General features: G+C 42.1%; 3 protein-coding genes across 4 annotated transcripts; 2 read left to right on the forward strand and 1 right to left on the reverse strand.

The window, feature by feature from the left end:
• LOC8073535 lies at window positions 7,552-8,710 on the forward strand. Its single transcript, XM_002444265.2, has one exon. It carries the CDS (start codon window positions 7,696-7,698, stop codon window positions 8,515-8,517), a length of 822 nt encoding a protein of 273 aa, XP_002444310.1. The 5' UTR covers window positions 7,552-7,695; the 3' UTR covers window positions 8,518-8,710.
• On the reverse strand, window positions 45,003-48,689 carry LOC8073536. Of its 2 annotated transcripts, none has more exons than XM_021464625.1 (5): window positions 47,308-48,689; window positions 47,110-47,180; window positions 46,058-46,166; window positions 45,410-45,470; window positions 45,003-45,263 (listed from the first exon to the last, which is right to left on the reverse strand). In XM_021464625.1, the coding sequence occupies exons 1-5, from the start codon at window positions 47,366-47,368 to the stop codon at window positions 45,260-45,262; spliced, it is 306 nt and encodes a 101-aa protein (XP_021320300.1). In that variant the 5' UTR covers window positions 47,369-48,689; the 3' UTR covers window positions 45,003-45,259. The 2 variants fall into 2 exon arrangements, with proteins under 2 accessions (XP_021320300.1, XP_002445471.2); XM_002445426.2 differs by having other exon boundaries at window positions 45,410-45,491.
• LOC8073537 (momilactone A synthase) lies at window positions 49,146-50,804 on the forward strand. The gene is made up of 3 exons (XM_002444266.2): window positions 49,146-49,428; window positions 49,545-49,619; window positions 49,701-50,804. Exons 1-3 carry the CDS (start codon window positions 49,397-49,399, stop codon window positions 50,569-50,571), a joined length of 978 nt encoding a protein of 325 aa, XP_002444311.2. The 5' UTR covers window positions 49,146-49,396; the 3' UTR covers window positions 50,572-50,804.

The following is a 72,089-nucleotide window of genomic DNA, read 5'->3' on the forward strand; positions in this document are numbered from 1 at the left end:
TTCTTTGCCGAGTGCCCTCGCTGGAGGCACTCGGCAAAGCTGGGAAATATGGTTTTGCAAATGGTCACTTTGCCGAGTGTCATCTCCTCGCCACCCTACAAAGTGACCAGAACCGACCTATTTTTTTATATTTTACCACGACAAATACAACCCTAAAAAAATTATTCTTTGCCGAGTGCTTGAAAGTGGGGCACTCAGCAAAGACAAACACTACAACTTTTATTTTTTTAAAAAAACTATACTTTTTATTTTTAGTTTTTTATATAAAAAATATATATTCTTTGTCAAGAGTCATCAGTCGAGGCACTCGGCAAAGGTATTTTTATATTTTTTTGTCGAGTGTCTTTCTAAGGTACTCGGCAAAAAAATTTTTTGCCTCTAAACTTTTTATATTGACTTTACACTTTATTTTAAAGTGTATGTTAAAATTTGGCATAATTCTTGATATATTTTCAATATATATTTAATTTATTTTGTTTAAACTATTTTCCCCAAAAATAGAATATTGTACTATAGGTGCATCGAATCATAGAATCCGATGATTAGTACTGTTATAGTTTGAGGTCATTTTCAGAAGCACGCCTGAAATTTTGAATGTCTTATACACGAAACATGATGACAAAGTTGCGGAAGAAATACATTTTAATTATATAAATTACAAATGAAGTCCAAAAATCTTAAAAGCTGACAACACGTCTCGATATCACATGAGGAGCCTATGATAAAAATTTAAGAATATTTCGCGAAAGTTGTCACGTACGATAGTTATAAACCTACACCTCTCACTTCTCATGTCTAATCACATGTGAGAGGTGTAAGTTTATAAGGAAGGTATGTGGCAACTTTTGCGAAACATTCCCCAATTATTATCATAACGTCTACATGTGACGTAAAGACATGTCGCCAGATTTTAAGATTTTTGGACTTCGTTTGTAATTTATATAATTAAAATATATTTCTTCCGCAACTTTGTTTCCATGTTTTGTGTATAAGACATTTGAAATTTCGGACGAAATTAAAGATATATAGGAAATATATCGAGAATTGTGCCAAATTTTAACATACACTTCAAAATGAAGTGCAAAGTCAGCAAAAAAGTTTGGAGAAAAAAAAAGAGCATCTGTGCCGAGTGTCTGCCCGTGGTACTCGGCAAAGGCTGACGGTGTGTCACTAGTATAGAAAATGATTTCAGAGTCGATCAAGTAGGACTTTCAGAGCCGGTTTTTATAACCGCCACTGTGTCACTGTTACTGAAATTTAAGTCATTGTAGCAAAGATTTTTCAACCGGCACTAAAAACCGGACTTTAGAGATGATTGACTTAAGAAACCTGCTCGTGAAAAAGAATCGTCTGTGACGATTGCGTTAGGTAAACTGCCTTTGTAAACATATTACAATGTTGCTACAATGCAACCGTTCCTGTAAGTGCATTCATCAGAGGCGGCTCTTGCAACACAACCGTCTCTAAACTGTGATATACAACAACGACAAAAAGAACCGCCTCTAAAGGTTGATTTTGTACCTTTTGAATTCAAATCTTCCCGCCATAATTATATCGTGCTTTCCCACCAAATTATATATCGTGCTTTTCCGCCATAATTAAATCGTGCTTTCTCACCAAATTTCATTGCAGATTTGAAATCAACTTCGTATCATATAATATAAACACATGATGACACACCAGAGCATACTTATATTTACAGTATTATATATACACAGATTGTTTACTAGTTTTACGGCCCAAAAAAAGAAGGGTCACCGACATTCACGTCGAAGAGTTTCCAATACATGATTTGTGGCATACTTCGATCCTAGATCAAAGAATCGCCTTGAAGGCACAAGAACCTTACTCAACAAGAACTTGCAGAAACTGTCTTGATGAACGTCTTGAATATCCTTTTAATCAATTCTTGCCGTTGGATTAAGGGCCTTATGCTGCTGCACCAAAATAATGAGAAGGGGCAAAATTAGCTAGATTTAATTAAATTAATGGACATATGCTTATGATATAGTGGGACTTACTTCTTCAGGTGATTGTAGTTCATTCGCATCCATTAGCACACATAGTACCCACAAAAAAAGTGCCGCTAGGCTGCCTCGAACACTGCAAATCGATGACAGAGTCATCCACATGCCAAATTAGTATAATAGTTTGATTTTGGTTAGAAAATGATCATAACGATTAATGAAAAGAAATAGTCATCCTCTCCTTCTTGTCTGGTGCATAGTCTCCGCCTTTTCTAACATAATATCTATATGCACTATTTAAAGGAAGAAACAACTAGTAACACTAAAAAACAATCATATATGCACAAATACTTTCGGTCTTCAGCTCTCAAAGAATCAAAGATAACAACATTACCCAATTTCAAATTGATGGATGCTAAGATGAAGTGATCACTGCATTATGATAGAAACAGTGTAAAACAATATTTTAGTGTCTTAGTGAGCAAACATAAACCAAATGGCATGGAAACAGTTAAGATAGTAATGATCTTACCACGAATGGTACGGGGCATGTACATATTGGCAATTCTGATAAGCTAGGAACACATTCCCAATATATAGTGCAGCATTCCCCTTTGCTATTTGGAGTACAACCTTCCTAACTTTGTCCCTAGCCTGCTTGCCCTTGACACCTGTGAAAGTGGGATGATCATCTTTCCAAGATTCAGGGCCGACATGGGCTGCCTCACATATGAGATGTGGGTCAAGGTATCCATTCTTCACGTCCAACTTGGCCACATCCATTCACTCTTTCCTACATATATTGGTGATAAAAAGGCCTCCCTTGACTTTAGTCCATCGTTTGTCTTTGCCTTTATGTCCATCAATAGCCCAATCACTCTCAAATACATTTTTTATGTGCATGCCATCGATGGAATGGCGCACAACCAAATCCAGCCAGTAAGGCAAGTATTTAAAAAAGATTGACATCTTCTTAAAAAGGCATGCCTTCAATTGGAGCCTTATCTCTCTTATTGATCTTCCCATCCTGTCTTTTTACCATAGGCGACTTTGACGCTCTTCACCATGTTATACACGTAATGCCCGTCCTGCCTTTTTGGCGCATGCCCTAACTCAACTGTAGTACCAATGAAGTATTTCACCATCCTCTTGCTTCGGTACCTATGTTCTTCCACTAAGAAGCGTCGGTGATGCATGTTCACTACCTTCCGCGATCCCTCTAGGAACTGACCAGCAGTGAAAATCAAGCATTCCGAGCATCCTAGTAATCCTTTCATCTGTCCTGTAAGCGAAAACTGTCCGGTGTAGTCATTGATGGTAACAAAGATGATGGCTCTCAGTGTGAAGGTACTCTTCACAAGCTCATCCCACATTTCCGCTCCCTCCTTCCATAATATTCTCCATATCTTGCATCAATGGTTCGAGTAAAACATCTATGCTGATGCGTGGTGCTTTCCGTCTAGAAATTATCATTGTCAGCAACAAATACTTTCTCTTCATGAACAACCATAGAGGCAGGTTATAAACCACCAAATGGATTCATTCCATCAGTGCTCAAAGCGAACCTTATATTTCTAGGGTCTTCTCCAAATTCTGGGTACTTCGCATCAAAGCCCTTCCACTGTTGTGCATCGGATGGGTGACGTAGCACACCATCACCTTTCTTGTGTCCATCCGAGGCCCACCATTGCATGAGCTCTGAGTCTCTATGGTACGCCTCAAGCGATCAATCGGCGATAGATACCACATAACTAATGCAAGGATTTTTCTTTGGTTAGTATCATCTATCCCTAGGGTGCTGTTTTCTTCTTCAACATTCTTAGTAGCGTCTCTTTTCTTTCGACACTTCTTTCTCTTTTTTCCAAACTTAGTACCCATGTCTTCCTTAATACAGTTGTCATTCCTTTTGTATCAACTTGCACCACATGTTGGACAATTCATTAGGTCTTTGAAGACCCCACGATAAAGGATAAAATGGTTTGAACATGCATGTAATCGTTCCACACCCATTGTAAGTGGACTGAAAAGCTTCTTTGCTTGATATGTGTTGGTGGGCACAAAGTTTGGTTTAGGAAGCACAACGACCATCTTTTCTCACAACCCTGTTCCTCTAGGTATAAGCATTCTTTCCTTGCCTTTTTTACTCCCTCCAAGTTTTTTAGCCCTTTCAATAGTAATTCTTTTTCCATATTGAGTAGCATATCTTCTAGGAAGTCCTCTTCTTCTTCGTTGTTGTCTTCACCATCATCATCCTGTCCACCATATCCTTCTCCATCGTCACAATCGTCATCTCCATCACCACCACCACCACCATCAAAGTCTTCTCTTATAACATCATCATGCATCATGAAAGCCCTTGCCTCCGTACTTCTCTCACCATGACGATCCCAAATCTCGTAGTTCTCCATGAAACCCCTTCTTATCAAGTGCGACCTTATTTTATTTGGATCCTGGCACACTATTCGGTTTCTACAGTCACAACAGGGGCAATATATATCCTTTGTCTACTTGATCAAAGCATGTTTTTTAGCTGCTTCAATGAAACCATTCAGTTCTTGTATGTAGCTGACTTCGTTTCTTTGTTTTTTGTACATCCATGACCGGTCCATATTTAGTACCCTATATAAATGTAAAGAAAAGAAAAGCTAGCATGCATGAGAAAAGATATCGTGTCACTGAACAAAAATCTGTGCCCAAATTACTTGTAATAAATAAAAAAAATCAAATTAGAGCCTAAATTGCTCCCCCTCTCTATATAGATCTCGGCGTAGAATCAAATATAATGTTTCTGCAAAATTCCAATAGGTTTTACGGCTGAAGAGACTCACCCCAAAATCCCAGCTTGTTTGAAGGTTGAAAGGCCAAAACCTCCCCCGCTCCTCTTGTCATTTCTCTCCGGCCACCAAGAGCTAAGAACGAAAGGTGTTGCGAACTCGATCGCGAGGAAGAAGAAAGAGTCTAGAGTAAGTTTTTTCAGGGGTGGTTTACTAAGCGAACTGTCTTTGATAACTCATTTGTTGGTGCGGTTCTGTTAAGTGAACCGCCTCCAGAAATCATGGATCTTCAGCGTCTGCTCACTAAGCACAACCGCCCCTAAAAATAGAGCTTCAGAGGCGGTTCACTTAAAGAACCGGCTCTAAGAATTTAGAGGCGGTTTTCTTAAGTGAAACTCCTCTAAAGCGGCTGCATCAGAGGCAATTCATAAGCTGCAGTGCCCAACGATATGGTTAGAAACAATTTTCTATGTGGACCGTCTCTGATGAAAATGGGAGGCATTGCTGAAATTGATTTTTATACTAGTGTGTGCCACCGTTAACCTTTGCCGAGTGCAAAGATGTGCCAAGTGTCTAGCACTCGGCAAAGAGGCTCTTTGCCGAGTGCCATACTGTGCCGAGTGTTAGGCACTCGGCAAAAAGGCTTTTTGCCCAGTGCCGTGCTTTGCCGAGTGCGGCCTGAGTTTTGGCACTCGGCAAAGCATATAACACTCGACAAAGTTCCGGTTTCCTGTAGTGGCTATTGGATCCGAGTTCATGAAACGTTCTCAACTTTGACTAGATTTGTACTCCTTCTGTAACCCTAAAGAATGTTGTTTTGGACATCGACGCGGTCTCAAAAAAAGCAGTACTTTTTGCTATAACGTATTTATGGAATATAGTCAATATTCTTTTATGAAACTACATTTCGAGATGAATCTACTTATAACACTTATATTTTTAAACTCAACCCAAAAAAATTATTTGTAGTCAAAGTTTAGAATATTTGACTTAGAATAACCTCAAAACGACTTTCTTTGGGAACATGGAGAGAATACAAAATATTAACAACATTTATATCTCTAAATTAAGTTTATTATAATATATTAAACAATTCATTTAATAATACTAATTATAAACCATAAATATTATATTTTTTTCTTACATATATTTAGTCAAAGTTAAAAATGTTTGACTTCGCAGGGACTAAGGATAACACTTATTTTGGGATATAGAGGGAGTATGTAGTGGGTTCAGATGCCTCCATACATGGTCATATAGCGTTCAAGCATCTCATACCAAGCATAAGCATTACATTTACTCATTCATGTATGCATCATACAGGGGAGGAAGTACACGAGGAGGTGAACCCTAAGAACAACGTTGAGCCTGAACCCGAAGTCGCAACGCCACCCGCTGAATTTAATTGACTCTGTTTGTATATTACATTTATGTTACTACTTCCTCCGTTATATATAATTGAATTTACTTGGCTGTGTTCTATATTACATTTATGTTACTACTTCCTCTATTCTAAATTATAATTTAGAACAAAGGGAATATATGACTAGAAATCCACTTTTACCTATTTGAGCTTGCAACCTTATGATTGTTCCTTCCACCTTTTTTCATGATACTGTTTGCATTTGCTAGAACGTAATTCATGCTTAATATGCTTAGATACAGTTGAAGTCGAGTTAGGCCAGTCTCAGTATATAGTTTCATAGTATCATTACCAATACAATGAAACTTGGATGAAATATTCACTCTCAATGCAAAGTTTCATTCTAGAGTTTAATTTCTTGACTCATAGATAGTTGGTAATCATGCCTAGTGAAACTTATTTTTTCTCTTTTCATAAATACACATAAAAATGCCTATGTGACAACCTATTTAATGTAAATGAAACTCATTTGAAACTTTCAGTGAGACTGGCCTTAGTGATGGGTTCCTCACTAATGCATTTTAGGAAATTGGTCCTGGTATAAACTACAACAATTTTAGTTCTTATGTCCATTAATTTGATCAATATGCTTAGTATCTTTGGAAGTAAGTAGACCACATGTGCGTATACTTATTGTCACAAATATATTGCTAATTTTATGGATTCAAATTAAATATATAGACTCAATTTACCTAAATATATATATGTAATATACGAGTGAATGAAATAATCGATACTAATAAATAACTAAGAAAAGCAAGGTGACGTGATCCGACAAGAAAGGAGGAGATTGTGACCACATTTCGGGTGTATATCCTTCCTATGCTTAGGGACTAAGTATATACATCAACACTGAGACCTGCATGGGTAATATATAATACAAATATAGAGAAAGAAAAAGCAACGACACAAGCAAATAAAGGATTCCTTGCGAAGAATCCACTAATAATTAGGTAAAAGACAGCGAACATTATAAGTATCATGCATGCCAACCATTGCTTCGTCTAAAGCCAGTAAATGACAATGAACACGCAGGTTACACATTAACCATTATATTGTTAATCTCGCGGGCGAATCTTCTTTGCAAGCTGCAGCTACGGCAGAAAGAATGGCGCCCAGTACGTCCGTTCCTCCCACTTGCACGAACTACACATGCACGATATGCGGTAGTAATTAATAAAGTATTACTAAAGCAACGCTAGCTGTGGTATCCATGCATGCAACTCTCGCGGACCGTCCAGGGCTTTTGTACGCGTAGTAGACGAGCACAAACACACGATGCCACACAAGCTTTGCACATGCTTTACCTTTCCTAATCTGTTTCTTATTATTATATGTGTAGATGTAGACAGCACGACAGCAACAAAGGCTTGCCTCTCTCACTCGATCTGTCTGTGGAAACCTGCTTATTTGCAGTATATATGTAGCTCTCATCACTTGTGCATGGGGTGTGCAGATTATTGCAGAGGGCTTCGACTATAGCTAAGCGCAAAAAAGCTCAGCGGCGGGCGAGCTAGCTGCTCACCGATCAATGGCAGTGGAGTACTTGTCCGGCGGGTGGCCGCTGTCGTCTTGGATCAGCCCCGGCGCGGCGTTCTTCCTCTTCGTCAACGTGCTCATCGGCGCCATCGTGGTCACGTCCCGCGGGTACCACCACCAAGGTGGCCGCGCGGCGGCGGCGGCGTCCACGCGGAGGCTCTGCCGGAGCGCGTCGTCTATGGTCCTCGACCGGCTCCGCTCCTTCTCCATGTTCTCCGTCCACCCCGCCGCCGTCCCCATGGAAATGGAAGAATACTACAGCTACAGCACGTCGTCCCCCGAGCTGGAACTGGAAGCAGAGCAGCTGGAGCAGCAGCAGCACCACCACCAACGACCAGCCGTTGCGGAACTAGCGAGATCACCTGTTGCGGCGGCAGTAGCTGCAGCTCCTGCAGACGGCGCATCATCGTCCGAGATCGCCAAGGAAGCGGCGGAAGACATGTCCACCAGTTCGGACGACGAGGCCGCTCACGGTCTGGTGTTGCAGCAGGGTCACGGCCGGCAGCAGCCGCCGCCGGCGGCAGTAGACGTTGTTGTCACCGCCGACGAGGCAACAGCGGCCGTCGATAGCCAGAGCCAGAGGCAGAGCCAGGAGGAGAAGTTGGCGGAACCAAGGACCATGCAGCAGAGTGCACCTGCGTGCAGGCGGGAAACGGAGGAAGCACTGGAGGGGAAGGCGGCGCTGAACGCGCGGGCAGACTCGTTCATCCGGAAGTTCCGGGAGGATCTCAAGCTGGAGCGCCTCAACTCCATCATCAACTACACCCGCACGCTCCGCCGCGGCGCTGGCGCAGCATCGCCCACCGCGCAGTAGCTCCCCGGGCTGCATCGGTGGACGGTGGTCAATTGTTTTGGTTTGTTTGCTCAATGTGTAGTAGTAGAGTATTAATTTGATTTTGTTTGCTCATCATCGCAAGAGTGCGAGAACAGATATATTTGAATTTGTATGTGCTAGCTTTGTGTACATGTGTGGCTTCCTTATATATTTGGGTAAAAATTCAGACAAACTTGAATGAAGAATTCAAATTAGAAATCGAATTTACTAAACAATAAACTTGTTTAGAGTTCTTAGTTAAGCACATAGAGTGGTGATGCCACCCGTCGTTGTAAAAAAATCTTCCGTTCTCAGTCAGTCCGCCATCCCTCACTGTTACGCCTTCTTCGCTTTTAATTTGGCGTTGGAAAACCTTTATTGGCACCACATCAATCATGTTCTTGCCAAGCCCATTCACCATCATGGTGCACGTGCGAATGTATATGGCGCTTTTTTCTACTTTTCTTTAATTCACAACAGATGTAGTACACAATAACCATCTATTTAAGCTAATAAGTCAATCTGATATCAATTTTTCATAGTATGAATTAAACTTTTATCGCATCAACATTTATTATGGACCTTTTGAATTTAGGTTAGACCAAGTCCAATAATTAAATACAACAAATGCTACTTCCTCCATCCCAAATTGTAAGTCATTCCAAGAATCTTAGAGAGTCAAACTTTTTTAAGTTTGACCAAATTTATATTATAAAATAATTATTATTATGGTACTATCATTAGATTCTTTCTTAATTATATTTTCATAGTATATACTCACTTTACGTTACAAATCTTAGTATTTTTCTCTATAATTTTGGTCAAACATATGAAAATGCATTGACTCTCCAAGATTGTTGGAATGACTTACAATTTGGGATGGAGGGAGTAGCTTATTATCATTGATATTAGGCCAGTCTCAATGGCCCGTTTCAATGCACTGTTTCCAAAACAAATCTGCTGATAGAGCATTAATGAAACGAACAATGAAACAAACTCCACAATACATGAGTTTCACCTTGATGTTTCCTAGGCTTGGCAAAGTATTTAATTACTACAAAATGATTGGATCATATGTAAGATGGTGAAACGACTTAGTCCTCAGTGGGGATTTCATCATGTTTCACCGCGTGGGAAACAACGCCAGCGGAGTTTCACCATGGTGAAACTACTTCCTTCTCTCTCCTCTTCGTTTCATGCAAAAGGTGCAGTTTTGCTGACATGGCGCTCTAATAAATGTGTATGACATCCTGGTGAAACCCCCACTGAGACTGACCTTATTAGCATCGGGTAACAAACTATACGTCTCGTGTTGTAATATACGAACATATATTTTCTAGCACATCTTGTGAGATCATATATATTTGTGGAGAAAAAAACGGCCCGGCCAACATTTTTGGCCTAGTCTCATGTTCTTGGGACTGAAATAATTAGTATTTGTGTGATATTCCTTGTCCTATTTTGGAACTTCCAATCTGATTCCTTACAACAATCTGATCTACTGCTACCTACCTCCAGTCAACAAAATATGTAGATACTCCAGTGTATAGCAGCACACGCGGACGGTCAACAAATTTAGTCATCTAATCAACAGAGGCAATTTATAAATTAAGTACTCGGAAACGACCACAGAATATCATTATCTAGTGAACATCGCGAAATGGCAAACAACAAATACCGCAGGTATGTACCTGGATAATCACAAAAGCACACGACGAAGTACGAAGGAAAGAATTCCACGCGGAAGTCCTCCAGTGCGATAATTAATTAATCATGTTAATTAACCATACAAAAGCAGTAAAACGACAGTGAACACGCTGGTGAAACCATTGTATAATCCCTCCCGAATCTTCTCGCAGGCTGCAGCTACCGCTAAAAGAATGGAACAGAATTCACTTGCACGTTTTTGAACTTCACATGCAATGCACGGGGTGAAGACGCGAGAAGCAAACAAAATAAAGCGACGCTGATGCATCCGATGCAACTTTATTTATTTATTTATTGACTTTGGCATCCAATGCTTTACGCGTAGATGGAACACGCATAATTGCACGTTTACACACCCTTTAATATAATTGCTCTTTTTAAGGTGACGGATCACGGATGATATCGCGGCAGAAAGAAGCTAGCGAAGTAACTGTGCAAGCCTGCCTGCTACTGCTATATAAAGTGGTCAACCGTGCAGACCGCTGGGCAACGGAAGAAGGACAGAGAGAGACGGCAGCAAGCAGAGAAGAAGCAGCAGCATTTCAGCCATGGCACTGGACGTGGCGTGCTTCCTCTTCTTGAACGTGCTCGTCGCCGCAATCGCGGTCACGTCCCGGTCCCGCGCCCAGCACCAGCAGGGCGGCCGTGCGGCGTCGACGACGCGCAGGCAGCTCTGCCGCAGCGCGTCTTCCATGGTCCTCGACCGCCTCCGGTCGTTCGCCAAACACCGCTCCGTAGAGTTCTGCTAATACATATCCCCGGAAGCAGAGGAACTGATGAAACAGGTGAGCCGGGCGGCACCTGATCGATATATTTATATAGATTTCATTAGATAATAATCTATGAAGTTTTTGGTTCATGAAATATTTAGTTGCGTCCCAAAACTTGTTTGGTATTTTTATGATTTTTTATGATTTTGGTGAATTTTGTAGTATCTCTGTTTTTCATAGAAAAAGAGAAAAACAAAAGAAAAGGAAAAAAGCTTGCATAGGCTTGGTCCGCCTACAACAAAGCCACCCCAACTGTAAGAATTCAATACAGGTTGAAAAAAAAAGCCCACAAGGAGAGACTCACTCGAATCTAAACATTTTGCATCAAGAACCCTAATATATTCAAAATTTATTAACGCCATCCCACCTTTTTTTCTTCTCTAGAATCTTTATATTTGAAACCCTATATTTCTTTCTATTCTCTTCCATACTCTAAATCTGTGTTGGCAAAGGGGAGGAAGAGGCAAAAAAAATATGGTGAAAATTTTGCTTTTTTATTATTAGGTATAGATTAGTAAATATGCTAATTTGTGATGTGGTTCTTGTACCAATAACAATGAGCTAGCTATTTTTGTTAAATTTAATTTTGATAGGCTCGGTCCAATCTTAAATCAAATAAATTTCATATTACCCAGACCCCAATATGGTGCCCACGATTGGACCAACATGGACTACACGGCCAATGTGTTGCCCATGAACCCAAAGGAGGTAGAGACGTCGACAGACCAAATACACCCCTGGCAAATAAGACTTGACATAGTGTTTTCGATGCTTAAAAATCAATGTGCTAACTGATGCTCCATTTCCAACTCTAGCTGTGGGTCCATATTACAGCAAGCAATAAAGGTCATGTTTGGTTCTAGGCGACTAAAATTTAGTTACTAAATCAATGACTAAAATTTAGTCACTCTTGTTTGGTTCTATTGACTAAAGACCATTAAAAGCAGTTCAACAAAGACCAAATAAACTACTCCTAATGAATACACAAATCAGGGTGAGGGATCGGCAATACTGACAGACAACCCTTGTCCACTGGGCACTTTACCCCACTTTAGTCACTCATGAGGTACTAATGTGACTAAACTATTTTAGTCCCTTATCAGTTTGTTTGGCACTTTAGTAGCTATAGTGACTAAAGTTTAGTATCTAAACTTTAGTAGGGGGAACCAATTACTAAATTGCCAAACATGATGACTAAAAAGTGACTAAACTGGTTTAGTCCTCTAATCTCTTGGGGTGACTACAGCGAGAGAGTGAGAAGAAGGGCATTTTGGTCTTTGTATAGTAGATTTAATGACCTTTAGTCCCTGGATCCAAAAGGTGGACTAAGGGCCTGTTTGGATCCTCCTCTCTATATTTTAGACTTTTAAAAACTTTAGAGCACTTTAGCTCATTTTTGAGGTCTAAAGCTCTAATGTGAGGTGAGCTAAAGTTTAGAGCTAATTTTAGACCACCTGTTTAGAGCTTTAGCTCTAAAGTTTAGAGCTCTAAAGTTTAGAAGAAGGGATCTAAACAAGCCCTAAACTTTAGACTAGGAACTAAATGGAACAAAACAAGTCCTAATACTAGTGACGCCGCTTTTTTCTCATTATGTCACATGCAGGTGGGACCATAGATAGAAAGCACCAAAGCATGTTCTTTCCTTGATGCTTCAATTTTCTATGCTTAAATTTGTTCCTACAATGGGTAAGCATCGAGGCTGAGATGAAAAAGAGGGTTTCAGCATCAGCATTTCAACCCCATTGTGGCTAGTCTAAGAGGTTGCTCCATTTGCTTTAGCTTGTATGGACAACTAGTGATTGTATTTGGTACAAGTTGTATGCACTAAGGTCATTTGCCCAATCTTAAATCAAATAAATTCCATGTTGCCCGCAAACATGGAGCTTTGAACAAACTTGGCATAGGAGAATGATTCCCTTCACGAAATGCACTAGCATCAGCCTTCTCCTCATGTGACATTTCAGGAGGGTTTAATGAAGAAGGCACCCAATTCTTGAACTCATTGTATGGCCGACTCTTGCTCTCATCATATGGGAAAAGTCTAATCTTAGGATCAACCATTTTTAGTCCGTTTATCCACCGAAAGGATTGATATTTCTCAACCCCCCAATGAAACGTCCATACTAGCTTCAGTTGACATGTGTAGTAAGCTGAGGTGTTTGGTTCCACCTCCTAAACTTTAGTCGTTGTCACATTAGATGTTTGGACACATATATGGAGTATTAAATGTAGATTAATTACGAAACTAAATGCACAAATTAAGACTAATTTGCGAGATAAATTTTTATGCTTAATTAGTCTATGATTTGACAATGTGATGCTACAGTAAATATATGCTAATGATAGGTTCATTAGGCTTAATAAATTTATCTCGCGGATTACTGACAACTTCTATAATTTGTTTTATTTTTAGTACCCGAAAAAATCACATGACACCCCTAGCCCCTACATCCAAACGCCCCCTTAATTGCTTTACATGTATAGGATGACCACAATCATAGTCAGGTACAAGAATAAGGGGAAGCAGAATCAATTTTCATCATCACCATGCATGGCATTGTCAGGCATGTTCTTTGGAAATCAAGACATTGAACCTAACATCATGAGTAAAAAATATTGCAAAAATTCATTATGCATCATGAAAAATTATTTCACTAAGTTAAAGATACAATGTCTAACTTACTTCAACCTTATTATTTTGTTATCAAATTAGCATATCATTGTTATTTGCAATCTTAATCCATAACCCTAGCTTAATCAAACATAAAAAATAATGCATCTACATGATATGTACTCTTTCAATTAAACTTGAGCAGCCACTACTATCCTTGCACACTAAACATGTCATTTAACATATCATTTAGTCAAATTAAATGACAGTTTCAACAACTAACCCTAAGTCAAATAACAATGAACAAAACTAATTGAATCAAAACTTAAAATAAATAATTCAAAAGTGGAAAACCAACCTTAAGGCAGGGAACTGAAACTTCTTAAGGCATCGGATTTGGTGGATTTTGCTCAAAAGACGTGGATCTATGCACAACAACTTGAAAAGGTCCAGGTTAGAGAAGAAAGAAAATAGGGGAAGGAAATGAGGGGGTTGGTATAGCCCCTTTAATATGCCCCAGCTACACCAAGCAGGATGGTATGGTAATGATGGTATTCTAGGACTTGGTGCGACAAAGGCAGGGCCATTGACAAGTCAAGTTAGTTGGATCTAAGGTGCCATAGCGTGGTAGTGCAGTTTTACTGCCCCATGTGACATTGACAAAAGAGTTAGTTTAAAGAAAAACCCAAAATAGGTTATTAATTAAAGAATGGTTAAAAATACGCCTAGTGACTGCCAATCAAATTTCGTATCTTAGGTAAAAATAGGCTTTCTTTTTCTATGTAGGCCCATCAGTAATAGGCTGTCACTCATGTTTTCAGCGGATTCTGCTATTGTATACCATCATCACTATTATCATAGTAAATATTTGTGTAACTATACTCTTCTTGATTTGAATCATTCTTATTATGTGTTAATATTGTTTGAGATCAATTAACATTAATAACACTCACTAATTAATCATGTGCTAATAAGATAAATTTTGCAAGTGCTTGGTATCTATACTGTAGTGGCATTTAAACAAGGACACACCTATTTTTGCCCCGTTTCGAACAAATATAGAAAGAAACAAAATAATTCTAAAGAACCAAAATCCTATATCCCGATGGAATGGCTTGTCTCAGAAATCTTGGAGAAATTCCACCAAGAGTTTGATTCTCATGATTTTTTTCTTCCTTTTTTGTAACTCTCTTGCATAGAATTCTTGTGTTTTTTACACTACATTCCAACATTCAATGTTGTAGTTTTATTGTTCTTGTTCTTAGAACCGATAGGATTCCAAGCCATGCAGCGTGTTCTATTGGGGGAAGAGCAAGACCCAGGCACCCTTGTCTACCTTTGTCAACCACTTCTCCACAGCCTTAGGCTCCCATTGTTCCAAGAGGTTGTCAATCATGCTCAACCATCCACTACTACAGAATGAGGCATTGGTCGATGCCCAAAATGGCCAAAAACCTCGGCCTTTTTGCGGCCCGGGGTTAAAGACCCCTTTAGCACCGGTTCGTGTGACAAACCGGTGCTAAAGGGTCCTGCCCAACGGCTACTGACATGTGCTGTCGGGGCAGGGACCCTTTAGCACCGGTTTTTAACAAGAACCGGTGCTAAAGGGGTCCCTTTAGCACCGGCCAGAGCCACGGGCCGAGGCAAACCCTTTAGCACCGGTTTGTGTTACAAACCGGTGCTAAAAGGTAACCCTTTAGCACCGGTTTTTGCTCTGAACCGGTGCTAAAGGTCCGGTTTATAGGCCGGCTCCCTCCTCCCCTCTGCCCATTTGAAACCGAGAGCACCATTGTTGTTCTTGGAGCTTCTTCTTGCTTGTTCTTCATTTGTTCTTCATCTCCAACGCCCATCGTTGATCTTCTTCGACTCCGTCATCGTCTCTTCGCGCTTAGAGGTGACTAACTTCAGCCTTTCTTGTCTTTTTCATGTTGTTTTTGGCTTGTGATGTTCCCATCATTTTTTAGCTCAAATCCACTTTGTTATTTTGAATCATTCACATGAATTAGTATCCATATATATATATCATATTTCATGGTTGACCTAGTTTTAATATATTTTGCAAGAATGAATTATAATATATTTTTATGATCATAGAAAGTAGGATAGTTCAAATTAATTGGTTTGTTAATATCACTTGATTTATTTTTATTACTACATATAATGTCCATTGTATCATACATGTTTACTAGTAAATGTGGAATTTATAATTGTTTTAAAATTGAGTATGGATAGTAGATGGCAACCGTGACCGGGTCTTCCGTCTCTCAACGGGTTCAAAAGCGATACCGTCCGGAACTCCCTCTCATTACTTGTGGCAAGTGTGGGCAGAAGATTTTGATGGAGTACAAAGTGTCGAAAGAGGGAGTAAACAAGGGTCGTATATTCTACAAGTGTCCAGATCGTAATGTGAGTTATTTCCAGACATTTGCTTATATATGTGCATATTTTTTTAAATGATATTAATTAAACTTTTGATTCTCTCTTTTAATTTCAGTGGGACGGTACCGGCGGATGTACAGGTTGGTACTGGGAGGAAGAATACATTGAACACATTAAGAAATCTTTTGCACAGGTGGTTGAGGCTGAAGGTGGTGAGGCAGTGAGCCGACGAAAGAAGTTCAATGAAGTTGATCAAGCGAATGATCTATCTATTATAGTTGGGATCGGACGCGAACTAATTATGTTGCTTAAGTGCATTTTAGTTTTATTTTTTTTAATGCTAGTTGCGATTGTATTTGTTGTAGCCAAGCTTTTCTAAATTAATCAACTATGTATCTTAGACATGTTGTGCAATAAGATGAGAAACTATATGTGTGCATGGTTTTCATAATATATATGTTATCTTTAATGCAGATGGTAACACGTAATTGGATGTATAATGCCGATCGGCGCTCCGAAGAGTTCATTAATGGCGTGCACTATTTCTTAAGTGTGGCCGAGTCAAATAAGAGGGACGGTTTCATGTGCTGTCCATGTGCCGTGTGCAAGAATTTGACGGAATATTCTAACTCAAGAACTCTTCATTCACACTTATTAAAGTCTGGTTTCGTACCAAACTATATTTGTTGGACCAAACATGGAGAAAGCGGGATTATAATGGATGAAGGTGAAGAAGAAGAAGAAGAAGAAGAATTGGACCATGCCAATATTATTGCTCAGTACGGTGGCTTCAATGATGTTGCAATGGGGGGAGATAATGAAGAAGAGGTGGCGGCAGAAGATGATCGGGGCGATGATGCTTTTGGTGATGCCATCCGTGATGCACAAAGAGAATGTGAAAGTGATAAAGAGAAAGCCAAGTTCGAGCGCATGCTAGAGGACCACAGGAAATCGCTATATCCCACCGCTGAAGAGGGGCAAAAAAAGCTGGGTACCACACTAGAATTGCTGCAATGGAAGGCAAAGAATGGTACATCTGACAAGGCATTTGGGCAGTTATTGAAGATCATAAAAAAGATGCTTCCGAAAGGCAACGAATTGCCCACCACTACGTATGAAGCAAAACAGGTTGTCTGCCCTTTGGGATTAGAAATCCAGAAGATACACGCATGTCCTAATGACTGCATCCTCTACCGTGGGGAGGAATACGAGAATTTGGATGCATGTCCAGTATGTAAGGCATCACGGTATAAGATTAGACGAGATGATCCTGGCGATGTTGAGGGTGAAGAACGTCATAGGAAGAAAATTCCAGCCAAGGTTATGTGGTATGCTCCTATAATACCACGATTAAAACGTCTGTTCAGAAATAAGGACAATACAAAGTTGTTGCGGTGGCATAAAGAAGACCGTAAGATAGACAATATGCTGAGACACCCTGCCGATGGATCCCAGTGGAGAGCGATAGACAGAGAATTCTCAGATTTTGCAAATGATGCTAGAAACTTGCGGTTCGCCTTAAGTACAGATGGTATGAATCCTTTCGGTGAGCAGAGCAGTAGTCACAGCACTTGGCCAGTTACTCTATGTATCTACAACCTTCCTCCATGGCTATGCATGAAGCGGAAGTTTATTATGATGCCGGTGCTTATCCAAGGACCGAAGCAACCTGGCAATGACATAGATGTCTACCTTAGGCCATTAGTTGAGGAACTTCAACTTTTATGGAGCAAACCAGGAGTTCGCGTGTGGGATGAGTACAAACAAGAGCACTTTGACCTACGAGCATTGCTGTTTGTAACAATCAATGATTGGCCAGCTCTGAGTAATCTTTCAGGCCAGTCAAACAAGGGATATAATGCATGCACACATTGTTATGAAGACCTTGACTGTGTATTTTTGAAAAAATGTCGAAAGGTCGTGTACCTTGGCCACCGTCGGTTTCTTCCTGTGAACCACCCAGTACGAAAGAAAGGCAAGCATTTTAAAGGCAAGGCAGACCACCGGACCAAACCTCTCAATCGAACCGGGGATGATGTACTCGAAATGGTCAAGGATATAAAAGTGGTATTTGGAAAGGGACGAGGCAGCGAACCTATTCCCAAGGATGCTAAGGGACACGTACCCATGTGGAAGAAGAAATGCATATTTTGGGAGCTACCTTACTGGAATGTCCTAGAGGTCCGCAACGCGATCGACGTGATGCACCTGACAAAGAATCTTTGTGTGAACTTGCTCGGATTCATGGGTGTCTACGGGAAGTCTAAGGATTCACTTGAAGCACGACAAGACTTGCAGCGCATGAAAGAACGAGACAACCTGCATCCAGAAAAGACAGATGACGGACGTCATTACTTAAGCCCTGCTAGCTACACTTTGAGCAAAGAAGAGAAGGAAAGCATGTTTGAATGTCTTAGCAGCATCAAGGTCCCATCTGGATTCTTCTCCAATATCAAGGGAATAATTAATGTGCCAGAGAAGAAATTCCTGAACTTGAAGTCCCATGACTGTCACGTTCTAATGACGCAATTGCTGCCGGTCGTTTTAAGAGGAATTCTACCTTCACACGTACGTCTAGCCACCGTAAAGCTATGTGCATTCCTCAATGCAATTTCTCAGAAGGCAATCAATCCAGAGCAACTAGCTACTCTGCAGAATGATGTCGTTCAATGTCTCGTCAGCTTTGAGTTGGTGTTCCCTCCATCCTTCTTCGATATCATGACACACCTCCTAGTTCATCTGGTCAAAGAGATTCGTATTCTCGGTCCTGTGTTCCTACACAACATGTTCCCCTTCGAGAGATTCATGGGTGTCCTAAAGAAATATGTCCATAGTCGTTCCCGGCCAGAAGGAAGCATTGCCAAGGGCTACGGAACAGAGGAGGTCATAGAGTTCTGTGTTGACTTTATTCCAGACCTTGACCCAATTGGCATTCCTGAATCTCGACACGAGGGCAGACTCAGCGGAAAGGGAACACTTGGGAAGAAAACATATATTGGTACGGGAAACGATTACTTCAATAAAGCACACTACACAGTTCTCCAGAACTCCTCATTGGTGGAACCATATGTTGAGGTACACAAAGATTACCTACGGTCCCAGTGGCCCGGGAAGAATGAAGCTTGGATAATGCGTCAGCACATGGAAACTTTTGGCGATTGGTTGCGCAAAAAATGTCAAGGTGATGAAAACATTGATGAGCAGCTTTATTTGTTGGCCAGGCAACCATCATGGCATGTCCTCACATACAAAGGGTACGAGATAAATGGTAACACATTTTACACAGTTGGCCAAGATAAAAGGAGCACCAACCAAAATAGTGGTGTACGCGTGGATGCCACGGATCCAAATGGGAACAGGCAAACATATTATGGACGCATAGAAGACATATGGGAACTAGTCTATGCAGCTAATTTTAAAGTTCCTTTGTTCCGGTGCCAATGGGTGAAGATGACCGGAGGTGGGGTAACAGTCGACAAGGAGTATGGGATGACAACCGTGGACCTTAACAATAGTGGGTTCAAAGAAGAACCATTCGTCCTTGCTGCAGACGTGAGTCAGGTGTTCTATGTCAAAGATATGTCTACGAAACCAAAGAGAGGAAAAAATGATGACCACTCAATCATCAATGAGCCAAAGCGCCACATTGTCCTTTCTGGGAAAAGAAACATTGTCGGAATTGAGGACAAGTCAGACATGTCAGGCGATTACGAAAGGGATGATCGAATTCCGCCCTTCATAGTCAACAAAGACCCAAGCATTCTGTTAAACAATGAGGATACTCCATGGTTACGGCAGGATCATAACCAAGGGTCATACGTCAAGAAGAAGTTCACTGTTGTGTCGGCTTGACTGTTCCATTTGGGACAATCTAGGGTTCGGTCAAAGGGTGTGTTTGTAAAAACCAATGCTTTGACTTTGGTCAAACTTGGTCAAATAGCCCATTTGATGACTTGAAATGAAAAAAGTTTGAATACAAAGTTGTTAGAGATCATCAAAATCTATATTTTATATATTGTCCATTTTTCCATTTGGATAATTTTGAGCCAATTCTAGTTACATTTCTATAAAATCCAAGACGGGTTTCGGTCAAACTTGGTCAAATGACAAACTAAATTACTTCAAATGAAAATATTTTGAATACCAAGTTGTTAGATATCTTCAAGATCTAAACTTTTTATATACACAACTTTTCCATTTGAGAAAATCTAAGTTAACAATACCCACCAATTCTAAGTTCTCACACAAACTATATGAAACTATATGTGTCAATTGTGGATTTTCAACTACACCTTCCCAAAACTTTGTCAAATGCAAAAATAGTCTATATATGAAATGTAGATTTTGATGAGTGGAACAATATTGGTATTCATGACTTTTCCATTCGAGACCATGTAGGATTCCGAAACCGCTGCGTGGCTATGAGTTCCATGAAAATTCAAAATTCAGTGGTTCAAACTTTTCCAAATGAAAAGTTGACCATTAGACAAAATGTAGAACTTGATGAGTGTAGCAAACTTTGTATTCATGACTGTTCCATTTGGGACAATCTAGGGTTCGGTCAAAGGGTGTGTTTGTAAAAACCAATGCTTTGACTTTGGTCAAACTTGGTCAAATAGCCCATTTGATGACTTGAAATGAAAAAAGTTTGAATACAAAGTTGTTAGAGATCATCAAAATCTATATTTTATATATTGTCCATTTTTCCATTTGGATAATTTTGAGCCAATTCTAGTTACATTTCTATAAAATCCAAGACGGGTTTCGGTCAAACTTGGTCAAATGACAAACTAAATTACTTCAAATGAAAATATTTTGAATACCAAGTTGTTAGATATCTTCAAGATCTAAACTTTTTATATACACAACTTTTCCATTTCAGAAAATCTAAGTTAACAATACCCACCAATTCTAAGTTCTCACACAAACTATATGAAACTATATGTGTCAATTGTGGATTTTCAACTACACCTTCCCAAAACTTTGTCAAATGCAAAAATAGTCTATATATGAAATGTAGATTTTGATGAGTGGAACAATATTGGTATTCATGACTTTTCCATTCGAGACCATGTAGGGTTCCGAAACCGCTGCGTGGCTATGAGTTCCATGAAAATTCAAAATTCAGTGGTTCAAACTTTTCCAAATGAAAAGTTGACCATTAGACAAAATGTAGAACTTGATGAGTGTAGCAAACTTTGTATTCATGACTGTTCCATTTGGGACAATCTAGGGTTCGGTCAAAGGGTGTGTTTGTAAAAACCAATGCTTTGACTTTGGTCAAACTTGGTCAAATAGCCCATTTGATGACTTGAAATGAAAAAAGTTTGAATACAAAGTTGTTAGAGATCATCAAAATCTATATTTTATATATTGTCCATTTTTCCATTTGGATAATTTTGAGCCAATTCTAGTTACATTTCTATAAAATCCAAGACGGGTTTCGGTCAAACTTGGTCAAATGACAAACTAAATTACTTCAAATGAAAATATTTTGAATACCAAGTTGTTAGATATCTTCAAGATCTAAACTTTTTATATACACAACTTTTCCATTTGAGAAAATCTAAGTTAACAATACCCACCAATTCTAAGTTCTCACACAAACTATATGAAACTATATGTGTCAATTGTGGATTTTCAACTACACCTTCCCAAAACTTTGTCAAATGCAAAAATAGTCTATATATGAAATGTAGATTTTGATGAGTGGAACAATATTGGTATTCATGACTTTTCCATTCGAGACCATGTAGGGTTCCGAAACCGCTGCGTGGCTATGAGTTCCATGAAAATTCAAAATTCAGTGGTTCAAACTTTTCCAAATGAAAAGTTGACCATTAGACAAAATGTAGAACTTGATGAGTGTAGCAAACTTTGTATTCATGACTGTTCCATTTGGGACAATCTAGGGTTCGGTCAAAGGGTGTGTTCATCAAGATATATATTTTTATATGATTTTTTATTTGATGAAAATTATACCCAAGTAGCATTCCTAGTAATAAATAACAAAAATAAAAAGTTTTACGTCAATATGATGTGAAAATAAATTTCCAGTTCATTGGATATAGTTTTTGTAAATTTATTGGAATAATATATTTTTGCATTAACAAAATACTAAACATTTCTTACAAAATCATTGTAAATTATAAAAATACAATAAGATATTTAAGTTTAAAAATTTTCATGTGTACATTAAAACAAATTACAATATATGTCACTATTTAAAAAACATTATGCAAAATATTTAATTTACTATACAATTTATAATATAAACTGTATATATAAAACAATTGAAAAACCCTAAACTAAAAAAATGGGCCTTTAGCACCGGCCCATAGTGGGAACCGGTGCTAAAGGGTCCTGAAAATTTCAGGACCCCGCCCGAGCCCGCCTAGGACCCTTTAGCACCGGTCCGTGGCTGGAACCGGTGCTAAAGGGTCCCTTTAGCACCGGCTGGTAACACGAGCCGGTGCTAAAGGGTGACCGTTTAACACCGGCTCTTTTTACCAGCCGGTGTTAAGGACCCTTTAGCACCGGTTCCAGCCACGGACCGGTGCTAAAGGGTCCGCCCCTATAAATGTGTGCAGGAGCCCTGGATCTGGGCAGTTCCCTTCGTCTTCGTCTTCGTCGAGCAGAGATCTCCGCGCCGCCGTCGTCCAGCGCCGCCCATTCGTCTCCCAGCGCCGCCGTTCGTCTCCAGCGCCGCCGCCGCCATCTACAGCGCCGCCGCCGCCATCTACAGCGCCGCCGTTCGTCTCCAGCGTCGCTGCAGCGGCTCTCCACAGATCTACGTATATTTCTTCATGTGTATCGATCGCTCGTGTGTATATATATATATATATGGATGAATGTCAAAACAGTTTATATGTATAGACTAAAATTGTATATATGAATTGTATAGATATATATGAATACCAACAGTTTATATATATATATACACATATACATACATATATATATATATATATATATATATATATATATGAATACCAACAGTTTATATATATATATATATCTCTTATATATATATATAAGATATATATATATATATATGTGTATGTATGTATATATATATACTATTATTCTTGTATCATTTTGTTCTTGTATCATTATTTTATATTATTAATATATTTTGTATCATTATGTATATATACTATTATTTTATATGCACTTAATTATGTACTATTATTTTGTATCATTATATATGCACTTATATTTCATACCGAATAGTTTATATACTATTATTTTGTATTATTATGTATATATATGCACTTATATTATTCTTGTATCATTTTGTAGTATTATTAATTTTTTAGTACATTATTCTATGTGCAAGTGTGTATTAGTTTATATACTATTATTTTAGTATTATTTTTTAGTATTATATTTTAGTATATTATTCTAGTATATTACTTGGCTTAAAAGACTTTGTAGTATGTTATTCTAGTATATTATGAATTGTAGTGTTTTGAATTGTTATGAAATATATTTTGTGCTAGTGTTTTGAATTATTATGAAATATATTGTGTGCTAGTATATTATTCTAGTGTTATTGTCTGTATTATTTTTTTAGTATTACTTTTTAGTTTGGAGCACTCTAGCACTTCTATTATTCTAGTGTATTTCTTATTATGTATATATATGCACTTATATTATTCTTGTATCAATTTGTAGTAGTATGAATTTTTTAGTACATTATTCTATGTGCAAGTGTATTACTTGGCTTAAAACATATACTATTAGTTTATACTATTATTATAGTATTATTTTTTAGTATTATATTTTAGTATATTATTCTAGTATATTACTTGGCTTAAAAGACTTTTTAGTATGTTATTCTAGTATATTATGAATTGTAGTGTTTTGAATTGTAGTGTATTATGAATTGTAGTGTATTTCTTATTAATGTATTACTTGGCTTAAAAGATCCTAGTATTATTTTTAGAGCACTCCAACACTTTCATTTGTAGTAGTATTAGTGTATTTCTTATCTTATATAGAATATATATATGTATGGTTGCAGACATAGAAATGGCTGACCGTCCTCATGATGATCCTGATTATATGGAAGCTGCCATTCAAAATATGATCGACGACGGTAGTCAGTACTTTGTTGATTACCACGACATCATGCAAGGCAATCGTACTGAGCAACAAGAGGGCAATGCCCCTGAGCAACAAGAGGGCAATGCCCCTGAGCAACAACTTGTCGTGCAACAAGAAGAAAATACTGGCGAGGTATGTAAATGTAAACATATATAAATAATGCATCTCTTACATTAGGTTTTAGACTTATTACTTGGTTATTAATTTAGTATTTTTGTTTCTATATGTACGTGTAGCCTTCTGGATCGACCTCTACGGGGAGAAGCGTACCTCCACGAGGACCAAAGAAGCCGTTGGAGGGCCGCTATGTAATCTCTGAGTTTGAGATAGCTACAGGCAGACCACTTGGTGAGCATGCAAATAAATATGTTAATCACTGTGGATATCTTGTGAGAGATCAAATACCGATCAGTTGTCGTGAATGGAGAGAGAAGCGAGGTGCTCCTGAGATCAGTTTTGTCTCTGATCGTGACAAGGAGTTAGTTTGGAAAGCCGTCACAGACGTTTTCACCTTCGACACCAACGATGAAGAGTTGAAGGTGCGAATTTATGACTGGACTATGAAGAAGATGGCAGTACTCTTCCAGAATTGGAAGAAGTCTTTGTACAATAAATATGTCAAGAAAAACGAGACTCCAGATTTCAACCTCAAGCAATATGTAAAGCTGAGGGCCTTCTGGGATGACTTTGTGCAGTACAAAACATCAGAAGAGGGCGAGGAACGAGCCAATAGAAACAAAGAGAATGCCAGTAAAAAGGCATACCACCATCATATGGGATCAGGTGGTTATAAGAGTGCTGCTCCCAAGTGGGACCGAATGGAACAGGAGATGCTTGCTAGGGGGGTCACACCCGAGACAATAGCAAAGAATTGGAGCGAGCGCTCCAAGCATTGGTTCTACGGTCATGGGGGAAGCGTGGACCCAGACACCGGGGCGCTAGTTTGGGGCCAAGAAATCTCTAGAGCAGCAGAGAGACTAGTCCGTGCACGTGAGGCGGTTCAGTCTGGTGAGTTCAGGCCTAACAGGGAGAAGGATGAACTCACCTATGCGCTTGAAAATCCTGAGCACGGTGGGCGTACGAGAGGCTATGGGGCAGTTCCGTGGCTGCAATCATTCCAAGCCGATCAAGATACCTACAGAAGCTGCCAGAGAAAGAAGGATGAGGAGGCAGAGCGGATCCGCCGCCTGGAAGCTTTTGTTCTGCAGTCACAAGAGCGCGAGAAAGCTCGTGAAGAATGGATGCAGGCAGAGATTCAAAGGCAAGTGCAAGCAGCACTTAGTCAAATGACGAAAGGGCAAGGTACATCACAGCCTGAGGTCAATGTTAGCCCCCCAGGCCAGTTGAAAAGCAGCTGCGCATCCACGGAAGTACCAACCATTCAGGATGACACGAAGCTACACTTCCCCGTGGATGATGTCACAGAGGCTTTTACTACCTGTGAGCTGCATGTACCAGATGGGAATGCCACCAAAAAGGTGGCTATCGCTGTTGTCAACCCTATCGACCGAACGGGCACTCCAAGAATCCATAATCGACCAGTACCTGGTGGATATGCTAGCGTCTCGGTTGATAGGGTTGAGAAAGGTTGTGGCAATGTGCCACTAGACATAGAAGGGGGAGACGGAGAGAAGACCTTAGGTGAAGCTGAGAAGACATTTATTTGTTGGCGCAAGCGCTTCATAATTATTCCTCAGCATAGGTTTGTGTGTGATTTTACTTCTTATATTATTTATTATGTATTGAAATTTAAAAAAAGTTTACTCACAAAACTTGTAATTGTTTTCTTTGCAGGGACTCCTCCAACCTAAGTCCAGTTCTCTCCCCAGCGCATCATAGTGCTGCGGGCGGTGACAATGCTGGATCTCCTCCAACACCTGCGGCGGCCACACCGACCCCGCCACCGCCTCCACCACGGTCTCCACCTCCTCCACCGAGGTCTCCAACTCCTCCACCGCGTTCTCCAACTCCTCCACCGCGTTCTCCAACGCCAAAAAGATCGGCCCCACCCCCTCCACCGCCTGCACCGCCCTCTCCAAAGAGTGCACGGTCGGTCCCCTCGCCTCCAAAGCGAGGTAGTAAGAAGCGGTCCGTCCAAGAAGGACCGAAGTCATCGGTCCCACCTCCAAAGAAGGCTGCCTCAGCAAAGAGAGCTAAGACGCCAGAAAAATTACCTTACGAAAAGAGTGAAGAGGAGGTAATTGCTACATCTAAAGCTGAGGTCCAACAATTTTTTGATAAAATAAAGGAGGAAAGGAAAAAACGGCTTAACCCAGAAAAGCCGTACTTTTATGTGAAGCCATCGGAACTGAGGCAGAAGGTGGCGGACCATCAAAAGAAGCAACGCGAAGCTCAGAAAAAGCCAGCACTTTCGGACTATGAGCGGTCTCTGGTCAAGTCTTCACAGCCTACTAAGAAGAGAGTAGGAAAGGGGGTCCCACAGCTCGGAGAAGTATCAAAACCGGTGCCCCCTTTGATTGTGCCAAATCAATACGGCTCAAATGAAGACTTGATGCCAAAGAAATCCATAGCGTTGTCTGAGCTAGACTCGCTTGAGAGTTACTTTGGACAGAGCGGTTTAAATATAGAAGAAATTACCGCCATTCTTGGATGTCATACATTTGAAAAAGCCGAGGTAGTTGATCAATGGAGGGCAAGATATGAACCGGGCAGGAGTCTATTCGACCCTAAGCGTTTACACGAGCTCGGCACACAAATGTTTGCAATAAACAAATGGTGCATTGAGGCGTCTAAAAGGGGAGAGAATTGGATTTCTGTTCGTATTAGACAACATCACTACTTCCGTGGAGATGACCTCATATACGTGCAGTTCGAAGAATTGCACCAATTATGCCACCTCGACGCTCTTGACAAATCTCTTGTCAGCTGCTTTTGTCTGTAAGTATTTTTCCTTTTTATTATACTTCTAACTTCTTTAATTACATGTATATAATCCTTACACACTTAGGATTTGTATGTATATATGCAGGCACCAAATGAGAGAGCTCAGAATGAGAAATGACAATAGTATTGGGTTCGTTGACCCTTATATTGTTTTCAAGGCTCCGCAGGCAGTGTGTACAGCAGATTATGAGACAGAAATCTGCACCAATCTTATGAGGTTCTTTGTAAACCAAAAAGAAAAACAAAAAATACTCTTCCCCTTCAACTTCGAGTGAGTTATATAGTTATTAAGTGCATGCATATTTTATTTTACATTATAGGACTGACCCTATATATGTGTGTGTAAACAGCTTTCACTGGATACTCATGGTCATTGAAATTCCCAAGAACCGATTGATAATCTTTGACTCAATGAGAAAACCACAAGAAAATTATCAACAAATGGTAAACATTATTCAAAGGTACGTAATGTCGATCTCAGCTACAAAAATATCATAATATGACTCTGTAATTATTAGTTCACGATCCACAATGGCTGTGTATAGGGTTTGGGAAAGATTCATTGACCGTGAACATCTCAGTGGATGTAAAGCGCCGCTTAACATAATACATCCACAAGTAAGTTCTACTAGCTAACAAACTTTCGCTAACTTTTAGCCTTCTTATTGTCGTGGTTATGAATATTTTTATATATATATACATCGTACAGTGGTGTTTAAGACAAGAAGGAGGGAACAATCTATGTGCATATTACGTGTGCAAATTCATGATGGCACAAGTCAATCAAACACCCACAGAGACGCTCAGAGTACGTTACATGTCTCTTTTCATTATCTCCTGAATTATATTGAATAACTTAGATAACTAATACCTTTTTTATTTATTTCAAATTAAAGACGGAATGGCTGAGGGAAAAGGTCCTACAACAAGACCGAATCAAAGCTATCCAAGAGACGATAGCAGGATTTCTCCGCGACCAAGTGATCAATCCAAACGGCGAGTTTCACTTCAACGGCAACGAAACTCTTATACCAAACAACGATGATCATTTGTATCGTTTGTAGACATTGGGAGAACAAACTCTATGTATATATGTGTTACGAATTTTGTACATATAAAACTATATATATATAAAGCTTTTTACATATCTATTTAATTTTTGATGTGGTCTATTCATTTTATTATAGGCAAAGCTTAACTATTAAGCTTAGCCTATAATTTTCATTTATATATGCTTAATATGCGTGTAATATAAATATATTATTGTATCAGCAAAACATGTATTGAAAAACCTATTATTATATATTATATATAAACAATAAACAGAACCGAAGAAGTGAACTAAAAAAAAAGAAAAAGAAACCCTTTAACACCGGTTGGTGTTACCAACCGGTGTTAAAGGGGGGGGCCTTTAGCACCGGTTGGCCGAACCGGGACTAAAGGGTGGGCCTTTAGTCCCGGAAGGGCAGCACCGGCTCGGGAACCGGGGCAACAGGCCCTTCCCGACCGGTGCTAATGCCCGATCATGCAGCAGTGATCGCTAGCTCTCCTAGGCTGCTTTGATTTGGTAATTAGGGCATGTTTGTTTGTCTAGATGGCCCCAGCCTGCATGTAGCACACTAGCCAGATTGGGTTAGGCTAGGCCAAACTGGTATATGGACCACCTTGTTTGGTTCATTTTCTCAATTGGACAAGGCCCTACCGGGACTATGTTTGTTTGCCGAGACCTGGTGGCAGTGTTCCCAACCATCTCCCAACGGCCCTGCCCAATTTTTTACAATTTGGCTTTTTTTTTGAAAAAAAATTCTTTTTTGACCCCTAGAAAACATAATCTCGGTTTTGGACCCAGAGGGTCGACGCCATGCATCATGGCGTAGAGGTATCACGTCTCGACGTCATGGATCACGGCGTCGAGGTCCCTGGCTGTGCCCAACGGGGCTTCTGACGTGGCTCTGACGTGGCAGGGAGCTCTCTACTACAAACCAGCCGACGCCCTTCGCTACCCGTGGACGCAGTTCATATTTTCATCTCCCCTCTCGGCTCTTCCTCTCCAAAAACCGAGCACGAATTTGGATTCAATATTTCGACCATCAAAAGTTTGATTTGATCCATAGATCTTGAAGAGCTAGGTATACTCTTTCACATATTAGTTTTTGACACATTGATTTGACCTATATTACACGTATGTTGTAGACTTAGATAAACCATTACTAGATTTTTGAATGGATGATTAATATTTATATTATGCAATCGTAGAATGCCACGTCGTGGAAAAAGTAGCAAACCAAGGTAACCTTTCGACATGTTTCGATAAATTTTATTCATTATTATTTATCATTTGGTAAATTGTAGTTTTCATTTGAATCGTTAATTGCTATGATTTTTTAGAATTGAATTCTTTGAACTATAGCTATGGCCGGACGACCGGGAGTCCTTACATCCACAAGCCGCTTCCTAGCGGTGTTCCAGTACCTATGTGCTTTTGTGGTGATCCTTGCAAGGTAGAAATTTCAGAAGACGAGGAAACCTATCGGCAGAGGTATTGGATGTGTTCCAATTTTGCCTGGGAGCCTACGCCAAAATGTAAGTTAATTTTTCTATTGTGCACTTAGTATTTTGTGTCCTATGAAGCATGATTTAATTTTTTGAACAAATATATTTGTTGCAGACCCCTCCACCATTGTGTGATTTTGAGCAGTGGATTGACACTGAGATTAAGGAGTCCGACAAGCGGCTTCTACAAGGCCTAAAGGAGTGGGATGCAGAGCGTGCAGAGATATTAGAGAAGAGACGTAGAGAGGAGGCTCAAAAGAGGGAGCACAAGGAAGAGGAGGAAAGAAGACGTGTTGTTGTGGCTCGGGAGGACAGGGAAAAGAAGCTTGAGCGTGTGCGCCGAGCGAAGGCAGCGATGGATGAGAATCCAGATGCCCAGCGGAAGGGAAAGTGGCCCCGTTGCACCCAGTAGTTACATTACCTTCTTGTTCTATGTTTGGTTCATGGACAATATTGTTTAGTGTTGGACTTTTCAATTTGTTGTCATGTAATGCACTTTAGCAATTTTAATTTGGTTTCATTATTAGTAGACAATATTTTTATTTGAGTATTGCATAGGCAATGGAATGAGGATAATTAGTTGAAATGGAAGTTAACGAACTAGTATATTGCATAACTAGTAGCACACATCACATTGAATGGCATGTCAAAACATGCACCAAACAAGGGTGCAGAGGTCCGAGACTAAACCTAACATGCCTTAGGTAATTCAAGCAATTAACAAGCACATGAAATGGCATGTGAGAACATATACCACACAAAGGTACATAGTTCTTTCGACTAACCCTAACATGCCTTAGGTGATTAAACCAAACAACAAACATATGGATGTGGCCTGTGAATTAGTTCAGTTCGACCTAGTAGTGTGGCCATATAGCAAACTGTGTTGCCCCTTCTCCATAGTATCCTCCCATTGTTGGTGGTGGTGGTGGGGGTGGTGGTGAAGGAGGGCCCTTGTTCTTGTGATTAGGGCATGTGCAGTATGGATCATTGCATATTGTGTTTTGGGAGCCAGTAGCATTGCTGTTGTCGTCCTCTTCGTCGTCCTTGTAACCACTGCTAACTTCTGTTTCTAAATCAAAGATACGGTCCTGCAGGTAGTAGATGTACTCTGCATGGGGATGAATAGGTCTAGGATTGACCCATCTGGTGAAGCCACAGTTCTCTTTTGACAAGGATGACTGCAATAAGTATGTAGCTTTAGCACCAAAGAGTATCTTATTGAAGGTTGAATTACTAATATGACTTACCCATGCTCGTGGACATTTGAAGAAACGACGCCCTCCATCTATCCCCTCTGTGTACATCTGCACCAAACAATCCTCACCATGCATGCATTTTGGCCACTCTTCTTTTCGGTCATCATATGCCCTCAGTGGTGCCTCTTTAGTAAAATCATGTTTGCTCTCAAGGGGGAACCTATCATAAATTGCTTCCTCAAAGTCTTTAGGACCAAGAGGACCCTCCCAAACAAAGGGATTACCCTTCATCGCCCCCTTTCCCTTTCCCTTCCCTCTAGACGACCCTCCAGACATTTTTACTTCAACTGAACAATCTCCTGTGAGTAGCAACGCTCTCACCACTGCGTATATATATAGGAACCCAATACTTGGTAGCCGTTGTAGTATAAAATAAATGCACCTGAAAAGCCTAGATTCGATTACTGAAAAGCCTAGTTGAAAACTGAAAAGTCTATTTGGATTGTCATCTGAAAAGCCTAGATTCGATTACTGAAAAGCCTAGTTGAAAACTGAAAAAGTCTATTTGGATTGTCATCTGAAAAGGCTAGATTCGTTCACTGTTTCGGATGTGATGATTCAATGACAAGCCCATATTGGTTCACTGTTTCTGAAAAGCCTACACTGCGATAACCAATAGGAATGGACCACAGAATATGTGCACTACATTGAATAATTCATGGAAAAAATTTGCAAGAGTTTCCCCTGTTTTAGGTACATCCACAGTTATAAATAGACATCACAGTACAATACAAACATTGATTCATCCAAATATCATAACACAATCACATACGCCATCAGAAATGATAGTTCAAATAGTCCACAAAGACCATAGAGTCTCATGTAGTACAAATAGTCCACAAAGTTAACGAAGTCGATACATGCAAAATAACAAAAGTTATGCCATCAATTCTAAGCTGCTACCATGGTGTTAGCACAGAAGTCCTCATCACTGCCTCCTAGTCTTACCCTTACCCTTGTGGCCAAGAGCATCGGTGCCTGGAGTGTACCTAGAAGGTGAACGACGTCGCCTTCTTGCAACCTGCGTAGGCTGAGTAGAAGGAGCATCAGGAAGCTGAGATAACCCAAGCTCGTCATAGTCACGCTCCTCGGCCACCCCCTCTTCGTCGTCATCATCATCGCTTTGAAAAGTGTCCATGGTTGGCCGAGACGAGCTCTGTCCTCCAGATCCTATCAACATTGTTCAAATGATGTGTGCACATAATTCATTATATCATACCATGTAAATTGCTCAGTTCAAGTAAACAACAAATGTAATGAAAATATACCTCCCAAAGAAGATGTACCATGCACAACAGGTGTCTTGCATTGTTGTTCCTGTGGCACATGCACATGCATCGTAGCACTAGTACCGCAACCGCAACGAGCTGCAGCACGCCTAAGCCTACGTGCTTGTAACACCCTAAAATTTACTTCTTTTGAAATATAGATAAAGTTATTTATTTTTGTATTTTTGTGCTCATGAAAATATAGGAAAAATAATTTTTTTCATTAAATTAAAATTTATCATAAGGCTTAGCAATATTATTATGCATACATGCTGGTGCATATGTTTTGATGTGATGCTTGTTGCTCCTTTATATGTTGATAGTAAGAAAAATATTTAAAATACGTTTAGTAGATCGATCTTCCTTATTCGGCACGTATTTATCTTTTATCTACAACCAAATTCCTTGTTTCTAAGCTCAGATTTTTATTAGGACCTTCCTAAAATATTTTCTTTGTCACTCAAAGCGCTTCTTTTAGTTCCTCGTCCATCAAGCACTCTCTATAAATTTTTCGGGAATTTTTTCAGCTTCTATTCTCACTTTTCTGTAAGCATAATCTAATTTTTTAGATGCTCCAAATAAACTTATCCTAGGCTCCAAATACTTTATTTGAGTTCCTCATGTTCCATAATATCTCTGAGAATTTTTCCCAAATTTTCAGAGCTTTCGGAGTATTTTTCGTGGCTTAACTACTAATTCTGGACTTTTCTAGAATTATTTTATCCATGAAAATAATTAATTTCGAAAATAATAAACCTCTTCCTATTTTTCCAACGTCAAAGCCCATAATAAATCCTAAAGACCGTGTATATATTTACTAATGGGCTTTAATAATTAATTAGTCCTATTAGTAAAGATGGAGGTTGCAAATCAATTAGTACCATATCGCTAGTTGACGTGGAGGTGGGGAGTTTTTCTCCATATATATATGTACCAACCCCTTAGACAAAACACATCAAAGACTATCATATGGGAAGCCTCTAATTTGAGAATTCCTAAGGTAGTAAAATAAAATTTATATTTTCTTCTCTACAACGTGATCGCCATCGTCTCGCCTATACACGACATCTACGAACGGTCGGCTGCTCCGGCGTTGCTGTAGCTCCAAGAAAGCGTCACTGCCGGTGAACCTACTCCCTGTCCACCAACGTAAGCCCCAATCACTTTATCTTTCAGTTTGGAAAATACAAACAGCTAGGTTTTAGATTAAAAATACGTTTTTACTATTTACAGAATTGCCACTGACTTTCTTTTGGCCATAAAATATTCATTTTAACTCCGATTCGACCCATTCAAATTGCGTTAGGTTCGTTTTAATGAGCTCTACATGTTAGTAACATTGTTTTCTCAGTTTGAAACTTTTTATTTTCGTGATATTAATTAATTAATTTCTTTTCTACATAAAATCTTAGAAAATTCATATCTTCTCCGTTTTAGCTCCGATTTTCATGATCTTTACGTCTATAAAATCGTAGTGATTTTTACATGTTTGGTGTACTGTTCTAATTGTAGTCTTGTTTGCTTCGTGTATGTTTCTCCGATTGTTTGTGTGATCGATGATCGAGTTTAGACGGTGAGCAATTCGTGGTGATAAAAAATGCTCCAGTGATCAAGATCACAGCCTTGGACAACTAGTAAGACCAGCAAGATCAGCAAGAGCAATTGGATTAAGGCAAGTATAGCATTTGGGTTTTATTTCTGTGACCATGATCCTGTGGCTAAATTAATATTAAGTAATAAACGATAAAAATGACTTTTTAGCAACTTGATGATTTATCTGTACGTGATAACCCGGGACAACAGTGCAACCATGAGGGCTATAATGGCTCTGGCTTTAGCTCAGTATGAAGACCTTTTCTAGCTTGTTAGAGGTTACCCGAAAGGGCGGAGGGGCTGAACCGTTTTGGGTATAGTGTGGCCGCTGTCTGTATGTGTATAGGCTGCGAGTCATTGTGCCATCGGAAGGGGGGCTCTATATCTGCGCGCAAAGGAAACCTTGCGGCCCTAACATGTTAGACGAACTTTTGAAAGGCTTCATAGTGGTCTCTGCCGACCTTCCTTGGAAGTGGGTTAAGAGGCTGATCACCTCGGGCGAAAGGATAAATCATGACTCATGGGTAAAGATGTACAACCTCTGCAGAGTGTTAAAAACTAGTATACTAGCCGAGCTCACGGTCAGGAGCGGCCTTGGAGACATCTACATTAAGGGTGATGATTCTTGAGTGTTAAATATGCTCATTATTTATTGTTTAATGCTCTACATTATTTATGTCACATTGATCATGAGACTGTGGGAGCTATACAATCTAGTTGCTATACTTGTGGAGTTCGACATGGACCCACTCTTGCTATTTCTCCCATACATCAGGAGGAGTGTTAGGCTTGTGATCAACCAGTCAGTTGGATCCTGTAGAGTGAAGTTAATACCCGAAGTTGGAGTTATTTATCCGCTGTTTGCTATCAAAGGTTATCTCTTTTATACTAAATACGTTATATATTTATGCATTGTCTTTTGATATTACTCTTTATTTGTAGCTATATGTGGGATTTGACTTCTAAAACTCACATATGGTGCGTATCTGATTTTGTCCTTAAAATCGGGTATTACAGTGCTAGTCTCTATTATGCAAAGATTAAAATTCATATTGTTAGATATATAATAAATGAGGGTCGTAATACTTGTTCTTAGATAAATTTGATGTCAAGTACTTACTCCAAGAAAGTTGTTTAGTGTGTGCTCGTCCACACCTGTTCTTGGAAACCGTTCGATATGAAGTACAAATTGCTTGATTGCGTTGCCCTATAAGATAAGACATGTATTAGTTTATATAGGTGCAATTTATAAAGTGGAAAGGACAAGAACCGTACAATTGTAAAGTGGAAAGGAATAAGTGTCCCTTGTCGTGCTGCAAGGTCATAGGAAGTGTCCTCATCCTCAGATGATTCAATGTACGCACAATCTGCTTGGGTCCACTGAATTTTCAACCTTGTTCGTGTAACACCTAGGTACCAAGTAAGGTATGCACGAAAATTGTAGTTGGTATGTGGTTGCTCATTTTCGTAGAGGTTGTCATGAAACTGGTCCCACACCTCTATGTGGTGACGATGCAACGTTTGAAACTCAACTGTCTTCTTCTGCTTCTGACGATCAATCCTGAAATTAAATATTAAGGATAAAAATAATAAAACAGATTTAACAACATTGATTCAAAAACTTAGTAGGAGGTTATAAATATTGAACTAGCAACATGGATATAGGGGGTTCTAAATTTCAGCAAGCATTTATATTGGACCAAGTATGAAATAAAGTTCAACAAGCATGTAAATTTCAGCAAGTAGGTTGAATTGAATGCATCAAATACGATGGAAATGACTAAGGATATAAATTTCAGCAAGCATGGATAGGCACTAGCACATTTGTGGTATTGAACTTTGAATAAATATGCATCTTTGAATAAATTTCAGCAAACATTGAATGAAAAAGTAGCAAATAAATTTCAGCAAGCATGTAAATTTCAGCAACATTTATGGTATTGAACATTGAATAAATATTAAACTTTGAATAAATTGCAGTCAACATTTCTATCAATTGCATGGAAAATTTACCAAAATGACTTTCTTGTGCAGCTCCACGGAAGTATCGAATGGCGGGACAGGCCATTACTGGCACAAGCCAAATTGGCAGGCTACTCGATTTGGAAGGTGCCACTCAACAGCATAGAAGCAAATCAGAGGGCACATCATCAAGTACAGGTCTTCATCCTCGCTACACATGCTGCTTACTCCAAGATGCAGCGCATCATTCACTGTGTACGGCTCCCAATTCACCTGCAAACATAAGAAATGTATATGGCAAGTTAGAGAAACTATCGAGCATACATTAAACAAGAACTACTGCATTTTAGTCACCATGGAGGGCCTAAGCGTGTCGAGCTCATTGGCATACTGTATGTACGCACGTGAAGTCCTGCTGAAGGGGACTTTCGCCTGGTCCCAAAGATGGGCAAACGTCGGACGGTGACGAGGGTTGCCCACTGCAAACCATTCCCGAGGAGCGTCAACTATGGGCCGTCCAACTGGGAGACGAGACAACATCCAAAGCTGCAGTAGGTAAACACAACCACCAACGGAAGAACTATTTGCGGTCCGACGACATGCCTCACAAAGGCTACGGTATAGGTAAGCTAGCACTCCCGAAGCCCAGCTGTAAGTACCTGTAACCATTACAATCAATTTAATCAATGCATAAGTAAGCATAAGTAAGCAAATTAATAATAACTGTGTAAGCCCAGTTGTAAGTACCTGTGGTGTCCCAGTCAGTGAGGCACGGGAGGTACATCCACGATGCAGTGTCCCCTGTCCCGTCAGGGAAAAGAACACACCTAAATAGGTGCAAGATCCAAGCTCTACAGTAGTAGGCAACTGTCTCCTGGTCCGCATGTGCCGGACAGTTACCAAAGCTCTGCCTAAGCCAAGCAATTGGTACCCCTGTGGTGCGGAACGCCGATGCCTCCGGAGGAAGTGGTCTTCCAAGGAAGGCCTCAACTCTGTCCCTCCAACCATCGGGCCTGCAGTGTCCGATAACTGGACGACCTCTAACACTCAAACCTAGGATCTTCTGAGTGTCCTGGAGTGTAACAGTCATCTCTCCACAAGGTAGGTGGAAACTATGAGTTTCTGGCCTCCACCTACAAATTAAAGAACATTGTTGTTAGGTTTTTCAGAAAGATAGATAAAATTTGTTGGAAATAACATACGATTACTATGGAGAAATGGTGCACCTGTCAACCAAAGCTGTGATCGCCGTGGGGTTAATTGGAGGCAACCCACGACGAACCTGATACAATATGACATCTAGGCCAGCCCTCTGCAGCAGAGGTGTGTACCTGTCGTCATACCGCATCTCCTCGAACTTGTCATGCGTTCGAGGTCGAAGCGGGGGTAGTTCCTGCAACCATTACAATCAAATTATTTAATGCATAAGTAAGGAAATTAATAATAACTAAAAAGCAAAGATCAAAGTAAGTACCGCCCCCTCTGCAGTGAGTCGTCCTCGGTGCTTCTCCTCATAGTATGGATCCAGGAGGTGGAACTGCTCCATCCTATAAACAAATTTGATCCATTAGTTAGTAATTAAGCAGAAAAGAGAAAATACATTACAATGTCATTATATTAAACAAAGGAGCACTAGAACATGTATGTCTACCAAAAAGTAAGTTGCATATGAAAGTATTTAACAAGAAAAGTACATAGAATATTAAATGCACCTGACTTAGCGGCCAATGGCAAGTACGCGAGTTGTGCCCAAGTCTACCACATTTGCCACATTGATTTTGCTCAGGGTCAGTAACAAATGGGGTTGCTCTCCCTCGCCTCGTTCTACCTGAAATCTGGTCCATGACCATCTTATGCCTCGTCCGCTTTCTGGTTCCACATTTATTCCATCGAGCACCTGGATCTGCAATGTACCTTGGGCCAATGTATTCTGGCCACTGCCCCTCATCTAGGAAAGGCTCAAAACGGGTGACCAAGTTAGCACTAGGCTATCAACACTCAACTCCCATGGTATCTTGGTCTCATAGTCAAAGTTGCGATGCCTAGCTGCTGCAATATAGTGAGAACAAGGAGAGTGGTACTGTCTTGGTCTCCCACATCCACATGAAAAATCAGTAAGGACAACAATATAACTCCTTGATGGTCGGATCTCACCATCTGATGTTGTACCACACCTTTCAGTGACCTGGTACTTGCTAGTGGCATGGTCAAAACACTCTATGTCATGTGTCCTAGCCCTTTCCTTTGCCTTGTCAAGGTGCTTCTTAGGTCTAGGTGCCCATTTCAGATTATTACTCTGTAATTACAATGCTTGAGCATGTCTATCGTTGAACCAGGCCACTAGCCTATAAAAGGTAAAAGATACAATGGCATTGACTGGCATGGCACGTATACCCTTGAGCACACTATTAAATGACTCTGCCATGTTGCTAGTCTGAAACTCGTACCTCCATCCACCATCATCATGGGCTCTTGTCTATTTCTCAGGTTCTCTCATCAAACCTAGCAGTCACTGCCTACCTTCTGCATTTGTTGCGGTTTTTAACTGCTCCAACTTCTCCTCAAAAAACGACACCTCAAGCATTCGAGCAACCTCCTCGAATAGAGGAAAGTTGTCCTTCGTACCATCCTTCCGAAGTAAATTCTCTGCAAGGTGTCTAGTACACCAACGATGGTGCAACGGTGCATAACCAGGAATCTGCTCTTGTACAGCACTGAGTATGCCCTGGTGCCTATCAGATATGACACTAACCTCCCTTTGTGGGCCCATGACATGTATCCGAACAAGGCGCATGAACCAACCCTAGCTGTCTTTGTTCTCTCTCTCCACCAAAGCAAAAGCCAAAGGAACCAATGTGTTGTCTGCGTCACAGGAAATGGCTACCAAAAGAGTGCCCATGTACTTGCCAAGAAGAAAAGTACCATCAATTGATAACACTGGACGGCAGTGCCTAAAGGCCTGGACACACTGTGGAAAACACCAGAAAGCACGAAAGAATATCTGCCTCCCATTCCTCTATTCATTAGGCTTTGGAATGTACTCGTAATGCATGCCTGGATTTGCTGCTTTCATTGCATTGAACATTGCTGGAAGCTGCTCGTACCCCTCCTCCCAGTCCCCATATATCATCTTCCAAGCCCTTTGCTTTGCCCTCCATGCTTTGCCATACTTTATATCATACTTAAATATCTTCTGAGCCATGTCCATAATTGTTCTGACCTTCAAGTTGGGCTGACCCTTTGAAGTTGTGCATAACGTACTAGCAATAACTGTAGAGGTCAACTGTCGATGCTTCTGTTGAAGGTCTGTCTAGGCACAAGTGTGTGGACCTACAATTTTTGTGATCTTGAACTTCCTGGTGGCCTTCTGTTTACGAGCACAGACCCTCCAGTTGCAATCTAACATCTCACACACAACCGTGTAGCGGCGCTCAACATAGGAGTGCATCACCTTGAAGGGTCTTTTACGTATTACAGAATATTATTGTAACCACCTTCTTAAGCTGGGCAAGTCATTAAAGATCATGCCCTTCTGAATTTGCACACTGTCACTAGGCTCAGGAGCCTCCAGCAGCTCATCATCTCTTTCCTCTGCATAAGCATTTTGAGAATGACTGAGGTCACTAAACTCGTGAACTAGTGGATCACGATCAGGACAAAAACGTCTGATAAGCTCCATTTCTTGTTCACTTAAAGGTGCAACTGGTCGGTCATCATCGGAATCAATAGCTCTAGCTGTGCCATAGGGCTCCTCATCATCCTCAATATTAACATCCAAACTATTAGATGCTATAAAAGCTGCGTCAACATTAAATGATGGAGGCACAGGATGACAACAATCATTACTTGGATTGTCACCTACAACAAAACCACAAATACGGATACAATTGAGACAACTAAATTGAACGAAGGAAGGCTAACAAAATGAATAATGCAACTACGCCACTTACATTGAATTGTCTGGATCATAGGGGTCTCTAGGCAGCCAACACCAACACCACCGACAAATGTTCCAGCCTCATTGGGACCGGATTGAGCATCAGGAACGACAACCACATCTTCCACACCCACCTCGTGAATGGGTATCGGAGAAGCTGAGGGTGCCGGATTGTCCGGTTCCGGCGAGAACCCACCAATGGGTGGTTGGCAATTAAGAGGAGAATCCACTAGAGGGGCTGGCTCCTTGGGCAAGTTGCGCACAACCAAATCCAAACATTGAAACTCACTCTTCATGACAGTTTTGACATATTTGTCCCATTGAACCTCGGATACAATTGGGACCAACCGCCTAAAAATTGTCCCTGACCGACCATCATGAATTACCCCCTCAACTAAGATTTCTTCTTCATTCGAATTAGATTTAAGCTCATCACGAGCACTACCCATCAATTCAGAAAACAAGGGCCGCTCATCAAACATCAAAGGGACCGTTTGCATTCCAACAAAATCAACATTGCCAAACTGATCTTTCTCCACACTTCCTCCATGATATAGATTTACTAAATTATCCATCTAATTGATATACAAAACAACCATGTTACTAGGCATATAATTAATACAACTACAACTATAGTACACATACAAATTATTATGTATATGTGTATCTAATTTAATATGAATCTACCTACCCAACTATATAACTAAATTTTCTAACTATATAACTATGTTAATAAGAACATACGACATGAAAATACATAATATTATTAAATTTCCTAACTATCGAACTATATAACTATGTTTGGTAACTAAATTTATTACAAGTACTACCTATCTAATAACTTAATTGACAACAAAACTATGCTAAATAAAAAAATGCTAGATGAATTACCTAACTAAATTATAACACTAATAAAAACTAATAACTAACTAAATTATTATTTACTAATAACTAACAAAAAATAAATTTAAAAACAACCTAAATTATAAAAACAATGCCAACTACGAACTGAAAATTTAAAAAATACCTGAAATTTAGGTGTGCTCGTAGGGAGTAGGCTTAACCGCTGCTTCGGGTGGGGGACGGCTGCCCGCCCGCCGGCAGCAGCACGGGACGTGGCACGAGCCGCCCACGCCGCGGCAGGAGGCGCCCCGCTGCCACCTCCCAGGCCAGGCATCACCCGAGGGGAGAGGCGGTGCGCGGGGCGGTGCGGGTCGCCGGTGTCGGGGAGGTGCGCGGGCAGGGCGGAGCGCCGGTGAGGGGCGGGGCGGTGCTGCGCGGGGCGGTGCGGGGCGGGGCTGCGCTGCGCGGGGCGGCGCGAGCAGGGAGGGAGGAGGAGCACGCCGAGCAGGGAGGGAGGAGGAGCGCGTGATCTGCGAGCAGCACAGAGGGCTTGGCCGTTTTGGAAGAAGAGGGTCAACGCCGTGATCTACGGCGTCGAGCTCGACGCCGTGATCTGTGGCGCCGAGCACGACGCCATGATCTGTGGCGCCGAGGTAATTTTCACGGCCACGTCCCTAGACACGCAGGCGCTACGTGGATACAAGCTTCGAAGCTCGACGCCATGACCCACGGCGTCGAGCCGTGTAACCTCGACGCCATGCATCACGGCGTCGACCCCCTGGGTCCATTTCTATATTTAAGTTTTTCTGGGATCCAAAAGAGAACTTTCTTCAAAAAAAGGGCCATATTGTAAAAAATTGGGACGGCCCTGTTGGGAGGGTGTTTGTTTGCCTAGACAGCTCCCAATGCAACCCAAGATCACAGGTTTCATACACAAGGTAATAGAGTAATTGTTGCAACATTTGAATAGTTACACATGGAAAAGAAGTTTAACAATACTAATTATGTGACATTTTACACAAGTTGGGTGACATTACAATATGACAAATCACAAATTACAACTCAATAATTGACAATTACTCAAACAACAAGCGTTGTTGTTCATCCTCATCCACATCTGAGCATTGAGTTGATTGTGGAGTGAGACTTGGTTGCTTTCCAACAAAAACAACATTGGAAGCACATGGTTCTATAAAGAATCGAAGCCTCAGTCAAACATGTTTCAAGTGTCCATCAGTTTGTTCAATGAGGCTGCCTACACTAGTTGAAATGGTAGACAAACTCAAGAAATAAAATGTTAGAATGCACATGGTAAATGAACAATAGACATCATAGTTAGGTTTACAAATGCCTCAGTTGAAGATCATTTGCATCATAGGCAAAAAAGAAGAATGTGGCCTCAAACTATAAACTAATGTAAAACATTCTCATAAAATTCTCCTCCCCTGCATTGCCACCCCCTTGTGCCACCGCCTCTGCCCTAGTGTTGGTATTTATTAATATAACACTTATTTTAACTTAATCACCTATCATCTACCTACATGAGACCAGCTGTCGTTGATGTTCTTCTGCCCATCGCTGGACGCGATCGGCATTGCGCTGCTCGTGCTGCTATCTTTGATCATCGGTTTCTCCGTCGAGGACCGGCTTGTCGTTGCTGACATTAAGGACCAGATCTCCTCGGTGAGGGGAAACACCGGGAAGCGGGAGAAACCCAGGGGGTATGGGGGAAGATCCAAGTCGTAGTCTTTGTCTTCGGGGTGTAAGACCTCGGTGGGAACAGAGCCCATGCTTGAATTCAGGCTGGTAGTATTGCCCTCCGGCAGAGTACGGACGGAGACCATGTTGATAAAGTGACGTGCTAGTCGCATCAGGCTGTCTTGGTGATAGATCTATCATCTTGAATAGCCATCGAGTGTAACGCGAAACCTGGTCGGCCATGTTACTCAGGCCATGAGGAAGGCACCCGCCTAGGGGGGTTGCCTTGAAATGAACGATCCTTCCTTCGGGAGTGGTCGTGATCACCAAAGACGTTCCCAGCCGTTCGTGTGAAGTTATGCGAGTTGGCCGAGCGGAATCGTGACCGTCGAGTGGCGCCGTCTTGGTGATCTGGTCTGAGATTGAATTCACTAGATCTGAAACCTCGGAGAGCCTATGGTTGGCGCGATCAATGGCCTCGAGCAGGTCAGAGTCGTCGATTTGTTTCCCCTTGTAGCGGGGAAGTAGAGGGCGAGATGTCGGCGTAGTCGACAACGTCGTCGGGGCAAAGGTGGTCGTAGTTGATGTGGTCGGAACCACCACCTCCGTCGCTTCGGGTTGGATCTAGTTCTCTTCCAAAGCCATGTCCATGAGGCCACCGGCGTGAGTTGTCTAGGTGATCTGGCCGACGGTGAACGTGAGGCCTTCAGCCACGACAGCGGAAGCAGGGATGATGACTATCTTGTTCGTCTGGAGAGCTGCACACACACCCCCTACCTGGCGCGCCACTGTCGACGAAAGCTAGTCGGCAGTCTACCTTGGGGTATACCCACGGTAGTAGTTTATCAGTAGACAGGTGCGCAAGCTACGAACTCGATGGTCACACAAGACACAGACAAGAATTTTATCCAGGTTCGGCCGCAGTGTGGGCGTAATACCTACATCTTGCGTCTGATTGTATTGATCTGAGATGAGTTGAAAGATGCCTAAGGGGGTCCCTTGCCTCTCTTTATATAGTCTAGAGGGCAGGGTTACAAATCTGGAAACTAATCCTAGTCAGTTACAATTGTCATAGATAATGCGACATCAATTCCTATTCTAACCAACTAGAATCTTACTTGATCTCCACGTCTTGTTTCCTTGCGTGAAACTCTGAGTAGTTGGATCAAGCCTCGAGTTGTATCGTAATGGGCCAAATCTCCTGGCCCAAGTCTAGCCGTAAGGGTATAGGGGTTTACCCCCACATCTACTCTTCTCAATGGTTTGCATTCGTCTTACACAAGCTTGTATTTACATTGTATATACTTATGCTTGTGTAGTTGCTCTTGTAACTAGTCTTGTTTGTGTTACTTGATAGTTACCTTCTTGCTTGTGTAGCTAGAAGTAGTTCCCTTGCGTGGATAATTTGGTTTGTGTAACCTTGTTAGTCACTTTGCTTAGTTTGTGTAGCTAAGTAAGTTGCACTCTCTAATTTGGCATTAGTTGTATTGTTATTGAGCATTGCTAGTGAACTTAGGAGCTTTGTGCTTTTGCTTACTAGTTGTATAGGAGCTCTCTAGTTTGCAAAGTACTAGTGGCATAGGTTTGTGTGACCTTGCTCTTAGAATTGGTTAGGTGAGCTCTTGCTAAGGAAGCACCTTATTCTCTTGTTTAGGATCTTTTACAAGGTGCTAGAGAACTTAGATAGAGGGGTGTAATCTTGGCTAGACCGATAGTTTATTTCCGCATTTGTTTCGGTTAGCCGACGCGTTTAAGTTTTAGAAAGGACTATTCACCCCCTCTAGTCCACCATCTCGAACCTTCATAGTTCCCCACATATTATCCTAAATCCAGCATACATTGATTGTTTGAGGTCCTAAATGAATTCAAATAAAAAAGTTGTCAACTAAAAAGTGTCATAGCTTTTCAAGATCTAGAACGTTTATATTGGTAGTTTCTCCATTCGAGGTTGTTTAAAAAAAATAAATTCAAATTTAATAAATTCGAACATAGTTTTTGATGATAAAATGATTTAAAATAAAAAAGTTATCAACTACAAAGTTTCATAATTTTTTGAGATCTACAACTTTTATTTTGGTGAGTTTTTCATATAAGGTCATTTGAAAACTCAAAAAAATCAATTCAAATTATTTCTATATGCGGTTTTCTTAATAAACCGCCACTAGAAATCAGAGTTTTAGTGGTGATTTCTTAAAAAAATCGCTTGTAAAAATACATGATTTCTAGTGGTGGTTTTAGTAGAAAAACCGCTTGTGCAAATCCATTTTCGCTGGCGGTTTAAGAGAACCGCCAGTAGAAATGCACCATATGCACCACCAGTTGGAATGTGTTTCCATTGGGGGTTCTTGGGTCAGACCCTCCAATTTCTTTTTACATTTGTTTTTTAGTTGAAACCATCTATAAAAAAGAATCTCCACCGCTAGCATAGAGCTTTTTGTACTAGTATTTTTGAGCTCGAATTCACAGATAGCCTCGCGGATCTTTAGAAATGCTCATATAGAGGCTTGTCTGCCTTTCATAGTCAACAGTGAACTATCTAACAACAGCCACAGTTGAGCCATTGGATGAGGTAAAATTGAATGGAGCTAGGGAGCTAAACAATACACTCATCTGCGCACATACTCCACCATAGTTCCTTTGGATCGTATTTGCCTTGTTCTTATTCAATATTTGTAAGGGAAAAATGCAAAAACATTATACTTACATAGTTACATGTCAGGGGTTGTACTTATACCCACCTATAAAAAGCTTTATATTTCTTCGCTTGTTTTTTTTTCACTAAAATCATTGCAGAAAATGCCCTCTTAATGGAGAAGCTATGTCTCCATCCCTCTTCATAATTCACAAATACTACATGTGCTTAGATAGCAGATAGAGACATATACAAATACATAATCAAGAACTCTGTTGTATTCTTTAGAAGAGAAACTAATGATCCATTATAATCATTTCACTAAATAGAAGTCAAAACTTGAGGAAATAAGGCAGTACTTCATATATTTCAAGCAGATCACGAAGGAAATTTCTCTTTATTGCTTCTCTAGTTTGGCGATCTCTATCTGGTGCCAGGCATTTAGCGCAATCAATTCCCCTTCGTCCACATGATTCCTGGTTTTTTTCCGATGATCTTTTCATATGTTGCATCAATCTTACCTAAAGATAAGAAAAATAGTTTCTAAGTACAACTGATCCACATGATATACAATTTTTTTGTCTCAGTGTTCATTTCATTAAATTATATTGTGGACAATGATGAACAGAATGTGTGGTTAGCAAGAAAGGCATTAACATGCGCATACCTCACATCCATGTCAATGCTCCTGAAGGCATCCCATTCACCAACACTTGTCCTGCAGAATGCTGACAAAGGTACTTCCTCACCTAAATAATCATTATCATTATAATATAAAGATGAGCTTTTCTATGTATACACATGAAAATATCATGCATGTGATTCCTATGATTAATGGAAGAGTGATTGTACACAAGAATTTGAATGAAAACATGTGATTCATTATAAGCATATGATTCGACTAAACAACTTTTTAGTATTGTAGTCCGTGGAAGTTCGAAATGGGCATGCTTAACAGAAGACGTCTCTATGTTTCTGCCACATGCCAACATAATTTAGAGCTTTTCTGGTACAACATTACATGAAGCATCGTAACACTTTTGCAACAAATAGAGAAAGCACAACGAGCATATATATCTTGGCTCCAATTTTTTTTAGTACTGTAGTCCTTGTTTTAAAAATGGGCATGCTTAAAAATAAGATGAACAGATAATCTTTATGTTCCTGTAAACACACTATAGATCTTTTCTAGCACACATATACATGATGAAGCAATATAAAACATTTACAACAAGCCATGTAACAACAAACAAAATTCATTGCCAGGTTAGTAAAATTGCATACAAAAACAACTAAGGCAGCATCTGAAGTTTACCCCATGGTGGAGGAGCAAAAAGGCCTTTGATTTCTTCAACATGAAGACGCAGGACAAGTTCAATCAACAAACGGTCATTCAACCACTTTCGTGATCTCTGGTTACTGACCTGTGTATAACATTGTAATGTGTAAGAGAACCTCCAGCAGGCCCCTACTTAAGCCCCAATAGCTAAATATGGGTGCTCAGGTAAAAAATCCAACTCCAGCAGGGCCCCTACAGCCCTACTACGCCCCCCAAATTTGTTGGCCCAACAAAATCCTACCCCAAGCCCCGATTCCTGTTGGCTCTGGTGCCGGCCCCAAAAACACGGTTGTGGTTGTTTCTCTCCACGCTCGCATGCGCTCCTCTGTCGCGCCCCTCCCTCCATTGCGCCCCCTCCCTCCTGCGCCGGTGCTCGGCCCCTTCTCCGGCGTGGCACGCTGCTCCTCCATGGGCGCGGCCCCTCCCTTCATCGCCCTGGTGCTCAGCCCCTCCTCATGGCGGCGAAGGAAGACATGGTGGTGCAGGACAACACGGTGGCACGAGCCACCGGCTCCTTCACCTCCCTCAGACTGTGCGTCTCCTCTCTCTCTCCCGCATCCCATCTCCGGCTCCTCTCTCCTCCCTCCTAGGTCTGCCCCCACCCTCATCTCCCCTCTGGTGTTGCGATAGCTCACATGTTGAGGGATTGAAGATGACAAGTGGGTCCCAATGGTCAGTGTCTATTAAGAGAATTTGGGGGCTTTAGTTTAAGGGCTTTTGCTGGAGCAAATAAAAAAAGAGGGCCAACAAAAATGGGGGGAAGCACCCAAATAGAAAATAGGGCCCCTGATTTGGGTGCTTCTGCTGGAGTCGCTCTAAACCAACCGGCGAACCCCTAGTGTAGACAATATAAAATGTTTCATATTACATTGATCAGACTTATATTCCATTACATTAAAGCCTACAAACATAGACGATGCGAGTTTGCACAGGATATGCACAGAAAAATTACTTAAGCATGTATCATAGAAGAAAAAGGGTGGCAAGAGGTACAGAAGTTAAACACCCGTCAGGATGAGCATCCTAACCTTGGTGGCCATGTCCTCGAGGGTCTCAATCTTCCTCTCGATTAGCTGTGTGTGCGACATGGCGCCATCGCCTGCATCCAAATGCCACAACTTCATCAAAAGAAGGTCAAACTTGGGGCGATATCCGCATCGCCATCCATCCAATTTGGGGGGCAAAATCCACAACGCCATCCAATAGAGTGGTGGAAAATGTGTTACCTTTGGTAGAATCAAAGAGGGAGTAGAACTCCTCCCTCCGCAGCAGATTCGCACTCGCCATGGTCGGGAACCTTTTCTTCCACACTGTAACTTCTCCACCTGTCGGATGCAGTCCCCGGCGGTCGGGCAGAAGCAGTGGCGGTTGGAGGGGAAGGTTTGGCTGGGTGTCAAAGGACGCAAGATTGATCGATTGTGATGCTCCGGTGGGTGTGCATCTCCCTCAGTCTCAGTCCCTCAAGCAGGGCTAGCGGGGGTGCCAAGCAAAAGGTGAGGGCTCGCGAGGCTGAGTCGCCTGGGCAGATGAATCTAGCGAGGGCATTAGAATGCTAATGGAGGATCAGTGCTGCCTCGGATCCATTGCACGGGGATGCTGTGATTGTGGCTTTCCGTTTTTAAAGCAATATTCCTTGTGCGCGGCCAAGAGCCGGGGATCGCAGAGCGAGACGGAGCGACGCAAAGAAGTGAACCCGAAATGGTTGTCTTAGAGCATCTCTAAAAGTGCCACAATACAACTCCCCCAATAAAATAGTATTAGGATAGTCCAATATCGCTTTCTAGATTTACTAGGGGAGATGCTGCAGTAGTACCCAATATATCTCCCCAATACCCATATGAAGGGTGGGTATCACATGAGTGTAAGAGAAAATGTCTAAAAAGTGATAGTTGGGTTGGTCTCCATGGTATTACGGAAGTTGTATCTCCCCATTTCTTTGAGGGGAGATGAGAAAAATATTGGTGGCCACCAAGAAAAGGAGATGTATTTGGGGACTGCTAGAGAAGAAAAAATAGTCTATCTCCCCCAATATGATAGTTTTATGGGGATGAGGGGTGGTATTGGGGGATTGCTAGAGATGCTCTTACTTTTGTTTTTTATGGGGTGTTTGGTTCCCCATAAAATGGAAAATATCAACTAATTTGGAATGATGGTATACAAAATGCTAAAATTTTTAGGGTTATGTTTAGTTCCATCCAAAATGTAGAATTTATTGTCCTCATGAGGGCCTTTTGAGGCTCTTTTGGGTTTTTTTGGCCTCTTAAGGCTAAAATCCAAAATGAAAAATAATCACCTTTTTGCCAAAAAAAATTGCATGGTGTTTAGTTCTATTATGCAAAATGATGAACAAAACCTAAATTTTATTTGAAATACAAAGAGAACTAAACACCCCCTTAGTCATATAACTATAGTTGTAGGAGAAAAGATAAACAAAATAGAAAAAACAAAAAATAGTCTTAGCTTCTTAATCAAAGATAAACAAAATAAAAAAGGCAAGTGCCCCTCTCTTCAGTATTTTAGGGCCTATTTGGAATCGGGAAAAATTTAATTTATGTTCCTTCATCCGTGAAATTAAACACTTCCTCTGAAATTCTCATGCAATCTATATTACTTATAAAGCTATCTCACTATACGTTCTATCTTAACATACAAAACATTTACATCATCTTCCACTAATAATCATGTCATGCCACTAACTTTCAATCTTTAATACAAACTATCTACATCATCTCAAGTTCTGTCTTAATATGCAAGACACATCCAGATCATTTTCCACTAATAGCCATGTCATGCCACTAACTTCCAACCTCTAATGCAAGCTACCACATCATCTCAAGTTCTATCTCAATATGCAAGACATCCACATCATCTTCCACTAATAGTCATGTCATGCCACTAACTTTTAACTTTTTAGTGGAAGCTATCTATGTCATCTCATGTTTTATCTCAATATGCAAGACATCCACATCATCCTTCACTAATAGCCATGTCATGCCACTAACTTCCAACCTCTTAATGAAAACTATCTACGTTATATCAAGTTCTATCTCAACATGTAAGGCATCCACATCATCTTTCACTAATACCCATGTCATGCCACTAACTTCCAACATCTTACTGTAACCTCTTCGTGCGGTTGAACTGTGCTTTAAATCAGCTTTGGCCTGTTTGCTTGGCTGAAAAAGCATGACTGAAAGTACTATTAACTAATATGTTGTGAGAGAAAAATACTGCTAAATGACTACTAGATTCGGCACATAAACTTAAGCGAACTATCAGATTGCCCTTGCTTGTTTAGTTGTGTGAGTAGGCACGATGTTCAGCAGAGCCTTGCAGGTGATTCTCAGGTAGGCATGCGTGCTGTATCGATCAGAGTTTGGTTAATTTGTATGCAACAACCATCAGCGCTAGAGCTAGAGCTAGAGCTAGAGCTAGAGCTACTCTAACAAAAGTTTTGCTTCAGGGAGAAGAAGAGCAGGACGATTGGTCCAGCCTTGGTCCATGCCTTCAACTCGGCTTCCAGCTCTCAAACTCAGAGGTTCACCACTCCTTCCTCGTGCTCAACTTCTCTTCAGCTTTCATTTTTTCACTGCTAGCTCACGGAGAAATTGATTTGTAGGCTGGCTGGAAAGGTCGCCGTCATCACCGGGGGCGCGAGCGGCATCGGCAAGGCGACCGCAGCCGAGTTCGTGAGAAACGGGGCGAGGGTCGTCATCGCCGACATCCAGGACGACCTCGGCCGTGCCGTTGCCGCCGAGCTCGGACCCGACAACGCGTGCTGCTACACCCACTGCGACGTCGCCGACGAGGCGCAGGTCGCCGCCGCCGTGGACCTCGCAGTGGCCCGCCACGGCCAGCTCGACGTCATGTTCAACAACGCCGGCATCACGGGCTCCCCCGGGTGCGGGTGGCCACCGCTCGGCGCCGTGGACCTCGCCGACTTCGACCGCGTCATGGCCGTCAACGCCCGCGGAGTGCTGGCGGGGCTCAAGCACGCCGCGCGCGTCATGGTGCCGCGCCGCCGCGGCAGCATCATCTGCACCGCCAGCGTCGCCGGCCTGTGCGGCGGCATGGTTGCCGTCGCGTACAGCGCCTCCAAGGCGACGGTGATCGGCCTGGTGCGCGCTGTGGCGGCGGAGATGGCGTCCTCCGGGGTGCGCGTCAACGCCATCTCTCCCTACGCCGTCCCGACGCCTCTGGCGCTGGCAGCGGTCGCCTCGAGGCAATCGATGAGGGGATTGAGCGCCGAGGAGATTAAGCGGAGGGTGGAGATAGACTCGAACGTGATGTACGGGACGAAGTTGGAGGAGGACGACATCGCGAGGGCGGCACTCTACCTGGCGTCCGACGACGCTAAGTATGTCAACGGCCACAACCTCGTCGTCGACGGCGGCTTCACGGTGAGCAGAGAAGTACCAAAAATCCTGGCACAAGCACGCCCAAGGAGTGATGAACGGTCCGCATGGATTTTACTTCGTGGGCGCTGCTGACTTGCTGTACACCAGAATCCGTGATGGTCTCTCACGACCAGCAAATAAAGCCCGGACGCCACTAGGTTATTGCCAACATGGGATGGGCGACGGGGCCACGGTCGTCTTAGCAGCGGCAGTTAGCCTTTCAGTTGGATAAATCTCCATTTCTTCCTAAGCTCAATATGTTTTATCATGTACTAGTTGAAAATATTTGAGAAAATAAAATTCTACTCAGTCTATTCTAAATATTTTAAGTTGTTTTGGTTTTTCTAGATATATAGTTTTGGCAAGTGTACTCTCTTTAGCTATAGGCCCCACATATCCATTGAGTCGAGAAAGACTATCTTTTAGACCAAAGATATATTCACCTAGCTTTAATAGAAAGCGTAACCAATACCCAAAGGCCGAAAACTGGGGTTTCTGGTTTATAGTTTTGACACACAGCCATAAAGAAACAGTAGCTTGACTCACTCTCAAAAGAACTCTAAAGACCAACTAAAGCGGAACGACTAAGGAACACCTAAATTAGGGTGAGAACAAAAAACAACAATCCAGAAAGCGAGTGGAGCGAAGCAACAGAAAAGACAACAAAGAGAGAGCTACTAAGTAATTAGTCTTCAGCAAGTTGGGCTCCTCCGCTGTAGGTTCTAGCTTCGACTTTAAGAGTGGACGCCAAGACTTGATCAACATCTTCTATTTCTTCTTTGTTTTCTCCTTGTGCATGATGATCATGCGACACCTGCTCGGCACGGTAGCATTACAGCTCGTCAAGCTACCACCTATCGCCCTAGCTACATGGCGCAACGATGGCTTGCCGCGGCACTACTGGCCTATCACGGTTGCTTCTTCCAACGTGGCCATCCGACCCATGGCGTGGAGAGGGAAAATGAAAAGGTGATAAATTGGTCTGTTCTTTCTTCGAGGGATTAAGGGATGGTTTTACTCAATTAGGAAATAATTTAGAGAAAGGAGATACCAGAGCTCTCTTTTCCCCCTCGATCTCCTTTATGTAAGAATATAGGAAAGCAGAGTAGGATAATAGGGTTTGTTGTGGCCTTGTGGGTCAGCTAGTGCAAACTTTTTTGCTCGATGGAAATGATTTTCATCAACTACTTGTGAAAACTGTTGGATATTATGGGCCTAGCCCATTAATTTAATAATATCTATTAAACTCTATGGCCATTACGTGTGCATTAATTTATTTTGTACCATATGGAATTTAACCGAGAGACGACGTGGCGTGGCGAGGCAGGCAGGCAGCGAGCGAGCGGACGGGCGAGCGGGCAAGGCCTTTAATTTTGCATCTCATTCTTTCATGATTTTGATTGAGAGGAGTTTCTGGTAACTCCCGTAACTTCTGCCTTCATGGTTTTGATTGAGAGGAGTTTCTGGTAACTCCCGTAACTCCTGCCTTCATGGTTTTGATTGAGAGGAGTTTCTGGTAACTTCCGTAACTCGTGCCTTCATGGTTTTGATTGAGAGAAGTTTCTGGTAACTCTCATAACTCCTGCCTTCATGATCTTGATTGACAGGAGTTTCTGGTAACTCTCGTAACTCCTGCCCGTTTCCGTCTCCACCTTCGCAAAGAGTCGCGACCTTTCTGTTCCGCGCCTGGCCTTCCTCCTGCTTGCCTATAAGAGAACCCGCACCCTCTCAGTTCTCCTCCTAAGGAAAAACCACATCCAGTTGCGCAAGTCCTTTCCGTTCCATCTCCGGCGAGCACCAGAGATGGAAGAGTAGGCCTCCGGAACGCGTCTCCGTCGTGTGCTTCATCTACTCAGGTGAGGACGAGCGATTACGTTTTTGGGGAGTGTCGTTGGCGACACGACTACACGGCAACCTTCTCTGCACTGCACCGAGCGGGACGACTACAACGACAAAGCACCACCATGGCCTTTCCCGGTGCGAGCGGTTCTGCCACAGGGTATAATCTCCTTCATCCTATTGTTAATTTGACTGTTAATATCATAATGTTGCTGGGTAACATTTTGCTATTATCCTACATGTTTTGCTTGGATGATCATGTGAATAATCTTTTACTTGTACCATATATTACTGTACTCATCTTTGTTTCAATTATTGAAGATACACTGCTCACATCTGTGATGATTCATATAAATAAAATGATATTAGTTGTATGTTCTGTCTCCTTAATTTGCTTCTGCAAATTGATAGTCATCCTTTTAATATTTGTCATGAATTGTTTTCTCAAATAATTCATGTTGTAATTATCCCTTTTATTGCATCATTTTTATGGATTAAAATAAATGTGAAATTGCCTTACAATTCAACAATCTAAAAACATAATTTTAGGCCATTTTCATCTGTTGGCTTTGCGGGCATGCTAAAGCCTACGCCGTTTGAGGGCACTCACTACAAGAGGTGGTGTGAGAAAGCTCTTCTGTGGTTGTCAGCCATGCGTTGTGGTCATGTGCTCCAGAAGCAGCCTGCCTGTATGAGATCCAAGCAGGATGAGGAGGCCTAGAGACATGCTAAGACCAAGTGCAAGGCTGCACTGTTGAGCATCATCCATGATTCGCTGGTTGATGCCTACATACCACTCCCGTCGGGCAGAGCTGTGTGGGAGGCTCTTGAGGCCCGGTACGGTCTTTCTAACGCTGGTTCTAAGCTGTATATCATGGAGTAGTTCCATGACTACAAGATGGTTGATAACCATTTTGTAGTCGAACATGCTCATGAGGTACAGGGACTGGTGAAAGAATTAGAGCTGTACGGATGTCCTCTCCTTGACAGGTTTGTGGCAGGCTGCATTATTGCTAAGCTGCCACATTCCTGGACTGATTTTGCTACTACCTTGAAGCACAAGAGGCAGCAGTTTAGTTTTGCTGAACTTGTTGGCAGTCTTGATGTCGAGGACAAGGCTAGAGCAAAGGATGTCAAGGGGAAGGGCAAGGGCGGGAATGGTGAGGCGACTACTAGTGCACATGTGGTGCAAAAGTTTCGTCATAAACCACAGAAGAAGAAGCCCCAGCAGGAGCTTAAGCAGAAACCCACTACTTCCTTCAAGAAAGGTAATAACAAGAAGATGACTTGCTTCACCTATGGGAACAATGGGCACTTCTCCAGAGAGTGTCTTGAGGCTAAATGGAAGCCCCCACCAAAGGCGAAGACAGCTAGCACCATTGAGACTGATGCAGGTGCTTTTGGGTATGGCAATTTATCTGCATTTTCAGTTTGTTCCTCACCTGATTGGTGGGTTGATACAGGTGCAAATATACATGTGTGTGTTGATAAGTCCTTGTTTTCCTTTTACCAGGTCGGGAGGAGTGGAGCCTTGCTGATGGGGAATGGTGCGCGTGCTGGTGTTTATGGTGTTGGTACGGTGGATCTGAAGCTTACTTCGGGAAAGACCGTGCAACTCAAGAACGTGCATCATGTCCTCTCCATAAGGAAAAATCTGATTAGTGGCTCTTTGCTGTGCCATGATGGCTTTAAACTTGTGTTTGAGTCTAATAAATATGTAATGTCAAAGTATGGAACCTTTGTTGGAAAAGGATATGAAAGCGGAGGCTTGTTCCACTTGTCGCTAGTTGACACTTTACCTCTTGCCGTGAACAATGTGGTTAATAACGTTAATGTTGAGATGAATGTTTGGCATTCTCGATTATGTCATGTTAATTTTGGCTGCATGTCTTGCTTAGCTAATTTAAATTTAATTCCTAAATTTGATGTTGCCGAAAATTCAAAGTGCCATACATGCGTTGAGGCAAAACAACCTCGCAAACCTCACAAGGCTGTTGCGGCGAGAGAGTTGGCACTACTTGAACACATCCATTCCGATATTTGTGAAATGAACGGAATTTTAACAAAAGGTGGTAAGAGATACTTCATAACGTTTATAGATGATTGCACTCGATACTGCTATGTGTACCTAATTAAAACAAAAGATGAGGCGTTGCAATGTTTTAAAACCTTTAAAGCTGAGGTTGAGAATCAACTTGAGAAGAAAATTAAACGGTTGAGGTCCGATCGTGGGGGAGAATATTTCTCTACTGAATTTTCTAAGTTTTGTGCGGTGCACGGTATAATCCATGAGAGGACACCTCCATATTCGCCTCAATCCAATGGGATTGCTGAGAGAAAGAACCATACTCTAACTGATTTGGTGAATGCCATGTTGGAGACTGCTGGTTTATCTAAGGAATGGTGGGGTGAGGCAATTCTAACTGCGAATCATGTCCTAAATAGAGTGCCCACAAAGAACAAAGAAATTACTCCATTTGAGGAATGGGAGAAAAAGAGATTAAATATTTCTTATCTTCACATTAGGGGTTGTTTGGCCAAAGTGAACGTGCCAATAAACAAAAAGCGGAAGCTTAGACCGAAAACTGTAGATTGTGTTTTCTTCGGCTATGCCATTCATAGTGTGGGCTATCGGTTTTTAATAATAAACTCTAATGCTCCTGATATGGCTGTTGGGACGGTCATGGAGTCTAGAGATGCCACGTTTTTTGAGAATGAAATTCCTATGAAAATAGGTGCACCTAGCGTGTCTAGTCATGACTCTGTTCTTGAATCTCATGATTCAAATATACACGCTAATGACAACACCCATGAGCTTGAGCAAAATTCTGAGGAGGCTCATAATACTGTCACTCGAAGAAGTAAGAGGCAAAGAGTTGCTAAATCCTTTAGAGAAGACTTTATTATATACCTCGTGGATGACACTCCCACAACCATTTTTGAGGCATATTCCTCTCCTGATTCTGATATGTGGAAAGAGGCAGTGCAAAGTGAGATGGACTCTATTATGTCCAATGGGACGTGGGAAGTGGTTGACCGTCCATTTGGCTGCAAGCCTGTGGGCTGCAAATGGGTGTTTAAAAAGAAGCTGAGGCCTGATGGTACAATTGAGTAGTACAAGGCAAGGTTTGTTGCTAAGGGCTATACCCAGAAGCAAGATGAAGATTATTTTGACACTTACTCACCTGTTGCCCGACTGACGACCATTCATGTGTTGCTATCCCTGGCTGCCTCACATGGTCTTCTCATTCATCAGATGGATGTTAAGAGAGCTTTCCTAAATGGAGAGCTTGAGGAAGAGATCTACATAGATTAGCTCGATGGGTTTATTGCAAATGGTCAGGAAGGTAAGGTCTGTAACTTATTGATGTCCTTGTACGGCCTAAAGCAAGCCCCAAAGCAGTGGCATGAGAAGTTTGACAAAACTTTAATATCAGTCGGCTTTGCTATGAACGAAGCTGATAAATGTGTATACTATCGGTTTCATGGTGGTGATGGTGTGATACTATGCTTATATGTGGATGATATATTAATATTTGGCAACAATTTAAATGTGATCAAAGAAGTAAAAGAATTTTTGTCAAATAATTTTGAGATGAAAGACTTGGGTGAGGCTGATGTCATTCTTAACATTAAGCTTTCACGGGAGGAAGGAAATGGTGGAGTAACTCTTATGCAGTCCCACTATGTGGAAAAGGTCTTGAATCGATTTGGGTACAGTGAGTGTACGCCTGCTCCTACCCCGTATGATCCAAGTGTTCATTTGAGAAAGAATCGCAGAATTGCAAGAGACCAATTGAGATATTCACTGATAATTGGCTCTCTCATGTACCTGGCTAGCGCAACCAGGCTTGATATCTCATTTGCTATGAGCAAATTGAGCCAGTTCGTGTCAAATCCAGGAGATACTCACTAGAACACTCTTGAAAGAGTGTTGCGTTACTTGAAAGGGACAATGAGTTATGGCATTTACTTTTCCAGGTACCCGAGGGTACTAGAGGGTTATTCTGATGCTAATTGGATTTCTGATGCGGATCAGCTTTATGCCACGAGTGGATATGTGTTCCTATTTGGAGGTGGTGCTATTTCTTGGAAGTCTTGCAAGTAGACTATCTTAACGAAGTCTACAATGGAAGCAGAACTGACCGCATTGGATACTGCTAGTGTTGAGGCTGATTGGCTTCGAGATCTCCTAATGGACTTGCCGATTGTTGAGAAACCAATCCCGGCAATTTCTATGAACTGTGATAACCAAACTGTGATTACAAAGGTAAACAGTTCTAAGGATAACATGAAGTCCACAAAGCATGTAAAACGGCGTTTGAAGACTGTCAGAAAATTGAGAAACTCCGGAGTAATTGGTTTGGACTATGTCCATACATCAAACAATCTGGCAGATCAATTCACTAAGGGTCTATCACGAAATGTGATGGAAGGCGCGTCGAGAGAGCTGGGTTTGAGACCCACGTAGAGCCAGCAACAGTAGTAACCTGTCCTATGTGATCGGAGATCTCGTGAATTAGGATGGTGAAACAAGCTGTTGACTGACTGAGGGAGAGACCCCTTAGACTATAACTTAGCTCGTTGGAGATGCACCGTCTCTCCAGTACTGTAAGGCAGGTTGATTAAGTTCTTAATGTGATCCAAGCGGCTTTGTATAGCGGGGATGTTGTCCTATAGGACATCCTATAAGGAACACATCTATATGAGCTCGATTGCTAGTCACAATCTATGAGATGTAGGTAATCTCTAGATGCTCATGAAAAGGCCCCAAAGTGTGACTTATATGCTTCAAACAGAGGGAAGGCACTTGGCAGCCTAGTATCAGTTAAGAGGCTTTGCGAAACTCATCTCACACAAAACTGTCAATTCAAGGTTCTGTCCATTGTTCAGTTGTGGCTGAGTGTAGCTAGTCTTCTAGATGGATGTACAACTTAACAGTCTCCATCGAAACACTGGTATATAAAAGGAATGTGGTATTTGAGAACTTCAAATTGTGTACCCTAGAGTTTCGTGGGGATTGTTGGATATTATGGGCCTAGCCCATTAATTTAATAATATCTATTAAACTCTATGGTCCTTACGTGTGCATTAATTTATTTTGTACTGTATGGAATTTAATCGAGAGACGACGTGGCGTGGCGTGGCAAGGCAGGTAGGCAGCGAGTGAGCGGATGGGCGAGTGGGCGAGGCCTTTAATTTTGCATCTCATTCCTTCATGATTTTGATTGAGAGGAGTTTCTGGTAACTCCCGTAACTCCTGCCTTTATAGTTTTGATTGAGAGGAGTTTCTGGTAACTCCCGTAACTCCTGCCTTCATGGTTTTGATTGAGAGGAGTTTCTGGTAACTCTCGTCACTCCTACCTTCATGATCTTGATTGAGAGGAGTTTCTGTTAACGCCCGTAACTCCTGCTCGTTTCCGTCTCCACCATCGCAAACCCTTTAGCACCGGTTCGTGGCACAAACCGGTGCTAAAAGGTGACCCTTTAGCACCAGTTTGTGCCCTGAACCGGTGCTAAAGGTCCGGTTTATAGGCCGCGGGTACCTCCTCCCCTCTACCTGGGGATCATTCAAAACCGAGAGCACCATTGTTGTTCTTAGAGCTTCCCTTTTGTTGTTCTTGCTTGTTCTTCCTTTGTTCTTTATCTCCGACGCCCATCGTTGATCTTCTTCGACTCCGTCATCGTCTCTTTGTGCTTGGAGGTGACTAAATTCATCCTTTCTTGTCTTTTTCATGTTGTTTTTGGCTTGTGATTTTTCCATGAAAGGATCTAATTTTCCTAGAGGGGGCGTGAATAGGCGTATCTAAAAACCTGAAACTCAAAACTCAAGTTGCAGAAGTCAAATGCCTGTCGGTACCACCGACAGTTTGTGCCGGTACTACTGGTGTCACACAGCTAGTACTACCGACGCAAACTGCAGGTACTACCGACTCCCTAAGACAGCTATGAAATTAGAGTGTAAAGGGCTTAGATTTTAGGATCTGAGTTTTACCCCACTTTCCTAAGTGTAGGAGAGGATGTTGTTGGAGTCTCCTTAGCTTAGTCCTTCTCCACAACGTAGATCGACCTTTGTTTACCTGTTGAGGAGAGGTAGAGAGAGAAACACAAAGAACACAAACAAGGGTAGTCGAAGCTACCTCCACAGCAAGACAAGGAATTTTTCTCGAGGTTCGGCAATCTCCAGTTAGGAGTTCCTACGTCCCCGTTGTTGAGGTGACCACAAAGGTCTGACCACTTAGGTCCCCTCCTCAAGCAACCACAAAGGTTAGCTTGATGTTTCCACTAAGAATCAAGGGGTAATACAAACACTTCGGGGTGCCCTCACAAAGGAATCAACATGGGCCACCACGAAGAAGGCCTAGCCGGCTAGGGTTCCAAGAACCCAAGAGTAACAAATACAAACCAAACCGGCAAGACGAGGAACCGAGTGCTCAAGTCACAGATCGAAGCTCCCAACTCTCTAATCTCACTTCTCTAGCTCGAAACTCTCAAGAAATGAAATCTAGGAGCAAGAGGGAGAGAGAGTGGGTGAGCCAAAGCTTGGAGACTGTTTTCTCAGATGTAGAGTAGCTAGAATGAGCAAGCTAACAGTTAGAAAAGAGGAGAGAGCTATTTATACTAGAGTACAGAACACCTGCCGGTACTACCGGTGCAACCACCGGTACCACCGGTGTCCTCAGATCTAAACGTGAGAAAGCCGAGGAAGATGCGAGAAAAAGGCCTACCGGTACTACCGGCCTTGAGCCGGTACCACCGGTGGAAGGCTGGTACCACTGACAGTACAAATTCCCGCAAAAAGCAGTTTTGCGAGAATTTGGCGTGCCGGTACTACCGGCGTTTCACCGGTACCACCGGCGGTAGCCGGTACCACCGGTCAAAGCCCGGTACTACCGTTAGTTCATTTTCTCGCAAAACTCAGGAGAAGAACTGGCACTGCCGGTACCACCGGCCCTGTGGGCCGGTACTACCGGCTCACCCTGGCAGAGAAGAAACTTCCCAGAAGTTCGTGCATGCAAGTGTGTCTCTCAAGCGCAAAACCTAAGTCGACCTGAGCACCTTTATCCTCATCTTACCAACTCAATTTGTATCTGTCTTGATAGTGCGGCGTTTCCTATAACTCAAACAAGAAATAAAACTAGGTAGCTTCTTGAGTTGAAACGTCGCTTAAAATGAAGAAATTTTGGGGGTGCTGTGATTCACCAAAAGTGTTTGTTTGATTCCATCAATGAACTAACACGTGTAGATTACACTTGATAGACATGTTAGTTCCTAATTTGATTGTCATTAATTATCAAAACCCACACCGGGGGCGAATGCACTTACAAACTCCCTCTTTTTGGTAATTGATGACAACCAACTTAGGCTTATAAAAGATTGAAAGAAGTAGAGCTTTTGAATTCCAAAAATTAGGTTGGGCTCCCCCTTAATGTATGCATTGGATTTGGAATTTCAAATCTTGATTAATATCAAGATGACATACATTAAGATCAAGCTCCCCCTAAATTTTGCAATCCGTGGGGTGCCTAAAAGAGTGTGTGTGTGAAACAAAAGATAAACCGTGATGCGTATGACAGGATATATCACAAAGAATAAAAGAAGAATTTGAATGATTATGCAAGAACTAAAGGACTTACAACAATCATTCAAAAACAATATTGCATCAACAAAGGTCCAAAGAAGCTAACACACACAAGATGTAATAAAGAAATAAAAGTGTTTAGCTTACAGTCAACCATCACAAAAGTAGTTCTTGTTCACCACACATAGTTCACCACTTAGAACAGATTAACAAGGGCACCAACAACTAACTTATTACATCAAAGATAAGCCTAACACTCCCCCTTTGGCAGCAAGTGCCAAAAAGGGTAGGCTGCGAGAAAGAGCTAGAAGTACTACGCATCATCATCATCGAGGTCGTCGTCGTCGTCGTAGTCGATCAAGGTACGCAGCGGCCCTTTACCATGAGGATCAGCGGAGGTAGACTGCTCGTGAAGAGGTGCAGCAGAGGCAGAGGCCCTAGTTACATCATCCGCGGCTCCAAAGATATCCTGATAAGCAAAGCCGGGCTCGGTGTCCTCCATGGAGAACCCAGCAGGGATCCCACCACCATAGAATGGATCAAACGCAGAGGGTGGAGGAGGATCCTGCTGCTCCTCATCCTCATGAATAGAAGTCCGATGCATGTGGTCATATTCATCATAGGGGTCCTGGAACTCACGAAGAGGAGAGGACGGAGGAAGAGCTGCCTTCTCCTCAAGACGACGGAGACGCTGATCGGTCTTCTTCTGGCAATAGCAAAAATAAGAGAAGAACCGCTGCAGCGCATGACGGGTAGGGCTGCGGCATCCACAACCGCTGTCCTGAGGAGGGATAGCTTCCCCTTGAGCACCATCAGCACCAGCAGGAGTAGCAGCACCAGCAGGACTGAGAGGAGGAGCGTGAGGAGCACCCAAGTGCTTGGCACGAACCGGAGCATGAACACATGGGTGAGAGAACTGTACTCCAGCAACTTGCTCAATGATATGCATGAGATAGGGAGCATAAGGCAAGTACTTGTGAGGATCCACGGACGCATCCACAATCTTGTTCCACATGAAATCCGAGACACCAAAGCGGACACCATTAGCGCCAAAGCGAGCCAAGATCTTGGGAGCATCAAGACGGAGGTGAATAGAATCTCCCAACTTGGGGTCAATGGTGTAGCGTATCAAGTTGTTTAGCACACAGAAGAATGGCTTCAGCTGAGTGGTATTGAAATCTGGATGAGCTCTTGGCTTGTACATTTCAGTAGCATCAAGATCAGCCTGAGAAATCCCCTCAGCAAAGATGGTAGACAGCCGGGGTGCATCACGATCCATATGATCAAAACCAAGCAAGCGTGAGAAGGTGATAAAGTCAAGGCGATAATGAACACCTTGAGTCATCCAATGCAGCACCCTCGAAGCTTGATCTACCCACAATGTTGCCCAAAACTGAAAGATGATCTCTTCATTCCAATTCTTCTCAAGGGTCATAAGGGGAAGGATGCGCCATTCTTCAAGCTTGTTAATCAAAGCATTGACCTCAGGATGATTGCATTCTTGCAAGGACTTGAGGACCACATACTTGTGCTGAAAAAGTGGACCATTCTTGGTGACTTTGCTGGCTTTGTAGAGGATGGACTCATAGAAATCATTATGAAATTGAGACCAAAACCGCTCCTCAACTCCCTCAAACTTGATGAACTTGTACGGGTTCTCGCTGCGCTGATTTCTCAAGTCCACAAGGCACTTCTTGTAATCAATACCAAGACGGGGCTGAGTGCCAGAGGGTATAGAGGGCCTCTGGACATGAGCATTAAATTGAGGATGCCATGAGAGAGTCCGGCGAGAACCAACCTCACTGAGATGCAGAGGCGAGCGACGAAGGACATTGGGGTCCATGGCACGTCCTTCCTCTTGCACAGGATCAGGCACGGCTTGGCTTCGAACTCTGGCCTGGAGAGAGAGGGGCGGACACGAGATGGTGTGGGTGTGAAGAGGGGCAGGAATGCCCTCATCGCCGGTGGAAGCACCAGCCGCACCCTGACCACGGGAAGGAGTCCCACGGCCACGCACTGCCCGTTCCGCAGACCGACCACCGGCATCACTGGATCTAGGACGAGCACCACGGGGAAGATTCTTACGCTTCTCGGAATCCATGCTGCAACACCACAAAGAGGGGTAGCAAGAAAAGATTACAAGACCGCACTAGAATGCAGCAAAGAATCGATCAAGGCGATGGGAGGAAGTGCCTTGCTCACAGGGGCCGGTACCACCGGCGGCACCGGTGAGCAAGGAAATCGCCTCCAATCGACCAAATCAACCATGGGAAAGATGCAAAAGGCATTCTAGAAGCAAGAACATACTAAGATAATGAAAGGAGTGCGAGGAAACGGCCTAAAATAAGGTACATTGGTAGATCGGGCGACTTCAAACGAGTACCTTGCGTCACGGAGAAGAAGGGCCGAATCCACGCAAACCCAAGGGTCTTGGAGTCAACCAAGAGCCTCCATGCATCCCTCACGGCCGGGGCAAGGTCCTCCTCAAAGATCGGGTGAAGAAGATGGAGGAGCCGAGAGATCGGGGCAAGAAAGCCGCCGCTGCCGCCGGGAGAAGAGAAGAGAAGAAGGGTCGGGCGGGTGGGAAGAGATAAGGCAAAGAAAATAACCGCAGGTGGCTTAAATACCGCAGTAAAAAGCACTGCCGGTACTACCGGCTTCAAGGGCCGGTACCACCGGCGAGCCAGAGACCTGCGCGCGGAGTTCTGCGGGATTTTGGCCTACCGGTGCTACCGGGCTTCGGCCGGTACCACCGGGGCAGGGCGCCGGTACCACAGGCAGGACAGGGAATCAGCGCAGAGGCGAACTTAGTGTGGCAAACTTAGAAACAAATCAAACATGACCAGATTTCATCAAATCATTACAAAACAATGTCCATGCTTGAGATGTGAAAAATAGATTTTGAAATAGCACTCAATTTCTCATAAAGATTTGACCTTGCTAATCAATCAAGTATGTGCAAGACATCACGCCATGTGACGAGAATCAACGATATTTAGTTCACGCCTCAAAGCACAAAATCTTGACTCATCTAGAGGTTTAGTGAAGATGTCGGCTAACTGAAATTCAGTTCTCACATGTTGCACAACGATATCTCCTTTGGATCGGTGGTCTCTCAGGAAGTGATGGCGAATGTCTATGTGCTTTGTTCTAGAGTGGTTTATAGGGTTATCAGCTAGCTTGATTGCCTCCTCATTGTCACATAAGAGGGGAATCTTGCTTTGCTCACAACCAAAGTCTCTCAAGGTTTGCTTCATCCAAAGTAGTTGGGCACAGCAAGCGCCGGCCGCCACATACTCGGCTTCAGCGGTGGAAAGGGCAATGGAGTTTTGTTTCTTAGAACTCCAGGACACCAAAGACCTACCAAGGAATTGGCAAGTCCCTGATGTACTCTTTCGCTCTACCTTGCAACCGGCATAGTCCGAATCGGAGTAGCCAAGTAGAGTGAAAGTGGAGCCCTTTGGGTACCATAAGCCAAGATTAGGAGTGAACACAAGATATCGAAAGATTCTCTTAACAGCCATAAGATGGCATTCTTTCGGACTAGCTTGAAATCTTGCACACATGCACACACTAAGCATAATATCAGGCCTAGATGCACAAAGGTAAAGCAAAGATCCAATCATGGAGCGATATACCTTTTGATCAATGGCCTTGCCGTCTCCATCAAGGTCAAGGTGTCCGGTTGTTGGCATCGGTGTCTTTATGGGTTAGGCCTTGTCCATGTCAAACTTCTTTAGCATGTCGGTGGTGTACTTGGTTTGACTTATGAACGTGCCGTCCTTGAGTTGCTTGATTTGAAATCCAAGGAAGTACGTCAACTCCCCCATCATGGATATCTCGAACCTTTTGGTCATGGTCCTACTAAATTCCTCACTGAAGTCCGCGTTAGTACTACCAAATATAATGTCATCGACATATATTTGGCATATAAAAATATCATTATTGACTTTGCGAGTAAATAAAGTGGGATCGGCTTTTCCAATCTCAAACCCTTGTTTGAGTAGGAAATCCTTGAGACAATCATACCAAGCTCTAGGGGCTTGCTTAAGCCCATAGAGTGCCTTGTCCAGCTTGTAGACATGATCGGGATGATGTGGATCTTCAAAACCCGGTGGTTGCTCCACATACACGGTTTCGGAGAGGGGGCCATTGAGGAATGCACTTTTCACGTCCATTTGAAACAACTTGAAATCATGGTGAGCAGCAAAGGCAAGTAATATACAAATAGATTCAAGCCTAGCTACAGGTGCATAGGTTTCCCCAAAATCCAAACCTTCGATTTGAGTGAAACCTTTGGCAACCAACTGAGCCTTGTTTCTAGTGACCATGCCATACTCATCTTCTTTGTTGCGGAAGACCCATCTGGTACCTATCACGTTTTGCTTGGGTCTTTCCACCAAGGACCAGACTTCATTCCTAGTGAAGTTGTTCAACTCTTCTTGCATAGCCATCACCCAATCTGGATCCGCCAAGGCATCTTCCACCCTATTTGGCAACATAGAGGAGACAAAAGAGTAATGTTCACAAAAACCAACTAAACGAGAGTGTGTTGTTACCCCTCGTTGTATGTCTCCCAAAATGCTATCAACGGGATGATCCCGTTGAATAGAGTGATGGACTCTTGGGTGAGGCACTACTGTTCTTGTTTGAATGGGACCATCATCTTCGTCTTCATGGTCTTGGTTGATTTGAGAATCTAGATCGTGAAAGTTTTGATCTCCATCTTGGTTTGGTTCTTGTGCTTGCGGTGGATCTTGTCCAATTTGTTCTCTAGAGTCATGACCTCTTCTTGATGTGAAAGCATCATCATGAGCATTGGTTGACCCATGATGCAAGTTTGGGTCACGAGAAATTTGCATGTGTGCATCATCTTCTTCTTCTTCAACGGGTTTCACTTCACCGGTGGCAAGCTTTTTGATTACTTGGCGAGATGGCTCTTCTTTACCTAAAATTTCAGCATTGACTTGCTCCTTTTGAGAGCCGTCGCTTTCATCAAAAGTCACGTCTACCGCTATTTCAATTTGACCGGTGGTCTCATTGAAAACACGATAGCCATGTTGATTAGTATCATAACCAAGTAGGAACCCTTCATCAACCTTTGGTGCGAACTTAGAGCTTTTGGATCTTATATTTAGTATGAAACACTTGTATCCAAAAACTCTAAAGTAATCCACCTTAGGCTTTTTACCAGTTAGAAGCTCGTAGGCAGTCTTCTTCCTCAACTTGTGGAGGTATAAGCGGTTGATGGCGTGACATGCCGTGTTAACGGCTTCCGCCCAATAATCCTTTTCAGAGATCTTGTATTTATCCAACATTGCTCTTGCGGCTTCAATGAGTGTTCGGTTCTTTCTTTCCACCACACCGTTTTGTTGTGGAGTATATGCAACCGAGAACTCATGCTTGATGCCTTCTTCATCAAGGTATGCTTCAATGTTGGTGTTTCTAAATTCAGTCTTGTTGTCGCTTCTCACTTTCTTGATCTTCACTTCAAACTCATTTTGAGCCCGTCTTGCAAACTTCTTGAAGTTCCCTTGAGTCTCACTTTTGTCCTTCAAAAAGAATACCCAAGTGAAACGAGAAAAGTCATCAACAATTACAAAACCATATTTGTTACCTCCAATGCTAATGTAAGCATTGGGTCCGAACAAGTCCATGTGAAGTAGCTCAAGTGGTCTTGATGTAGTCACAATGTTCTTCGCGGGATGCTTAGCTCCAACTTGTTTTTCCGCTTGACATGCACTGCAAATTCTATCTTTCTCAAAAGAAACATTCGTTAGTCCAAGGATGTGTTCACCCCTTTGAAGATCGGCCAAGTTCCTCATCCCAACATGGGCTAGACGGCAATGCCACAGCCAGCCCATGCTAGATTTTGCCACTAAACAAGTCTCGGATCCCACTCTACTAGCTGAAAAATCAACTAGATAGAGCTTGCCCTTTAGTTGACCCATAAAAGCAACAGAGGAATCTGACCTTCTAGATACTTCCACACCCTTATCCGTAAAGAGACAATTGTAACCTTTCTCACAAAGTTGTGAGACGGATAACAAATTGTATCCCAACGAATCCACAAGCAAAACATTCGAAATGGAATTATCATTTGAAATTGCAATTTTACCTAAACCAAGGATATCTCCTTTACTATTGTCACCAAAGACAATCCTTTTGTGATTTGATTCGGTTGAAAGGAAGTGAACATGTTCTTCTCTCCGGTCATGTGGTTGGTGCATCCACTATCAAGCACCCAACTTGGCCCACCGGAGGAATAAACCTACAAGATAAGATTAAGCCTTTGTTTTAGGTCCCGAGTTGGAACCTAGAGGGTTAGACACATAAGATTTGGGCACCCAAACACTCCTCAAGATTTGTCTCTTCTTGAGGGCGCCCACATACTTCACAACAATCTTGCCATCCCTATCCCAACAACATATGTAATCACAAATATGATTGCGTGAGACAGGCGCTTGTTGCTTGGGCATTTCCCCTTGCTTCTTCTTGATGTTCTTGTTGCTTGCAAGTGGGATTGTAGGGGTGGCAACATTGTTCACTTTGTCAATAAGGTCAATGAGAGGCACACTCTTGTTGAACTTCACACAAGCCACCTCATTTATCATGTTTCTCCCATTGGCCTTACCATTGTACCGATTATATCTGAGGCCATCCTTGATTATGGGGTGTCTTGATGCCTTGAACACATTTACCGGCTGCTTGTTCTTGCACTTGCAACCAATCTTGACAATAGTGTTCAGTCTTTGAATTTCTTTGTCCTTCTTGGCTAACTCGTCAAGGTTAGTGAGACATGCATTTATGTCAACATTTATGCATCTTTCACAGCTTTTACTTGTAGAAGCCTTTGAATCCTTGGAAGCGGTAGAGGTGCTAGACCAAAGCTTTTCATAGTTTAGTTCAAGCTCATGATATTTTGTTGTTAAGCTTGTGAGGCTTTCTTGAGCCAAACTATGATCATTCTTTAGGCTAGCCAAAGATCCATTGAGTGAGGAATGTTCCTTAGTCAATTGCTCATTGGAGTCTTTGACTAGAGACAATTCTACACCCAATTTCTCAACCCTCTCCTTTTCCTTGGAGAGACATACTTCGAGCCCTTGGTTCTTCTCCCTTTCCTCTAGGAGCAATTCGCCTTGCGACTCGATGCATGACTCAAGCTTGTCATTAGCGTATATTAGCTTTAGAATTTTAGTTGCAGCAGCTTTACCATATTTCTTAATGAGATTATTAGCATAGTTTTCATCATCTTCATTATCACTATCATAGTCACTAGTGGTTTGAGGAGAGGAGTCAGTTTGTACCTTGTCTCCTTTTGCCATAAGGCATGTAGGAGTGTCATCATCGTCATCGAAGAGATTGGCGAAGAGCATAGGCGATGAGTGGGTGTCGGAGATGAGTGTTGTGGATGAGGCAACGTTGGTGAAGATCTTGGTTGGGGAGGATCTTTCTTGTACGGCTATGACAGCTATACTCTTCTTCTCATTGTCATCATCATCACTGTCACTGTCCGATTGCCATTCTTGCCCGAGGTGAGCTTCCCCTTTCTTCTTGTCCTTGTACTTCTTGTCATTTTGTTTGGTGTACCTTGACTTCTTTCCTTTATTGGGACAATCTGCTGCAAGATGGCCGGTGTCACCACACTCATAGCAAAACCTCTTTCTATATGGCTTGTTTCCTCCATATCTCCTCATCTTATCTTTCTTCATTCTTAGATAGTTCTTGTAGTTTTCATAGCTTGTTCTTCATCAAGATCATCATCTTTGTGCTTATGCTCACAACATCCTTTGTTGCAATGACTAGACTCACTTCCATGTGAAGCTGTGAGTGCTATGTTCTTTCTTTGATTTAGGGCTTCTTTGGCTTCATCATCCAAGACTTCATGGTGCATCAACTTTGCTAGCATTTCTTGAGGAGTCATAGTATGATAGTTGTCTTTCTCCATGATGACGGATGCAAGCATGTTGTTTCTTTGTCTATACACTCTACAAATTTTTCTTGCTGCAGAGTTATCATCCCATGTTTTTGCTCCAAGTGCTCTAATTTGATTGATCAATGACATAAACCTATCAAACATGGCTTTTGTTGTTTCTCCTTCAAGTATGCAAAAGTTCTCAATCTTGCTTTGTAAGAGCTCAATGTATCCTACTCTTACACTTTTGTCTCCCTCAAATGACACTTTCAAGGTGTCCCAAATCTGCTTAGCATTTACCATACCATTTACCTTGTTGTTGTCTTTCAGAGTAAGACATTGCAGAATCAAGGTAGCAGCTGTTGCATTAAGGTGAAAGTCTCTCTCATCTTCGGGAGTCCACTCACTTGAATCTTGCGGTGGATTCACTCCAATGTCTACTACTTCCCAACATCTTGCGGCAATGAGATGCAACTTCATTCTATGAGCCCAATCGGTATACCTTATACCATCAAATGGAGGTGGCTTTCCAGGATTGATCATCGGCAATGTTGGATTCTTGCTTGAACTGTTGTAATCAAACCCAGTGTTGTTGTAGCTCTTTGACCATTTGCTAGCATCTTCATTTCCACCTTCGCTATCCGACTCATGATTCCTTTTACTTAGGAGTTCTTTCATCTTGTCTAGCTCTTCTTGCATCTTCTTCATCTGCTCTTTCTGCTGCAGCTGCAAGGATGCTGTGATCTGTGCTGTGATTTGCTCAGATTTGTTGTTGAGTTGTTGGATCCATCTTGGCCAATGTTGCTCCTCACGCGGTGAAGCGTTTGTACAAGGAACCTTGCTCTGATACCAATTGAAAGGATCTAATTGGCCTAGAGGGGGTGAATAGGCGTATCTAAAAACCTGAAACTCAAAACTCAAGTTGCGGAAGTCAAATGCCTGTCGGTACCACCGACAGTTTGGGCCGGTACTACTGGTGTCACACAGCCAGTACTACCGACGCAAACTGCTGGTACTACCGACTCCCTAAGACAGCTACGAAATCAGAGTGTAAAGGGCTTAGATTTCAGATCTGAGTTTTACCCCACTTTCCTAAGTGTAGGAGAGGATGTTGTTGGAGTCTCCTTAACTTAGTCCTTCTCCACAACGTAGATCGACCTTTGTTTACCTGTTGAGGAGAGGTAGAGAGAGAAACACAAAGAACACAAACAAGGGTAGTCGAAGCTACCTCCACAACAAGACAAGGTATTTTTTCCGAGGTTCGGCAATCTCCACTTAGGAGTTCCTACGTCCCCATTGTTGAGGTGACCACAAAGGTCTGACCACTTAGGTCCCCTCCTCAAGCAACCACAAAGGTTAGCTTGATGTTTCCACTAAGAATCAAGGGGTAATACAAACACTTCGGGGTGCCCTCACAAAGGAATCAACACGAGCAACTACGAAGAACGCCTAGCCGGCTAGGGTTCTAAGAACCCAAGAGTAACAAATACAAACCAAACCGGCAAGACGAGGAACCGAGTGCTCAAGTCACAGATCGAAGCTCCCAACTCTCTAATCTCACTTCTCTAGCTCGAAACTCTCAAGAAATGAAATCTAGGAGCAAGAGGGAGAGAGAGTGGGTGAGCCAAAGCTTGGAGACTGTTTTCTCAGATGTAGAGTAGCTAGAATGAGCAAGCTAACGGTTAGAAAAGAGGAGAGAGCTATTTATACTAGAGTACAGAACACCTGTCGGTACTACCGGTGCAACCACCGGTACCACCGGTGTCCTCAGATCTAAACGTGAGAAAGCCAAGGAAGATGCGAGAAAAAGGCCTACCGGTACTACCGGCCTTGAGCCGGTACCACTGGTGGAAGACCGGTACCAACGGCAGTACAAATTCCCGCAAAAAGCAGTTTTCTCGCAAAACTCAGAAGAAGAACTGGCACTACCGGTACCACCGGCCCTGAGGGCCGGTACTACCGGCTCACCCTGGCAGAGAAGAAACTTCTCAGAAGTTCGTGCGTGCAAGTTTGTCTCTCAAGCGCAAAACCTAAGTTGACCTGAGCACCTTTATCCTCATCTTACCAACTCAATTTGTATCCCTCTTGATAGTGCGGCGTTTCCTATAACTCAAACAAGAAATAAAACTAGGTAGCTTCTTGAGTTGAAACGTCGCTTAAAATGAAGAAATTTTGGGGGTGCTGTGATTCACCAAAAGTGTTTGTTTGATTCCATCAATGAACTGACACCTGTAGATTACACTTGATAGACATGTTAGTTCCTAATTTGAATGTCATTAATTATCAAAACCCACACCGGGGGCGAATGCACTTACATCCCATCATTTTTAGCTCAAATCCACTTTGTTATTTTGAATCATTCACTTGAATTAGTATCCATATATATATATCATGTTTCATGGTTGACCTAGTATTAATGTAGTTTGCAAGAATGAATTATAGTATCTTTTTATGATCTTAGAAAGTAGGATAGTTCAAATTAATTGGTTTGTAAATATCACTTGATAAGTTTTTATTACTACATAATGTCCATTGTATAATTTAGAAGATTTATTGAAGTAACTAGATAAATAAAGGATATTATTAGGTTCTTCTTTAATCATACATGTTTACTAGTGAATGTGGAATTTATAATTGTTTAAAATTGAGTATGGATAGTAGATGGCAACCGTGACCGGGTCTTCGGTCTCTTAACGGGTTCAAAAGCGATACCAGCCGGAACTCCCTCTCATTACTTGTGGCAAGTGTGGGCAAAAGATTGTGATGGAGTACAAAGTGTCGAAAGAGGGAGTAAACAAGGGTCGTATATTCTACAAGTGTCCAGATCGTAATGTGAGTTATTTCCTGACATTTGCTTATATATGTGCTTATTTTTTTAATGATATTGATTAAACTTTTGATTCTCTCTTTTAATTTCAGTGGGACGGTACCGGCGGATGTACAAGTTGGTACTGGGAGGAAGAATACATTCAACACATCAAGAAATCTTTTGCGCAGGCGGTTGAGGCTGAAGGTGATGAGGCAGTGAGCCGGCGAAAGGAGTTTAATGATATTGATCAAGCAAATGATCTATCTATTATAGTTGGAATCGGACGCAAACTAATTATGTTTCTTAAGTGCATTTCAGTTTTGGTTTTTTTAGTGCTAGTTGTTGATATTTGGGAACGCAATAAGGAATTGATCCGCAAGCGCACGGATATCGGTGAGCACTTCACCCGGGAGGTTATCCAGAGTATCGTCTATTACTACTAACCCTTTAGGCAAAAAAGAATGTTTCTCGATGTGAGTGATAAATAGAAAAGACTACAACCGTAATCTCCTTCTAACCTTGGTAAGGATGACCTACTGTTCTATTGGGGAAGCTAACGGAAACTAGACACCACAGAGGATGTTCGACCCGCACCTATAAACCCTATCCTTCCTCCTAACGAGATATGGTCTGCAAAGGTAACTCGGAAATATCACGTTCCTCGCTACTACCACGGTCCAGCTAGTCAGGGAATATCTATGAGTACCCTAGCCTAAACACCACGTTTACGCTAGCAATGATTACTCTAAACTCTACGCGAAGAGATTAAAGTAAACTCATAAACCAAAAGAACAATAAAATAAGAACTTACTAGAATTTAGAAGTCGAAATACTGAAGAATCCTAGGAGCAAGCTTCGGGTTAGGAGAACTTGATCCCGCAGGTACAAGCTCGGAGTAGACACCGACAGGCCGGGCTTCCTTCGATCTACACCTCTGTAACAGAACCGCCCAATTTACAAGAGATCAACTACGAAAAACTCTCGCTAAAGCAGTTGCTTTACCGTAATCGAACTCTCATAAACCCGGTAGTCCGTGAAATCACGAGGGATTTCAAACCAACCAATATACCAGCCAAGATCGTAGTGATTCAACATAACAAGTCACATGTTACATCCATTTCACAAATAGTTTGACATACATCTGAGTTCAATATAGTTATTACAACTTAAGTTGAAAAGTAGCGGAAGCAAAGTAATTTGAAACTAATATTGCCCTCATTTCAAATACATGCCAGTATCCAGGTCAACTCCAACAAAAGCAACATAGATGAGGTAACTAAGAAGGATCATGCCCATGATCTTACTCCTCTAATATGGTAGGAGTCATCCAACTCTTGCAGTAGCCATGATACATCACAACCTGCAACAAGTGGGAATAAACCCTGAGTACGAGAAGGTACTCAGCTAGACTTAGCCGTCATAAACCAGAAATAATATGACACCAAGGAGTATGCAAGGCTTTATTG

The sequence above is a fragment of the Sorghum bicolor genome, chromosome 7 (genome assembly GCF_000003195.3).
Source record: "Sorghum bicolor cultivar BTx623 chromosome 7, Sorghum_bicolor_NCBIv3, whole genome shotgun sequence".
NCBI lineage: Eukaryota > Viridiplantae > Streptophyta > Magnoliopsida > Poales > Poaceae > Sorghum > Sorghum bicolor.

Excerpts from the sequence above, each read along its gene's own strand:
- LOC8073536 (XM_002445426.2), bottom strand. The coding sequence starts at position 47,368 with ATGGCGAGTGCGAATCTGCTGCGGAGGGAGGAGTTCTACTCCCTCTTT. Across the intron at positions 47,181-47,307 it reads CCTCTTTGATTCTACCAAAG|GCGATGGCGCCATGTCGCAC; the intron begins GTAACACATTTT and ends ATTTGGATGCAG. Across the intron at positions 45,492-46,057 it reads TTTTGCTCCTCCACCATGGG|GTGAGGAAGTACCTTTGTCA; the intron begins GTAAACTTCAGA and ends ATGATTATTTAG.
- LOC8073537 (XM_002444266.2), top strand. The coding sequence starts at position 49,397 with ATGTTCAGCAGAGCCTTGCAGGTGATTCTCAG. Across the intron at positions 49,429-49,544 it reads GCCTTGCAGGTGATTCTCAG|GGAGAAGAAGAGCAGGACGA; the intron begins GTAGGCATGCGT and ends GTTTTGCTTCAG. Across the intron at positions 49,620-49,700 it reads TCCAGCTCTCAAACTCAGAG|GCTGGCTGGAAAGGTCGCCG; the intron begins GTTCACCACTCC and ends ATTGATTTGTAG.
- LOC8073535 (XM_002444265.2), top strand. The coding sequence starts at position 7,696 with ATGGCAGTGGAGTACTTGTCCGGCGGGTGGCCGCTGTCGTCTTGGATC.